Raw genomic sequence first — 63,191 nt, forward strand, 5'->3', positions numbered from 1 at the left:
AAGCAGCGAAAAACAATCGTTTTTATTTCTACTTTTATTTAACAGAGCGTTATAAAACTACTTAGCTTATAACCATAGACTAACAGACGTAACACTGGAGTCTCATTCCATCGTCAATAAAAACGATAATTTCAAATTTTCGCTTAAAGCGGGGTACGCTGCTGAAAAGTAATGGGTAAAAAGATAGGACAAGAAATGCTCAAGAAATCGATTTCGTTTACGATTTCTTAAGCAGTACGCATTTCATAAGAAATATTATTTCACGTTCAGATAGCGCAGTTTTACATGCAGGTGAATTAAAACGTCACTTTTCCGTACGGAATAATATCCGGCGCAATTATTACCACAAGAAAAAATGACAGGTGGTTGCTTGCATTGGAGTTTCTTCGGTAAATAGCAAGATTTTTTCTTGAGCTGTTTTCTTTTCAGCAGCGTACCCCGCTTAAGCCAAGATCCAAACAACAGTCGCTGCGCGAGAACGCCGCTCGCCTGCGCTGGCGCTGTTGTCAGATAATATACAAGTAAATTTATAGCATTGCCAAATTTATAGCAATTTACTCGCGAAAACTGCACCAGGTGATGCTAATGTTTTTTTCCAAGTTTTAGGGGTGTCATTGAAACGATGTTTTGTTAGAAAATTTGTTCGAAGTGTTACCGTAAGTGTTAGTGTCTGTTAGTCTGTGAAAACCATTTCAAAATAATAAATATAAATACAATCTTCTCAGATCTCTCTTCCTGGACGTACACGATTTGACAGTGGTAATATTTAGCGAGGGCATGGAACAAAAGAAACTACGACCAAGTCCTGCTATTCAGCTTTTTACGAACCATAATGGCGGACGTGTTCGTAATATTTGAACGGCAATTTTGACATTCCATTAATACGCATGTTTTCTTTCCGCAAGTTCCTTTAGTTTTACCGTAAACGTGCGGAAACAAGACGTGCGATGTATTACTGAAATGTCAAAAATGCCGTTCAAATATTACGAACACGTCCGCAATTATGGCTCGTAAAAAGCTGGATTTAAAGCCAGAGCAAGACATAAACCTAACAAAATCAAAATGTATTAAGAAGCTATGTCAACCCTTGGGGTGATGAGTCCTGTTGGCAAAGAGAAGACAGCTAATGAAATGTGCCCTGAAAAACTGAGTCAAGGACCTGTTTGAAAATATAGCAAACGAGACCTTCGCATAACATCGTACCAGCAGAGACGCTGTCTTTCTAGTATGGTACTTATCACTTGCCTCGCAATCGATTCAATGGTACCATCAGCCGTAGCATGTGCTGTAGCACCCTCGACGGAGACTCTATTTGGCGCCTCCTCGTTTCCTAAATCTGTGTACCTTCTAAGTTTATCAATTTTTAAAGTCATAAAATCAAGCATGATTCGTATAGTGCCTCTTATCTAGAACTTCGCTGTTCTAATTGCTAGTGCCTTACTAAATTTCAGGCCAGCTTTGGCTCCTCCAGGCAGCGTTGTCAACAGGTTTCTATGAAAATCTGGATAACAAGAATGACTGGAAAAATCTGGCAGTCATTTTTGGACTGGGACTGGGACAGACACTATTGTAATTAAATAAAAAGAAAACCTATCCAATTTAATTCTACTAGGAATATTTATTCTTGACAGATACGTATTTCGCCTACGACTTGCAGGCTTCCTCAGTGTCTGTTTTCGAACACTGAGGAAGCCTGCAAATCGTAGGCGAGATACGTATTTGTCAAAAATAAATATTAATAGTAGAATTAAATCGCAAAGGTTTTCTTTTTATTTAATTTCCAGGTTTCGCATTCTACTAAGACGCTCCAAAAACTTCAGACAGACACTTTTTTGGCCTGGCGAAGGGTGAACATGTGCATTCCATAACCTCTGTTCACTAACTCCTATCTCTAACTCCTCCAGCAGGGCAAGCTAACTCAACTTGCAAGGGTAGCTGGCCGCCTGAAGCTTGAAATACCGGGGCTGAGCGTGGTCCGCTGACCGGGTACTGACGAACACAAGACATCATCCGGGCAAGTCTTGCTCTACTCTGGCATACAAGATGAAAATACTACTCGAAAAAGAGGAGCTAGATTCCTTCTGAACCCAGGGGCTCTAGGGCCACATACGACCCTGATGAAGGGGGCACCGGTAAACGAAAGAATAATCGTTGCCAGATTCAGAACACGGGTTAGATACCTTTCGGCAATCCAGTGCTATGCGCCAACTGATGTTGCCGACCTGCAGGAGAAAGAGAGTTTCTACAGCCAGCTTAACAGCGTGGTTGAAAAAATCTCGAAAGCGAGCATACAAATCCACTTGGGCGACTTTAACGCGAAGATATGGGGCCCTATTATCACAGTCACCTCACCTCACCTTACTTCTCTCACGCGCCCTATTCTCACAGTCACCTCACCTCACCTAACGGCTCCCCGTTTGATTTGTACAGTCACCCAGGTGAGCTGGGTCACCTAGGTGACTGTGAGAATCGCAAATTGTCACCTCACCTGAAAAATTTAGGTGAGGTGACTGTGAGAATAGGGCCCATGGTCATTGGTGGATCGCTCTTTCCCCACAGACCAGCACATAAAGTCACGTGGGTTTCCCGCGACGGCCGAACAGGAAATTAAATCGACCAATCTGCATTAACCGAAAATGGCGAAAGAGTCTTCTTGATGTACACAACAAACGCAGCGCTGATATTGCATCCGACCATCATCTTGTTGTCGCTGAGATATGTTTGTGCTTCGCACGTGTCCAACGATGAGAGGAGAAAGTTGGGTGCCGTCACGACGTTCGCCGATTGGAGAATCCTGAGGTGAAACAGGCCTTTGTCGAACAACTTTAAACCCGAGCCTCGGCGTTGCCATCTGGTGGAACCGTCTTGAACGATGGACTGAACATTTTGAACAACTCTTCCGAGTTTCATATGTCATTGACCTACAAAATCTGCATCGTATGATGCCAACAGTTTGTCGAATTATTCGCGTCAACTTGGAGGCGCTGGATGAAATTGAAGCAACCGTCAAGAGTATGAAATGCAATACAGCGCCAGGGATAAACTGGTTTTCAGCCGAAATGCTCAAAGCTGACCCATCTTTGTCAGCCCAGATGATGCATCAGCTTTTTAGCAATATATGGTAAACCGTAACTTTTCTGGTGGAATGGATGCAAGGCATATTGGACAAAGTCCCTAAGAAAGGAGACCTAACTGAATGCGGTAACGGTAATGCTATAGCGTGGCATCACGTTGCTATGTATTAATCTTAGAGTACTTTGTGAGGTAATCCTCAACTGGATCCAGGAGAAGATTGATGATACTGTCCGGCGGCAGCAAGCTGGATTCCATGCTGTCCGATCATGTGTAGACCATATCATTACGCTCCGCACTATGTTGGACCAGATCAACGAATTCCAGGACTTTCTTCTGATGGTGTTCATTGACTTCGAAAAGGCATTCGACCGATTCAACCATGAAAACCTCTGGGGCGCACTTACGGGTCTCCAGATAAAATAGTCCATCTCATCGAGGCTCAGTACGAAGCATTCTCGTGCAAGGTGTTGCACAAGGGCGTCTTGTCCGACTTTACAAAGGTTAGTGCTGGCCTGAGACAGGGCTGCATTTTATCACCGCTACTGTTTCTCATCGTTATGGATGAGATATTAGTTGGATCAGTTGACAGTAGACCAAATCGAGGATTGGTCTTGCCTTGGAATCCTCTAGCGATGGAGCAGCTACATGACCTCGACCTAGCCGACGATATTGTCTTACTCGCACAACGTCGCAACGATATACAGAGCAAGTTAGGTGACCTCCCCAAAAGCTCTTAGGCAGCAGTCACAGTCAATGTAGCAAAAACTAAGTCTATGGTAGTGAACACTAATAATCCCACCTACTTCACACACAGCTGAGCAGATGGACGCCTTTCAATATCTTGTTAGCCAGACAACGCCCGATGGTGCATTCTCTGCGGAGACAACGATGTCAACGATGCCTGCGATATATCATTCGGAAATCCATTCTCCTGCATTACCTGCCATAACAGTTTGCGTTCGCAAATATATCGTACGCTGCCTTGAAATCCACGAAAATATGTCTGAAGGATTTGTCGCCGTGTGAACAGGCGTACAGTACATACAATTTTAATATTATATAACTATTTTTTCAAGACCGTAAGTAATCTACTGTTTTTCATTGAAAGAGCGTCAAAACCACATGTTCTTCCACTAGAACTAGGCCATAGGCCGAAAAAATAAAAACAATCGCTTAATGGGCCGAAAATACCCTTCCGTGCCCTATATTGCACAAATTATTTAATAACGATTCGCCTTGCGTCAGTTACCATGGAATGATCCAGTCAATCTTCCCAGTTACATAGACCGTTGTCAACTGATTAGCCTGGATACACTCGAAGTCCGACGCGTCAAACAGCAGCGTCTATTTATATTCGACCTTATAACAGGCAATGTGGATTGCCCGGAACTCCTGTACCGTGGAATGTACCTCCTCGTCGGCTTCGGAATCCACCGTTATTGGCCATCCAATTCCACAGAACAAATTATGGTGTGAATAATTGTTTTAATGTCTGATTGCGTTCCTTCAAAGACGTTTGTAATGTGTTCGATTTTACTCTGTCTAGAAATGTGTTCGAGCATCCGAGGCTTAAATTAGTTATTAAGTAAACAATCTGTACGACGTAGTCGAAAATGGTGAAATAAATTAAATGAATAAACATTATGTGTTACTTATGTTGCCTTTTCGCATGCATTTAAATGTGGTTTTCAATTTTTCTTCCACAGATTTTGATGAAAACAATGCCGACATCAATGTTCCGTTTGTTAACAGGCCAAGAGAATCCAGTATACATCTAAAAAACAGTCTTTGAAAAGTATTGCATTTACCAATATTGGCTTATATTTTCTATCGAGGCAGCACAATTAAAATCCCTTTCATTGATCGCTTTCTCACAGAAACGCAAAAAAACTTGCTCTAATTAACTGAACTATTAATGAAAGTTCTCACTACAGAAACTGTGAAATACTATACTAAAAGAAAATAGAAAAATATGTGTGTATTCAAGCTAGCGACAGAGTACGGAAGTGGTCAACGGAATAATAAAAAAACATTGGAATTAAAACACGCCTTTGCCTTGCAGTGGTAAACACAAAAGGAAAATCGCAATAGAAACAAATATGTACTAAATTTCACTGTACAGTTGATGCTACATTATAGCTTTTTGTATTGAGAAAATTGAACGACTATCAACATAAGATCACAAGCAGTGCTAAAACCAAAGAAAACTACGGAAAGCAAGGAGCAAGGAAAGCTAGCGATTCGTGAAATTAAGAGGAACACAGAAAAAATGCATATATTTTTGGACATTATTTAACGATAAGCTAAAACTTTGCCCAGCAGACCGCACTGTTTGGTGCCTATAGCATTCAGTGGGCAAATTGAAATGTCTAACTGAGGCCTGCAAAAAACGACCTACAAACTGACATCTTTACGGCTGATATATAAATTAAACCTATATAAACTTGATCTAAATCACACACACATACGTACTTTACTTGGATATACGGACTTGGACGATTGTATTGAGTGTATAGCTAAAAAGACCCAAATTTTCATATAGCACCAAACCGGCTTCTTCACCCATTTATTAGTGGCTTTTCACAAAGTAGCTGAGAGAATCCTGTTATATTTTTCTATGTGAATTGAGCCGCTCCATCCATCCATTCTTGCACCGGCAAAGCAAAACAATAGCCGTTCAGGCTGTATACACAAATGGGCCTGTCATAGACAAACAGGAATTCCTTATGTATATTGAACACTTTACACTGTTATGAAGTAGGCTGAGGAAATTGATGCTTTTTGATATATTATAGGTTATGTATTGTAGATAGGTTTGCTGAATCCGGATACTATAAATAACAACAACTAATTGGACCGTCCCTAAGAAATAGTCAGAGCTACAAAAATATGAAAGGTATAAGTTTTCGTGTGCTATGAGAATCGAGCTAGAATCAAAAGGGCTAGTAAGCTTGTTTAATTTCTTGTCTAAATATGAAACTTTCAATACCACAACGACAATAGATTTGTTTGTGCGGACATATCAAATTGTTACTTCACTCATTTCACGAATGCACTTTGACATTTGCATAAATAATTCTTCGACCGGCTTGACGTTCAGTTGGTGAGCTCAAAACTTTATGCATAGAGAACATTGGAACTATTTTACTATCAAACCAAAGATAAACAAGCTTTGCCTGATAATCAACTAAAACCAAAATATGTAGCTGTTATACCTCCTCGCACCTGCGCAAACACAAACATGTACTGCTTATTTTTTCTTTCATAGCATGAATATCAATGTTGATGTGTGTTTTAGTTAATCATTAAATGTCTAAATGTCTCTTCCCGTAAGTGTTTTATTTTTCCCATAATGGGTAGCCATATTCAATGTAAAATTTCAACTTATTTGATATTTATGTGAAGTCCTGATCCAAATGATATTTTGTGGACAAAAGTATTAACCAATTACTAAAGGAGAGAAATTAAAGAGTCGTCCCCCAAATAGATACATAAAGTAAAAAGAGAAAAAAAAAAAACAAAGTAAAAACCTTAACAAATATGCACTTTTTATGCGCCACTCACCCGCCCGCCATAGTATCAGTAAAAACCAATACTCTCAACAAACGCTAGTCGATAGGAAATGCATAGTTTATCATGTATTTAATCCAGAAAAGAAACTTACAACAGGTTGCAACCGATAAGAAAACTAGTCGTCTGCCGATACAAAACATAATATTTACAACATTTTGGACAACAATGCAACTACAACAAAGACAACAAAATCACGAAAAACAATTTTGGATGAATGAATTAGTAAATAAAAAAAACAGCAAAACCGGCCGAAATGACGGGTCCGACTCCAGGAAACGATAGAGCAGCATCTGGAATACAGAGTAAGAAAATGCTTGATTGATCTAAAGTTTAAATATGCAGCATAAAGGCTTAGAATGCTATCAAGACACAATGGAACATTGATTAACACACTTACAAAACAAGGCGAAATATTAAAATAAAAACAGTGCTGCAAATTTAATGTAATAATTACGCTAATTAAATTATGATACCTACTATGGGAAGTGTATATTTATTCCATAACAAGAAAAACAAAAACAAACAAGTAAATAAAATTTTGTGATGTAAAATTCTCAAAGGTGACTTTTCTGCTACGATTTCCTTGAATAGGAAACGTTGAACAAAGGTCTATGCCAAGGTAAGTAACGGGTGGCAACTAAAGTTTTGGAATTTTTTTTTCTCAAGTTGTCAAAAAAAGACAAAGATACATGAAGAAAATCTGATTTACGAAATTATCCATTGTTGAAAATAAATTAGTGTACATTTAAAAACGGTCCGTAATCGGCTGTTCGGCGAAGCTTTCGTTTAACGTCGAAACAGGAGCGTTGTACGGCCGTCATGTCAACTTTGCGAATGCGTCTCTTGTTTGCAATTCGTGGCTCACCGGTTATTTTTGTACACCAAGGAACTTAAAATCCCGAAAAAAATTCTCGTCGTGGTTTTTGGGTGAAAATGAGATCGAATGGGTATTCAGGAACGATTGTGTTTTTTGGCGTAAGGCAATAAGGCCGGCCAAAACACGTATTGTCTATCTGCATGATGTTTTTGTAGAAACGGGATCAAAATTTTCTTCAAACATTCGTTTAGTGCATCTTAATTGATAATCAAACCAGAGGGCTTGAGAAAAAGAACGATGTCCTTCTACGTCCATAATTTTGGCTGGTCTTCCACTACCTTGCTTGCGAATAGTTGTTACGCATCCTAGGATATGGTAATCAGTCGAATCCGCAACATATTTGCTTTTTAAATGTTGTACAGTATACTTTTTGCCGAGATTTCTGTTGCAGTTCGTAGAAGTGTACAACGCGCTCCCGAAATGCTTCTTGTTTCGACGCCATTTTTAGCAAAATTGGGCAAGCATAAACAAAACAAAAAATATTAACAAAAAGAGGAGAGAGAGCTAACACATACATACTCTCATTTCTCTCTGAGCTCGTTTGTTGTTAAGCATAAAGGCCGCGAAAAAATTCCAAAATTTTAGTTGCCACCCGTTATAGAAAGGATTTCGGATGTCAAATTCGTGAAACAGCCTTGCGGATATTTTACCTGGCAACATGAGAGAGAAAAAGACAGAGAGAAGCCAGCTCAGTGACAGATTGATTGTATTCGTCTTCTTCTTCTTTTTCTTCTTATATTTGTTGCAGAAAATTCAAATAGCACCATTTAAATCAAGTCTGCATGCTCGGGTTTGCGAGCGGTTTGAATTTCATCGCAAATGAATATTGTTTTATTCAATCAAGTTAGCCTGGTTCTCAGTGACAGTATTTATTCGTTTTTTCTTTTTCTTTTTCAACGACGTATAGACGTTGGGGAAGAATAAATGCTTAATGCGAGAAATGTAGATTCAGGCAAACTGAAAATTCTTGATATTAGGCCAAAAATATAGACTTAGCGAAGGTGAGAGTTGAACTCACAGCTCTCAATCTCCAGTTGAGCGTGTTGTTTAACCAATTACACCACTAAGCCGTCTATATTTTTGGCCTAATATCAAGAATTTTCAGTTTGCCTGAATCTACATTTCTCGCCTTAAACATTTATTCTTCCCCAGCAGTATTTATTCGGTTTCCACTGACGGTTCGATGCACAAAAACAATCCCAGCTTGTTACCGTTCGTCGGTAACTGTAATTATTGTGTGGAAATGTAGCGCATAGGGTAGATGATCCATTCGTTGCGCCACTAAGCACAATATAACTTCATTTTGCTTGTTTATAGAGGTGTATGCTTCAATAGATGTTTTCCGTCAAAAATTTTTTTTTCACTAAATGTTCGGTTTTGACTCTTAGAAATGATACCCATATAAAACTTTCTTTATTTAAAGCCTCTAACTACTGTAAAAATGAAAAACTAAAATACGTATATTTCAACCGGTCACTTCTCGGATGTCTTACATGCCTTTTTGTACCAGTGTCCTCTATTTTCACCACTTCGAAACCATTTGTGCCACTCTTTACTCTTGTGGCAAGCAACAAACGAAATGAAAAAGAAGGTAATCATTAGCTTTTCATTCGTTTTATCCTTTTCACTCTACCGCTGATACACATATGTCAAAAACTGTTATGCAATGCTGCCAGAAAATCTGAAAATTTTGATAAACAGTGCAGCCGAAACGAATTTTTTAAAACTCAACATTCGTGATTTGGTGAAAAGAAACTCAACATTCTTGCAATTTGCATTGTTTAAAAAATCGTAGTAAATTCTAGAGTCAACGAAAAAAATATATTTTTGCACCATTGTCACTCGTATTGGGAGTACTTTTGAGAAAAAATAAGAAAAGGAGGGGTATGATCTGACGGAAAACCTCTATTAATGCTTGTGGGATATAAATTTATCAAATATAAGGTATTTGTCACAAGGCAAGACAATTGCTTTCGTTGTACGAGAAGCTTTATAAAGAAACAATGAATTTTCCGATTCAATTATATTGTACCAACAGTTGCGCTAATGTTTCCTTAATTAAGTTTGATGTTCCTTTAATTGTGTTATTCCATATACATTGCTAGGTTGCTAAGTGAAAAAACATCGTAGCAAAACTACAGATGAGCGCCTATAGTTGTGCGCTCCAACTGCGCGTTAGATTTTGGAAAATTGGCATTTTAGCAAATAATGCTTTAATTTTAAATGGTGTAGTCTAACTACCAATACTTTTAAAAACCTGTTTTATATAATGAATGTAATTGTTTTATCTAAAATGCTACGGTGACGAAAATATGCATTAATAATGAATAGTAGCGCAACTATTGGTACTACCACAACTATTGGATCAACTACCCTAATTATGTACATATAGCTTAAAATCAGATTCCACTGAACTGTCTAATGGATCATTTTAGGAAGCTTTTGCTCATGCTTGCCGCTAGATGGACACTAAAGCGCCACGTGCCATATTCAGAGTAAACTTTAAGGCTGATGTAGATTACACGTCATAATTTCTTTCCGTTCCGTTGTTGTTGACGTTTGCTGACGGTTAATCCACAGAGAACAGACATCCATTCAGGAACAAATTTTTCGGGAATTCTTGGATAAAATTTCAAACTAAAATCACCTAATATGCTAGCGTCCCCACCACTATAGTTTCCCAACTAAATGATTCTTTTGATTTGTGCATTGACAGCCTTTGGCTCCTCTGGCGCTAGTATGTATGGACTGTGAGCGTTATGCTAGCGCCAGAAGCTAGATGTTGTGAGTTTAGTGTAGAATTTTATGCGCCTTTAGCGACATCATCACTATAGTTTCCCAACTAATTTGACATAAGTTTTATCCAAGTGGGGACCTTTCCCTTGGATGTCTGTTCTCTGTGGTTAATCTGAATCGGCCTTTTTGGGTGGACCAATCAGATTGAAATGCAGTTTGACAGTCGTTCATAGACGTTCGTCGAGTATGTTTGACAGAACATGTCTATGCTGGAGCCATCTGTGAGATGTTTCAGCTTTTTCAATGATCCATTGAGCCAGAAGGTCGGCTGTGTGGAGAGTTTTTCCCAAAGCGAACACACGTTTTTCCCAAAGCGAACACACGTTTTTCGTTTATACGAGACGTCATAAAGTGATTAGTTTGGTCCCGTGAAAACGAGCTCTGGTTCTTCAAGTTTCTTTGACGAGCCGGAACGTCATCACTGAACTTTTGGGAGTGGACCCCCTCAAGGGCACCCCCTTATCTTCATCACGCCCGCACCAGCGACTCGGTGTTTGACCAGCGTCGTTGATTATCCGGTCGATAGACACAGCGGTTTGGTGACCCTTGGGCCGCAGGTACTGCCATTATTCAACACCGTAAACACCGATTTTGTGGACACGGGAGGGATCACGGCGGGCGTTATCCAGTCTCCAGATTTGAATTTAACCTCACCGAACCTCAGCGAAGTATTGAGTGACCCGCTTCGTGATCCACTAGACGTCGCGCCGAACGCGAACTGATAGGCGGTTCCCTTGCATCACACCGCGCATCGGCTAATCCTCACCCGTCGGTAACCACCCCGGTTATGTCGGTCTAAAAGCAAAAACACATCTTGATTCCAGCGTAGTACTCCAAAAACTGAACAAGGTTTATTCTCGCCAATTGCGATTCATTTCTTTAACTACAAAGTAAATCATAAATTCATAACTTGCTAGTTACTATATATCATCACAGAGCCTACACCCCCTCCGTTCACGCCGAATAAGCTAACCAAAAAGGTACGTATTGTGTATAGGTCAAACCACACATCCAAAATCTCCTCCGTGACCACAACGCCCTGGGACTCGGAAACAGAAGAGGCCTTCTGAGCCCACTCCAGGACTCCCAGCCCAGGAGTCGAAGCTTTGGCAGCTTCCTCTTCTGGGTTGCTGCGCCTTTCCGAGGCAAGAGCGTATCAGCTAGCAACGAATGAATAATTAAACAAACAAATTAGACACATAAAAAGCAGCTGAAGAAATATATTTTCTTTTATAGTTGTTCTTCCCGTGTTCTCTTTAGGTACCTATAAACTGGTAAAGCTGTAACACTCATTTAAACTAATGCTATAAGGTTTTACAAGATGACGTCACGAATGAACGCGATTCATCCATTTGACATCCACTCGTGGTTTGTTTACTATTTGTTAGGCGAACACGATATGCATAAATTGAAGTTAAACGTTTTAAAAGCGTATTGTCCAGCAGTGTCGCCCTCCAAACTACTCGGAATGGCAGTTGTTGTGCTTTTCTGACTTGCCGTTAAGGCCTTAAGCAATATTCACTTTCAACATGTTAACCCACGTTCCAAGTGCATGTAAACAAACCACTGATAGACGTCAAAGAAGCGAGGTTATGCTCGCCCGTGCAAAACCTTATGAAACACTACCACGCCATAACCTACTTGGACATAAAAGTCCTGAACAATTAGAAATGTCATTCAGTTCACTGCCCATGGATGGCTTCTACTGTGTTAAAAGCAGCTTTTTTAATTGGAAGCGGTTTTGCGACCGCCCTATTCTACACTAGAATTCGAAAAGTTCAGGAAAACAACCGATGCACCACAAGCAACCGGACGACAGCAGAAGCGGAAACGGCGATTGCTGATTTGACACGCAACGAGCGTCGGTTTTTGCAATTCGCTTCCGTCGAATACGGGTGGCAGATTTACATGACACCACAGGACTTTTTGCAGTCGGTTCTAGAACGATATCCTCTGCCTTGCCTTAGACGTCGGATTCTGACAGATAACGAGGTTTCGCAATTCCAAGCCGCTGTGAGTCCGGTAAGCCAAAGCAATGTCAATTTCTTTCGAAATGCATCCGATAAGGGTATCATTTCGTTTATGGATTACCTGTTTTTGATTTCGGTACTAACTCGGCCTGAAAGTGGTTTCCGCCTGGCTTTCAATATGTTTGACATCGATGGTAACCACCGGATAAATCGGAAAGAGTTTTTGGTAGCTCGAAAACTGCTGGGAAATTCCATCCGTCAACGTAAAGTTAATGTCGACGCTAGAAAAACGCTAACGCAGCTCGAATACTCCACTGCGATGACCACTTTGCAGGTCCATTTTTTCGGAATAGAAGGTAGCGGTTCGTTGTCATACGAGGAATTTCATCATTTCGTGAAAAATCTTCAAACCGAGATTCTGCAGATCGAATTCGGACGATACTCGCAAAATGGCGTAAGTATCACAGATGAAAATTTCGCTAGGATACTGTTGCGGTATACACATCTCGAGCCACATCATTATGAAACAATTATCGGGCGATTAAGCAGTCTAGAGAATCATCACGAAGTATCTTACGAAGAGTTTGAGCAGTTTTGCAAAGTGCTACGCAATATGAAAGATTTTGTTCTGGCAATGCGAGTTTTCCACTCGCTAAATGGCAGTATTTCGCGAGATGAGTTTTCGCGAGCCGTAACTATATGTTCCGATTCAGTGATGAAGATCGAACATCTGATCGATATCGTGTTTGCCATGTTCGACGAGAACGGTGATGGTCGGATGTCGTACGATAAATTTTTACTTGTCATCAAAAACCATTTCCAGTTTCTGAACGACCGAAGGTTAGTCGGCTGGAAGGCATTCAAACGCTGCTGCCGGCGAGAGATACGTAGAACCTAGGAATATTAGTGAATAAAAAACTGTAAACTGAATATGTATGGGTTTCACTCACTATAAAGATTTGTATTAAATAAACATAACCACGTCACAATAGTTTGCGATAATAAAAACAAAAACTGCTATTTCGAACACTGGCAAATGTAGGGTAACCAACCTATTTCGGACCCCACCAGCTGCTGTACATAATTTGGGCACCTCCAGTTGATTTTGCTGTAAGTGTCCAAATTATGTACAGCTGCCGATGGGATCCAAAATACGTTGGTTACCGTATTGAATTATATGGCTGTTATGCAATGATCCTTCAGCTTATGGAAAAAGTAGAGCAAACTCTTGTTCGTATGGGCTCTTACTACACTGAAACGAACATCATGGTAATGCAAACTATGTTACCAATGTAGAAAATACCATTCTCATTAAATAGTAAAATTAACCATGAGCTGTTCGGAATTACTATGACATACTTATATTTTTACTATGAAAATGGTATAAATAAAAAGATTTATCATTACTTTTTACAAGACTAAATTTTTAAACCCACTCTGAACATGGTATTTTCTTCAGTGATAGCAAATTTGCATTTGTTCGCCATTTTGATGAAAGCGTTGCAACAGATTCGGACAGAAAATTTTATTTTGCATACGAAATCCGGTATAAAATGAATGCAAATCAGGTTGAAATAAGTGTTGACGACTACATGGCTGACCCGCTATTCATTATCGGTAAGTAGTATGAAACCTTCGTTGAAATGTAAATATATTATATTTTAATTTCCCCACAATAGAAACTGAAAAAAATCCGGAACTACACAAACTTATAGTTGATGAGTGGGAATTGGATCCAGCCATTTATGCTATTTTAGTTGGTAAGATATATTTTGTCTACAAATTCAGTCATGCTTAAATATCGCCATTAAAGGACATGGAATTACGGTAGAATATTTAAAACTATCGGACGAAAGAGCACTCGAAGATGTTTTTTCGGTTGCCAAATGGACAGGGCATAAGCATGCTCTACGTAAAAAGCTAATTCAATGGGAAGAAAGCGCACTATGTCCACAATTTCCGTCCAATACAGAAATGCCTATGGATGTGGAAAGCTGTGTGTTACCCGGAGTATCAGAACACAAGCTACTATCAACTAGTGTGACAATTCATTTGCTCAATGATATTTTGAATCGTAATGAAAAGGGCAAAATAATAACCGAACATTACCAAATGCACAACAAATTGGATTCTGAACAACGAAGATCTTTGGCTCATACTATCGTCGATTATTACATTGCTCGTCGCCGCAATTTTCCGCTACCAGATATGGCACGATTCGCCCAGCTCATCTCTGAACGTTTTCCTCCGGAAATCCCGGTAGTTACCATAAATTTAATTCATAAATAAATTCATCATGAGCAGCTAAAAAAATATACGTAATTTTAATAAACATTTTTCATTTTTAGGAAATCTACTATAATCCACGAGACTATAAGGCGAACAAAAAAAACCCATCGGGTTTAATTTATGATCGTTTCCACAATAGACACAAGAAGACTTTGGTTAAGAACAAGCGTGTAAACGTCTTGCAAAATTTGCATTCCAAAGCATTGGAACTTTCGGCTGCAGGTAACCTTAAAATTACAATAATATCAAAGTACAATTAAACAGTATATTTTTTACACAGAGGTTGAAAGACTGACGGCTTTCAGAAACTGGATGCGTAATAATTCAGAACCCGGCGAAAAAGTTTTTCAACAGTGGAAAGAGTGCTTTTTGCTGCGTCTTAGGAGTATTCTAAAAGACGAAGATGTAAATAAGCAAAATACCATTCAAGAATGGCCAAGATTATGTGATAAAAATGGATACTTATTGGTAATTATAAGTTAGTGCAAATATAGTAATACTAATACTAATTAAAAATCTTTATTTAAGGTTGATTGCGATTTTGACATCCTACACGAGGGAATAAACAAAACAAAAAATCTGTTTGAAAATTGGGAGCAGTTCGCAGTTCACTTTATAAAGTACATTCAGATAAGCAACATAAAAGACCATTTCTCTCTAGAGCTTGTGATGTTATTGGATGACCCAAATTTACCTCTAGGTATATTTGGTAATTTATGAATATAATGCATATGTATGTATATGCCTTTTTTCTTGTATTTTCAGACTCCCGTGACTACATTATTTGCACTGTTTTCCATGCTATTCTAAAGCCGGTTAGGGCATCGAATAAAAAACTACCAACGATTCTTCAGGCGCAAATTGACGTATGCCGTATATTTGATACTCAACAGGAGTACAAAAAGGCGCTCTGTGATTTGCGAGAAGAGTTTACTTCTAATAACCAATCATTGTCACCTAGAATTTGTGTTATTGGAAAACCTAACCGTTTCGAATCATATTTCGTCGTTACGAAATCGCTGGAGTATCAGCTCCCTTCTTTTCTACGTTGCCTGGATGTTGTTCTAAAGCTCAAAACTATCCTTGGTTTTGAGTATCCTGAAAGCTGTGAAATTTTCTGGTGTTTCATCAGTCGATTTTTTTACAATATTGACTACATGCGAAAATCGAAGAACACTCAGTTGTTACAGTTATTAGCATATTTGAGAGAGCACCATAATAAACTGCCAACTGTGCAAGGAACCGTATGATAACTTTCAATATCTTCTCGATCATTTAACTCTGCTACATGGAACACCATCAACCTTCAAGTATAAATGTTCGATTTGTATACCAACAGCTTCATTCCAAGATGTTTATCGTTTCAAACGACATGTTAACATGCAGCATGCCGATGTTTTTAAGTGCAACGTCGACAATGAAAATTACACACCTTACCAAGAGTCACAGGAAATTTCAAATACAGAGGAAAATATGCCAATTCTTTGCGATGTGGAGTTTTCTACAGGAGCGTTGAAAAATGACGAAACGGAAAAGGAGAAAATAAGCGAAGAGAAAATTTTAGATATAAGGCATAGTCTACGAAAATGTATTTTGAATTTCACACTTAACCTACATAGTAAAAAAAATCTTACACGAAAAGATGTACTCGATCTTCAAAGGGATATCTCCAGAGACATTGTCGTTCCAATATGTGACACATTGAACTTATTAGCACCTATACCTGAGGACCCCTGTTTCCAACAATTATTAGATGATTTGCGAGACCCGTTTCAGTTTATTGCTTCAGAGCAAAAATTTAAAAGCCAACTTAAAAATATGCATCTGCATGATGCACCAAAAAGTGTAAGTTACAAGGATAAAGAGGAAAATATCCGTTCTAAAAGTTGCCTGATGCCAATCAAACATCAAATCAAAAAATTTTTCGAGACTGGAAATATTTATGAAGAGACAATAGAAAATATGCGCAGATTAGAACAGGAAAACAATATAGCAAATGTTGTAAACGGAAGTCTATGGCAGGGAATCAAATCAAAATTTGGCAACAAAGCAGTTATTCCTTTTTTCTTATTTTCGGATGACGTAGAAATAAATGACGCAATTGGTGCACATTCAGGAACTCATAAGGTATGTGGATTGTACTATAACTTTCCAACTATTCCATCACACTTTCTATCACGTTTGGAAAACTTGTTTGTCGCTGGGTTCGTGAAGTCAAAAGATATGGCAGAGTTAGGTCCATCCGAATCATTAAAGGAGTTAATAGCTATTCTATGCGATTTAGAAAGCAATGGATTAGAATTGATAATTGCTGGTAAAACTATCGTAGTTAATTTTGTATTAGCAGGAATACTTGGAGACAATTTAGGAATGAATTGTTTAATGGGATATGCGAATTCTTTCAACTCTTTATATTATTGCAGATTTTGCAAAATAAACAAGTATGATTCTCAAGAAATGGTTTGTCTTAACCCTGACATAAATCGGAATAAAAATAATTACTTGGAAGATCTAGCTAAAGGTTATAAAGAGACAGGAATTAAAGAAGCGTCCGGTTTTAATCAATTAGTTTACTACCACGTCGCTGATACTGCAATTGTTGACCCAATGCATGACCTATATTCACATGGGATATGTAATTACGATATAGCTCTCGTTTTAAACTACATGATAAAAAATCTTAATATTTCATTGCAAACTATAAACTACCGAATTCAAATGTTTGATTACGGCGACACTGAAAAACGAAATACTTTTAAAATAATCACAAAAGAGCAGATAAAAACTACTAATTTCAAAATGACTTCCCGTGAAATGATGCTTTTCATTCATTATTTTCCATTAATCTTTGGTGAACTAATTGCAGAGAATGACGAAATTTGGAACTTCGCGCTTTCATTGGTTGAACTTGCTGATCTGGTTCTCTTACCAAGGTTCAATGAAAAGTTGTTAGAAACTTTACAACAACAGATAATCTACCACCATACACTCTATAAAGATTTATTTGATAAAAAACTAAAACCAAAATATCATATACTGCTGCATTATCCAGAAGCTATAAGAAAAACAGGGCCACCGCGGTATACTTGGAGTTTTCGTTTCGAAGCATTTCATCAAGTTTTTAAGAGGTATTGTAGAAACATTACGTCTCGACGCAATATTTGCCATACACTTTGTACAAAAGCTAACTTAATTTTCTCATATAATGCCAGTCACTCTAAATTCTTCGAAGAGTTGCCAGTTATAAAAAATTTCGTTAAGATTAAACTCATTGATATGCACTATTTTCCATATTTAAACTTAAAAAGTGATTTTTTGAATTCTTGCTTCTATGCCTCCAAATCAATATCATATAAAGGAACTATGTACAAAGTTGGCCATTTCCTCACAAGGTCGTCAATGGATTTTCAGAAAGTAGAGCTATTTGAAATTATAGATATACTGATTGCTAATAATGTATTATACGTAGCATGTCAGCAGTGGCAGGTTTCAGAGTACACACATCACTTAGCATCATTCAAAGTAGTTGGTAAATACAATAAATTCAGTTTGACTAAAATTGACTCATACGATGGGCCACCTATTCATCTGTATAATGTAGAGAATAAGAATTATATCAGAATTAAAAGATATTTTTTGTAATCAATTATATAAAAACAATATTTAAAATAAACTACTCTGAAATAAATCGCTATCCTTTCTTTTATTAGAAAATTAATAATTTCCTAAATATATTACCTTTGAATGGTATTTCAGGTTCACAACAATGTTTAAAATTACCATACTCATGGTTGTTATTACCATTCAATATAAAAAAAATCATGGTAAAATATACCATTATAATACTATGGGATACTCAGAATTACCATACCGTCATGTAGGTAAAAGCATGGTAAAAACAACGGGAACCATGGTCTAGTCAAGCATGGATGCTTTTCTGCAAAAATTCACTGTTGCATCATTTTTAATTTTACCCCTTAATATGGTAACAGTTACCATGATCTTTGTTTCAGTGTAGGCAGTCTGATAAGTACCTGAAAATTCTAAGAGATGGCATTAGTATTCACTAATGTGAACCATTTATGTCGAGCTTGATCCTTCAAATAACGCCTGTCAAAACTTCAGCCATTTACCAAAAACGAATTCGTGTGACGACTTCCCAGCTTAATTTGGCATTATTTTCGCGTAAGCCGACCGAGTTTTTGCGCCGATTCATAATTAATGGATGAATTCTGGATCCATTACTACACTCCTGAGTCAACGCAACAAGCAAAACAGTGGGTTTTACCGGGCCAAAGTGCTCCGAAGCGTCCGAAAACGCAACAATGGGTCGGAAAGGTTATGGCCTCCGTATTTTGGGATGCACATGGCATATTATTCGTGAACTATCTTGAAAAAGGTAAAACCATAACCGCAGCATACTATTCATCATTATTGGACCGATTGAAAATCGAAATCGCCGAAAAGCGACCGCATTTGAAGAAGAAAAACCGCTTTATCATCACGACAATGCGCCTGTTCATGCATGCTTAGTTGCACAAGCAAAATTGCATGAAATCGGTTTCGAATTGGCCTCCGCTACCGTATTCACAAGACCTGGACCCCAGCGACTATTACTTGTTTCCTAACCTGAAGAGATGTCTCACCGGTAAGCGTTTTTACTTTTAGCTCATAACTGAAACAGGCGTATTTTGGAGACCTTCCGATCCAGTACTTTTCGGACGGTATAAAAAGTTAGAAAATCGTTGGACTCGCTGCATCGACCTAAAAGGAGAGTATATTGGAAAATAAAACTGACTTTGGCCAAAAAAACGTCTCCGTGTTTCATTTTTCAGGTACTTATCAGACTACCTAGTATTACAGTCAGAGATGGAAAATCAGTGATTTTGATCGAATCTGAGAGTAATCACCACACGCACAGGTCGTGGGACTAACTTTTCCTTTAAGCCTCGTAAACGGTGTCCTACATCAAATTGCATCATGGAAAAGACACTGTAGAAAATTACCTAATTGACCGATCCTTTTCAAACTTTCAGACAATAAAATATAACCCATTAATGCTTTTGGCATATTTATTTCATTCAACTTCAATACCATAACCGAATGCTCGCACCTTACGCTTAAATCCACTAATAAGGTTCTGTATCACATATGGCTGCAGCTTCTTCTGTACGAAAACTCGCTTTTTCTTCATCTTTTCCTCCGATTTGACCTCCTTGGGATACTTACGTAGTGCCTGCTTCATAACGCTGCAGGAAGTGCGCCTTGACGTAAGTCTCAGCATCCATGATGAGACAATGAGGCTTCGTTAGCATATGGGTGTACAGTTTCCCGGCCCGTGATTTTCCCACCGTATTTTGCCGTTCGTCATGGGTTGAGCCCTCCGCACTTTGTACGTATGCATAAATAACTAGTCAAATAAAGAAACTAACCACATCCCTGACCGAAGCATTGGGATTCCGCTTAAACGCTTTCACGACAAGCGTGTGATCCTGATCACTGATATGATAGAACATCTCTTCTAACGGCATTTCTCCTTCCGTTCGATGCTCACCTTTGAATGCACGATTCCGAGTTGTTTTCCGATGTCCTGATGAGAAAGTTAAGCATTTTCCAGGTGCTTGCGCAAAATCTATCCGCGGCGTTGCTTTTCAGGTGACGCGATTTTTTCCAATTTTTGAAAAAACTGACAGTGATAAAAACACTTTACACTGTATTTTTATCGCTGTCAGTTTTTCGAAAATTGGATAAAATCGCGTCACTCTAAACTACTGCGACCCAATTTTTTCAAGAGAAAATATCCAATGAGTAATTTTCTACAGCGTTGGCTTGCCCAGGTCGAAAGTGATTTGCGACTTCTGAGACGATTGGGAAATTGGCGACGATTGGCCCAAGATTGTGATGAATGGAGGCAACTTCTTGAAACAGCACAAGCCACTCCATCTCTATGCTGCTGGCGTTTAAGAGTTTTCCGCTGAAACATTTTCATTTCTCTTCACATCGACGCGACGAGTCGGCAACATAAAAAAAAATAAAATGTTTCTGCTGAGAACATTATATTTATGTAGTTCGAGTAGATCGATATTTTCATCACAGTGAAAATTTTTTTGGAAGGCACCGCACAGTGGCGCTCCTCCATACAAAGCTTGGCCAAAAGTCAAAAGTTACTTCAAATCGGCTGAATATAACATCTTTAACTAATTTTGGGTCACTGATTTCAAATTTGGGATCAGAAATCAAAAAACTGATCGCTCATTAGGGTGGTTCACAAAATTAAAAAAATAATAGTTTCGTTTTTTACTTATTTCATTGTGGTTTTTGTTTTTGAGATGGCAAATTTTGTATTTGCCGTTGAAAGCATAAAAAACTTGTATCATAATGCATTAGGGTGGTTCACAAGCCATAAAAAAATTATTACAAAAAAGAAACTTTAGTAAATTGCGATATCCACTAAGCTCGTTCAAACTAAAGAATTAGCTCTTCGAAGCCCCATCGTAAGGTATCTTCACTATATAAAAATAAATTCAAATCAGTTCAGTAATTCAACAGTTACGAATTTTCAAAGAAAGAAAATTGATCAAAAATGATGATTTTTGGCATCATCCTAACTCAGAAAAAGACACCCTAAGCGCCAAGTAAAAAGTCAGGGGTCTAAAATTTTCCGAAAAGAAACAACTACACAAAATTTGAACAAACACGAGCATTTTTAATTGGGGCTTTCGTGGAATTCTCCTATGGAAGAGAAAATCATTCCTTCATGTAAGAAGAAATCACTTCTAATATACCCGCCAAAAAGTCGATATTACTTCCTTAGCGCAGCAAAATTTCCTATAAGATGCATTTAACGTGATCGTTTTCTGACGTTTCCCGCCATACTTTCTTGATCGCCTAATATTGGTGTTGAGTTTCCCATACATTTTGTTTGGAAGAACAAAATATCATTCTTCAACATGTTCAACATGTTCAGACATTTGTCAAAAATTCATTTTAACTTTAAACTGGCTAGAATTTTCAGGTTAACCTCTCAAAGTATTCCAGAAAATGATAAAAATATAATAATGGAAAAAGCTTGAAATTGTATTTTTGACTTTTGGCCAGCTTTGCGCCATAGTGCACCGCCTAGGCCCCTCCTAGGGAAATTTCCTAGCTACGGCTATGATGCAAACTAATCTAGAGACTAGAGACTATTTACTCCATGCCAAGCAGGGCATCAAGCAGGGAACTGACTGATTTATTCCATGAACTTGAGAGCATGCATTCGGTAGTGCTCCGGCAGAAAAAGAAAGATGAAACAAAAACTATAAGGTATACAGTCCTAAGGGTTGTACGAAAGGGTGACGTAGGCCTATGTTAACATTATATTGTAATATTATGATAACGTAGCAAGAACTAATGCAGACTGAATTTCTGGCATGTGTATGTTCATAAGTATCTATCGCCTCCGGGTTGGCTCATTCTAACAGTGAGCAGTTGCGCTACGGAAACCGCTCGTGAGGTTCAGATGTTCGTTCATTTCTTATTGGTGAGTGAATTAGCGAAAATTCCGTCCCGGAAGGCACATAATTATCATGACATTCGAGCTCCTAGTAAATGTTTCACGATAAATGTGAATATCATCCATCAATCAGCCTTTTTGGCCTTCAGCATCAAGTAATAATTGAAGATAAAATTGAATTTTCTTTCAGTTGAAAATATCTCTTCGATGTATCAGCAACAGCCAAAATTGTTTTAGGGAATTTTACAGTGTTGTAGCTTAGTAGTTTGAAGGGAACGCCACAAAAGTAGCATATATTTAGCGTTTTAGGTACGATAAACTAAACATTTTTACAAGAACGAATTGCAGATTACGTAAAATTTTATTTAATTTGTTGGTGGCCCTTAAAAGGGCCATTAGTTACAAATAATAACAAAGCCAAAGCAAGTTCAGCGCAAATATCGGAGGTCTTTCTCTTTTGGCATGAATGGCAACCAGAGGGGTGGTGTGGGTGTCAAACTACATACATTGTCCATGTCCCACCCTTTGGTTTTGGTACTTTTGGTACGCAACAACGATCGAACTTTAATGGTGGTTTGAAATACTGTTTCTTGTGATTCGTTGGCTGGGCGTCCTGAAGGTAAACCGAACACTGCAGTAACTACTGGCCGTAATGAATGGTGTAGATAATCGGCCACGTGGAAAACGCCGTGCCCACAATGCTGTCTCCGTTCCGGAAAACTTTCCGATTTGCTGGTTCGCATTAACGGCTTCAATGGTTTAACGACTTTTAATACCCGTTACTGGTGGTTACGATTACTTGGACGAACTGGCGAATAAATCTTCCACACGCGAACACTTAAATGCGCGACCACTAACGTGGCTTCTGTTCCGAACGGACGTCCACAGCCAACTCCCTTTTTGTTCTCGATTCCCTTTTCTTCGTCGTTACCAAGCCGGACATGCGGGATGTTAGACGTTTCCTCCAGGGGTGGGGGTCAATAGGGGTTATTCACAGTTAGTTTGTATATTATACAATAATTCTTAGCTTTTGTCCCTGTCGTTCTGCAAAACTGCGTAGGTTCGTTATGTCGTAGAGCGAAACAATTGTTAACGATATATCACCGGTAACAAGTAAGCGTTGCACACTATGAAGTATTCCACGACGCACACATATAAAGGTTTTTTGACATTAGCTGAGGCACTCGCTGAGGCTGTCTGCAGTAGGAGTAATATCAACAACATCAAATTCCAAACTCCCGGATCCCCTCCTCCACTCTTTGCTCCCCTACATAAGCGATCCTCAGCAAATGTCATTCTCGTTGGTGACGAAACCGCAAATTACTTCATACTTGCCACACTCGCTCGCATGACAGTAGGCATCGTTTGCTTCTCGTTCGATTTACAACATTGCTAACAAGTGATTGTTAACTGTTAACTGTCGTTAAAAGTATCCAACGCCTCCTTACCGCTCAAGTAGCACACTTAAGGTCCATCTAGTTAAAACAACCGGATTACGACTGAAATTAGTCATAATTCGGTTACCACAACTATTTTGTAACAACCATGCTAGTAGGGGGACGGCATTGGTAGAGAACTAATCTAATAGCATAAAAAGGCGAAAGAGTGACAAAACACAGAAAAGTGACAAAGGAAATAAAAATAAACTAACAAGTTGCAGCAAAGCAAAGCTAATTAAAATAAGCAGGTGTAACAAAAAACAAAGCACATCGATATAGAAAAACCGCAGACAGACATAGAATTATATTTAAAAACCACCATATCGAGCCAAAGACGAGCAACTATTGGGAAGAATCCAGTTTGTAAGTGCAGTATACTTACTTACTAACTTAAGTGGCTTACCATCCTAAGACAAAGCCTGTTAAACAAAGTTTCTCCATGTAACTAGGTTGAGGGCTACCGCTCTCTTATTCCTCGGACACCGAGTACTCTCCGCCAGATCTCGCTCCACCTGGTCTAACCATCTTGCTCGCTGCGCTCCTGGTGCGTCCTGGTCGTTCCTACCGGATTTGAGGGGAACACCATCTTTGCAGGGTAGTTTCCCGGCATTCTTGCAACATGCCCTGCCCATCGCATCCGTCCAGCTTTAGCCACCTTCTGGATACTGGGTGCGCCAAAGAGCTGTGCACGGTGCAAGAGAGTTCATGGTTCATCCTCCGCCTCCATACTCCGTTCTCATATACGCCGCCGAAGATCGTGCTTAGCACTCGTCATTCGAAAACTCCGAGCACTCGCAGGTCTTCCTCGAGCATTGTCCATGTTTCATGCCCGTAGAGAACAACCGGTCTAATAAGCGTCTTGTATAGGGTGTACTTTGTACGGGGACTTAGTCTGCTCGACCGCAATTGCTTCTGAAGCCCATAGTAAGCACGACTTCCGCTGATAATACGCCTCCGAATCTCATGGCTGGTATTATTGTCCGCCGTTAACAGTGAGCCAAGGTAGACGAATTCGTCGACTACCTTAAACTCATCGCCGTCGATCAATATACTACTGCCCAAGCGGCGTCGTTCGGCCTCGGCTCCGCTGGCCATGTACTATGTACTATGTATTAGACGTATTTACCTTTAACCCAATCTTTTCTACTTCGCGCTTTAGTCTGGTGTACTGTTCAGCCACCGCCATAGATGTTCTGCCGATAATATCCATGTCATCGGCAAAGCAGACGAATTGACTAGATTTGTTGTATATCGTGCCCCAAGTGTTGATATCCGCTCGGTTCATAACACCTTGTAGCGCTATTTTGAACAGCAGACATGAAAGACCATCACCTTGGCGAAGCCTTCTGTATGATTCGAATAAACTTGACAATCCACTCGAAATCCGAACACAACACTTTGTATCAGTTTGATGAGCTTCCTGGGGAAGCTGTTCTCGTCCATGATTTTTCATAGCTCTTTCTGGTTGATGGTATCATATGCGGCTTTGAAGTCAACGAATAAATGATGCGTGGGAACTCTGTATTCACGGCCCTTTTGGAGGATTTTCCGCCGATGAAACCGGCTTGTTAAGTTCTTACAAATCTATTCACAATTGATGATAGTCGGCGGAAAATAATTTGGGACAGCACTTTATAGGCGGTATTGAGAACGGTGATCGCTCGATAGTGCTCACAGTCCAACTTGTCGACCTTTTTATAGATCGGGCAGATAACCCCATCTTTCCACTCTTCCGGTAGCTGTTCCGTATCCCAAATTGTAACAACTAGCCGGTGCATACAAACGGCCAGCTTTTCTGATCCCATTTTAATAAGCTCCGCTCCGATGTCATCTTTCCCAGCTGACTTGTTGTTCTTTAGCTGCATGATGGCCTCCTTAACTTCGCCTATCTTTGGTGCTGGCACCCTCTTCCCCGTTTGTTGCACCGTCGAAAGCGCCTTCAGTTTGTGGTAGAACTTTCGCGTTTCCTGAGAACGATGCAGCCGCTCCAACTCTGCATACTCTTGCTCTTCCAGGTAGCGCTTTTTCTTCCGAAGGATTTGGTTTCGCTGCATCTTCTTCTGTTTGTGTCTTTCCACGTTCTGATGTGTGGCAATGCTCATCTTGGCCGCCCGCGCTGCGTTCTCCTCATCCATCATCCTCCTACATTCATCGTCAAACCAATCGTTACGCTAATTCCGGCTCATAAGCCCGATGGAGCTCTCCACCACACTGCTGATAACTGTTTTGATAATGTTCCAACAGTCCTCGAGAGGGGCTTCGTCCAGCTCGTCCTCTTCGGCAGCGCAGCTTCGAGTAAATGCGCGTAGTTTGCGGCGACGCCTGGCTGCTTTAGCCGCACGAGATCTAACCGAGGAAGGCGTCGGTACCGGCTGTTGTTTACAACGGAGAATCCATCACTAGGTAGTGGTCCGAGTCAACGTTGGCGCTTCGAAAGGATCTGACGTCGATAATGTCTGAGAAGTGCCGACTGTCGATCAAAACGTGGTCAATCTGTGATTCTGTCTGATTTAGTAACCTCCAGGTGTACTTGTGATGGATTCTGTGCTGGAAAAAGGTACTACGTACGGCCATGTTCTTGGAGACGGCAAAGTCGATAAGTCTAAGGCCCATTTCATTGATCCGCTGGTGTGTGCTGTACCTTCCAATCACCGGTTTGTATTCCTCCTTCTGGCCGACCGGGGCATTGAAATTCCCGATGACGAGCTAAATATCATGTTTTGGGCAGCGGTCGTATTCACTCTACAACTGCGCGTAGAATTCATCCTTGTCGTCATCGGTACTTCTGAGGTGAGGGCTGTGCACGTTGATGATGCTTATATTGAAGAATCGGCCCTTGATTCTCAACCTGCAGATTCGAGGATTGATTGACCACCACCCAATCACCCGTTTCCGCATCTCGCCCTTCACTATGAAAGCTATACCCAGCTCGTGTGTGTTGCCGCAGCTCTGGTAGATGGTATGTCCATCTCTGAACGTACGTACCGTTGAGCTCTTCCAGCACACCTCCTGCAGCGCTACAACGTCGAACTTGCGGCTCTTCAATACGTCGGAGAGCACTCGAGTCCCGAGTTTCCAATCCATAGTCCTTTTTCATCGCGTGGGTCTATTCTGATTGTTCCAGTAAGAATTTCCTTGTTCTTCGTTCCGTGCTTTAGTATTTTTCGTGGTGACGGCTTGCAAAGCCTGCTACATCAACCCCCTGTTTCGCCGGAGGGCCAACGAAGCTCGAAAGAGCCCTCCTTTCCTGTCGGCATGCGACCTTGGCTTCCACCGGGGTTGGTTACCTGATCTCCACCAAAGTTGCTCGTATCCCGACTGGTACCACGAGGAGGTAAGAATAGGAGTTGCTGAATAAGAGGCTATGAACCACTGTAGGGTCTATTTTATGCCTACACGTGCACAAGGCACCGACGGTACACATTATTCAGCCGTTTACCAGCCAAGTGCAGCATATGCACCTAATTTGTACCATATAATTAATACAAATACAAATAATACAAAAACCAGTAAGTCCAAACAATACTGTATGCACAATTAGAAATCGTTACTAAATTCTGATTAACTTAAACATTATGTAGTAAAACAAATTGTACCAAAATCCAAAACCAGACAACACTGGAGGCTAAAAGAATTTAGACAAAGACTATCAACACTTTGTAAGGAACAAACAAATTATAACTCAGACAACAACAGCTAATAAAAATACCCGTTCGTAGAAGCCCTGATGAAGATCCAAATCCGGATCGAAAAAAGGCAAATATAACGTCTACTATAATTTAATGACTGAACGGCCAAAATCCCATTCATTCGATTCTTATGTCTCAGTCGAAAAATACTAGTGTATAATTAATATATCTTTATTTGAAAACACTTGAAAGATCTGTGTTTGAAAATCCCAATAAACGATCAACAACAGCTAATTAATACAAAATAAAATAAAATAATAATAGCTTAATAAACGTGATACAATACAGTTTGATTCAACCGATTTTGAACTTTTGTTCAATCCGCTACTATGCTTTTGATAAATTAACACTCAAGTTGAGAAATATGAACCTAACAATTGACAGAGTACCTTTTGATACCAATATACACATGTCCCTACATTCAACCTTCAGTTTTCCTCACAAACACACGTGTTGAAGACAACCCCAACTGTAGTCCACGTGATATGCCAGCTCTGGTACAACATTCTATCCATCTAATCGCCATACACTTCTTATCAATAATGAACCCTCTATCACATATAACGCTGGCACAAAACAACCCCCGGTTAGAGCTGCAATGTTTTCCTACGATAGTTCTATCCCTTGGCTGTTGAAGACCTCCTTCCGTGTTCCGTATTCCGTACCGATTCCGTAGAGCCACCGTATATATCCATGTATGAGTTAAATTATTTCACTCACCGTCAACCACCCAACCACCCACAAGCGCCGGGAAAGATTGGGTGGAATCCGACGATGGTGTGATGCTATGCTTGCTCCAATCTTACCACACATTTTGCTAACAGTCAGACGTATACGCACACAAACGCGTCACGTTTTGGTGAAGCGTACCGATGACACTCCTGCTTGGCAGCGAATGACCGACCGACAGACGAAGCGAGCTGGTGTGGAGGGTGGCTGTCACGAATGGGGCGTAAATCGAATCGAACCAGCGGCCGCTTTTCCGAATGGAATGCATGCGTGAAAATGGTTGACGGTTTGCCGGAGAATATTTATGATGAAAATACACAGATCTAGTGAAATAGATTCAGAGCAAGAGAAACACATAACGGGAGAAAGAGCACACCAAGGATGGTAGCGAAATCGGAAACCGTGATATATGCCGATCCCTGTAAGGGCGCGAGAGGAAAAGCGCGCGCTCTCATCATGTCTGTCGTAAGGATTTCTTGGGAAAATGCGAGAGCAAACGAGCAACATTGCTCCGACGAACGAAGCAGGAAAAGTGAAAAAGTGGCATTAAAGATGAAAAGTTTCGTCCTGACGAGTTTTCCGCCGATTTAAAGTTGCGATTTTTGCTAGGAAAAGTTTGACTTTAATGGTTGAAAAGTTTTTCAAAACAGAATGCACTCGCGACCGGAACGGGAATGGATAAATTCGTGCGCGATCAACCGCTTCAAATGGCGATAAAGTGATGATGAAAATTGATTTCGAGCAATAGTTGGATTTTTTCCTCCCAAAATCCAGGAGTGGGCTCCATCGCTGCTAGGATCGACGTCGACCGTTGCGGGGCTGGCATTCAGCCTCCAGTTTTTCCTTTTTTTCGCTGCATGTTGCTCGCAACAATGATAAAAGTTAGACATTTTATTTGATTGCGATGTGAAAGTGAGTGAGAGTGAAATAATGGAACTCCGAAACAAGGAAATTTTGCTTGATTTGCGAGGATAAAAAAACAGGTGCCTCGAAAGGCGTGTTATGGGAAAGTGAAAATTTTTGAGCTGAGTTGTGCAAGTTTTTCGCGACATAAAACAGGTCAGCCAAAAATCGAAGGGGATGCGTGACGCGATGCCAAAAGTGCTGGACAGTGACACTGAATCGGAGATACCAGCCAGTATACAGAGTAACAACAACAGCGAACCTAACACGGACAATGAGGATAAACCGGAAGTGGACGCCCTACCGTCGCTGGGCTCGCAGATTGCTCCGACGACAAATGGGAATATCAGCGATACGGATAGTACCGCAAGTACCCCAAGCAATGCCCGACTAGCGGTCAATAGAATTGACCAAAACAGCACCGGATCGAGTCTTCCACCGTCATCATCAGCAGTAGCAACAGGAGCAGTGCGTGCACCAACTCCTCCCATAGTTACCAACGGTAGTAATAATCCAGCCAGCAACAGCTCTAGTAATCCTACAGGCCACGGCAATAACAGTTCAGCTGCTGTACCGCCCGTGAGATCATCGTCAGCCTTATCCGGGTCATCATCATCTGCAGCAGCGACCATCGCCAGCGAGCGAGTAAAAAAGTACCGTCATCAACACTTCAGTAAGAACATCTATATCGGGACGAAAAATGCGGAAAAATGGGACACTTTACGAAATCTGTTGCAGTTTAAGAACGATGTGGAATTTGTTTCGTTTCTGCTCCGACTGGCCGAATTAGATGACCGAAAAAGGAAAACTCGACTTCTGAATGGGTAAGTTTATTGATCATTTGGGGAAACTACAGTGACAAACTGTGGAATAACCCATGAGAATGGGGAAGTTGTTTGAATGCATTTCGTACTAAGTAGAGTACAAATCAACAACCAAAACCGTTGTAATTTGCCGGTAGACTATTACCGCAGATTATCTATGTGAACTTCCGATGGTTATTAGTGAATTGTATTTCAATTCGTGTCAAAAAATTCAAGGGTTTTACAAAAAATAAAGTACCTAGTTGAAAAAAAGACAAATAAGAATTTTTATGAACTATCGCTCTCGTTGAATTAAAGCTCGTTTTAGGACCGCATATGAAAACAGCTGCTTGACGCGAAGATTCTAAAAGAGGTATATTTTATTCAAACGATGCGAATGACGTCACCAAGAAACCAATCAAAAATGTACCAAACGACGCGGTAATTTTTCGAAGAAGCGATTGAGTTAAAGTAACAATGTTCATTCGATTTTAAAGATTTCGCAAATACTCTGGAAAAAATAAAAATAAAAGAATATTCGCAAACGGTCATAAACAGCGAATTTTATTAACGATGAAATGTGCGAAAATCGCAATTATATATGGATCTGGTTTGACTAAACTTTGACGTAGTTAAAACTTGGTAACAATAACATGCCCAGGAGCCAGGGATGTATGTATGAAGTAGGGCAGCAATATTTTTTTATTTCGATTTTATTTTAATCTGATGTTAAATTTTCCAAATTTTATGTGAGAAACTTCTACCAAGTAGGATTTTAATTAAAATCTCGCGTAATTTAGTATAAAATTTCTATATCAGAGTTCTACTTGAATTTTCCTAGATTTTTTACCTTTTTCTCATTATTTTTTAAGATTTCTATCGCAATCTGTTAGGCTTATTAATGCCATTCACCGTTATAATTTACGCGATTTCTTTATTAAAATATTTAAAAAAAATCAGCATCATCAAACCGCTTACTTACAACAGAAATGATACGAAACATGTCTTCAAAAAACGCTAGAAATGCGGGTGAATTGAAAAAATTTGGCTATTTGATTTCTTCGTCTACTGCTGAAGATTTCGTAATTTGATTTTCATTGACAAAGAAATGACTAAAGAAGGGACACTTTACTCTTGCTCAGAAAATGTTGAAAACAATGCGCAAAATAACGGGTGGCAACTAAAATTTTGGATTTTGTCCCCTATGACAAACGAGCTCAGAGAGAAAAAGAAGATGTGTGTGTTAGCTCTCTCTCTCTCTTTCTGCCAGTATTTTTTGTTTTGTTTATTGCCAAATTTTGCTTAAAATGGCGTCAAAACAAGAAGCATTTCGCGTGCGCGTTGTATCCTTCTACGAATTTCACAAAGATATCGGCAATTACAATATTTTAAAAGTGAAAATGTTTCGGTTTCGACTATTTCCCATATCCAAAGATCCCTAACAACTACTCGCAAGCAAGGTAGTGGAAGACCAGCCAAAATGATGAACGCAGAAGCACTTCGTTCTCTTTCTCGTGCCTTGAACAACAACAAGGACTAAGGATTCCGTCAGCCAATTGGATGCCGCAACAAAGTTCAGCTGTTCTATCCAGTATATCTGCAAAACATTGAAAAGAGCCGGGGTCAGTCCCGGTGTAGTGGTTAGCATTCACGTCTCTCACGCCGAGACAACTCCGCAGAAGTAAGAAATGACTCAAGCTGTTAAATTGACCATAAAAAAAATTTAAAAGTGCCGGAATAAAGTGCCGAAAGATGACAAGAGCAACGGAATACACTGAACAACAGATTTCGATACTGAAATCCCAATTCCGCTGCTTGATGATAAATTATTCCGGAAAATGTTTTGTTGTGGACGACGAAAGTTACTTCGCTCTTTCGAAGACGCACATTCCCGGAAATGATTGATACTATTCCATGGATAGTTCTGCTGCATCTCCGAGCATAAAATACAAGTTTAAACATAATTGTTTGAACAGAAAGCAATCTGTAGATTGCCATTTCCAAGAGAGGTCTAAGTCTAAGGTCTAGGTCTAAGCCACGGTTCAAGCCCTCTGGTTTGCCAATCAATCAAGGTGTGTGCCTGAACGAATGTTTAAAGAAAATTTTGATCCCGTTTCTACAAAAACATCATGCAGATGGAACATACGTGTTTTGGCCGGATGAAGCAACATCGCATTACGCCAAAAAACAAAACTCGTTCCTGAATACCCATTCGATCCCATTTGTACCCAAAAAGCACAAACCGACAAATCTGCCTCAGTGTCGCGCAATCGAAGATTTCTTCAGGATTTTGAGCTCCCTCGTGTACAAAAATAACTGGAAAGCTACGAATTGCTGACAGTTGATTGGTAGAATCAAGAGATGCATTCGCAAAGTTGACATGATGGCCGTACAACGCTCCTGTTTCGACATCCGTTGTTGTTGTTGTTGTTTTATTCGTCAAGCATTTGTAGACTGAACTGAAGCCTCGCCGAACAGCCGATTACGGATCGTTTTCAAATGTTCACTTTTTTCCAACAATGGATAATGTATCTCTCGTTTCAGTAAATCAGATCTTCTTCAAATATCTCTGCCTATTTCAGACAATTTTCAAAATTTTGGTTACTACCCGTTAGGCAAGGAATAAATGACCAAACTCGTGTTTTAGTATTTGACCTTGAAATGCGGTCAGGCATTAATATTAATATTTGTTTGAAACGATGGTTTTTACAATTGATCGAGGGACGGTAGGGGAAAGTACTGAAAAAATTTTTTGGGAAAGGAGGGGAAAGAGTGGAAAGGAAGGGGGGCGTAATAGGTTGCTACGCTTAACAAGTTGTCGTTGTGACTCCTATCTTTTGTCCAATGCTGGAAGGTGCATGGGTCGAACCAAGCTATAATCAGAGATTATAACCGGATTTGAACCCACAACACCTGCCAGGGCGTGTGGCTCGCTGGTATCCGTGTACCTTTGAACCATAGAGGCATCGTTTCAAAAAAATATTATTATTAATACCTGACCGCGTTTCAAGGTCAAAGACTAAAACACGAGTTTGGTCAATTTCATAGGCACGGAGCCTTTCTACGAAGACCCGCGCTGAGAAACGCGGACTAACACGCTTACGGACGAACAACGTCACACGCAGTACCTTGCAAGTCGTAAGGGCCTGCATAGTGTCGTCGTTCTGAAAGTAAAAACAAGTTAGATTAAAACTTCTCGGTCGGTGGTTTCTACAGTTGACGGAGGAAGAGGTACAATCTGTGTGTCTAAAAATAGCCCAAAAACCAGATAGGTCGCTACATTAATAAGTGGGTTGTACAGTCTTCTTTTGTCCAGCGCCTCTATGGTTCAAAGGTACACGGGTACCAGCGAGCCACACGCCCTGGCAGGTGTTGTGGGTTCAAATCCGGTTATAATCTCTGATTATAGAGCTTGGTTCGACCCATGCACCTTCCAGCATTGGAAAAAGATAGGAGTCACAACGACAACTTGTTAAGCGTAGCTACCTATTACCCCCCCCCCCCTTCCTTTCCACTCTTTCCCCTCCTCGCCCAAAAAAATTTTTCATTGCTTTCCCCTACCGTCCCTCCATCAATTGTCAAAACCATCGTTTCAAAAAAAAGCAATAAATGGAATATTTTAGAAAAGCCAGCGAAAGTGGAGCGATGGCCTTCTTCAGTGAACACAAAACATTCATTTTTAAATCAACAGTTTACACCAAATGATACGGCTATTAGTAACTGATGGTTAAGTGGCGTTGGTATGCAATATTTTTCCACATTCCTGAGTAAGCAAATCGCCACATCACATTAATGCATCTTCCCTGTTGCTAACAGCAGACACGATTTCACGGCAAATTTCTTTGCAGCTTGAATTTGTGCAAAGCTCAGCTGTGCAAATTCAATATTAGATATAACCGTTGTCTCTATTAATTGGATATTTAAAAAATACTGATTTTTTCGGATTTCTGTGTGTAGGGGAGTGTCGACGTGGTTGGGCCACGTTTTGGAATTCGCCTATAACTTTCGTTTCAAAAGGAATTTTGGGAATCTAAAAACATCGTAGCAAAGATCTAAGAATAAGATATATTTCCGGAAAGTTTTGAACTGATTGCTTGAAAAATAAAAAAGTTATAGGCATTTACGTGAAGACAAAAAATGTTGTCATAGTCGGGAGTACAACGTGCCCACGCATCACATCTTTATCGATTTCAAAGCAGCATACGATACAGTCGATCGAGACAAGCTATGGCAGATAATGCACGAATACGGTTTTCCGGACAAACTGACGCGACTGATCAGAGCTACATTGGATCGAGTGATGTGTTTCGTACGCATCTCTGGGACACTCTCGAGTCCCTTCGAGACGCGACGAGGGTTGAGACAAGGTGACGGTCTATCCTGCATGCTGTTCAACATCGCTCTTGAGGGGGTGATCCGACGAGCGGGCATTGAAACGAGAGGCACGATTTTTACCAAGAGTAGCCAACTTCTAGGCTTTGCAGATGACTTCGATATCATTGCCAGGAACTTTGCGACGGCGGAGGCAATCTACGCCAGACTGAAAGCGGAGTCTAGGAGAATTGGGCTAAAAATAAATGCGTCGAAGACCAAATACATGAAAGGAAGAGGCTCAAAGGAAACAAATGCGCGCCTCCCACGGACGGTAACCGTTGACGGCGACGAACTAGAAGTGGTAGAAGAGTTCGTGTATTTGGGATCGCTGGTGACCGCGGACAACAACACTAGTAAGGAGATCCAGCGGCGCATCCAAGCGGGAAATCGGGCCTACTTTGCCCTTCGCAAAACGCTGCGATCAGGAAGCATACGCCGCCGCACGAAGCTAACAATGTACAAAACCATTATTAGACCGGTAGTTCTTTATGGACTTGAAGCCGTGACGCTGCTTACGGAGGACATACGCGCCCTTGCCGTGTTTGAGCGGAAAGTGCTGCGGACGATATTTGGCGGAGTACAAACTGAAAGCGGAGAGTGGCGGACGCGTATGAATCACGAGCTACAGGCACTGCTTGGGGAGACTCCCATCGTACATCTAGCGAAAGTTAGCAGGCTACGGTGGGCCGGACACGTCGTAAGGATGCCGGACGACAGTGCGACGAAAATGGTCCTCTTCAACAACCCCACCGGCACCAGGAACAGGGGGGCCCAACGTGCACGATGGCTCGACCAGGTCGAAAGCGATTTGCGACTTCTGAGACGACTAGGAAATTGGCGACGAGTGGCCCAAGACCGAGTTGAATGGAGACGAGTGCTTGAAACAGCACGAGCCACCCCGGCTCTATGCTGCTGAAGAAGAAGAAGAAGTCGGGCCATGTTGTACAAGTTGAGCCACAGCAGAAAATCTAAAACATACGTATTGAAATTCTATATAGAGACATGAAAAGAATGAATTCCGTGAAAAACGGCACAAATACCCTATTTTTAATTGCATTTTTGCTATATTTTGGCGATCTTGTAAAAAAAACTATTGCTAAAATCGCCTTTTCCGAAATGTATAATTACAATAAAAAAAACAACAAAAATCTAGGTTTTTATCGTATTAATTTTGCTTTATTTCATAACATTTTACGTGACTGACATTCTCTAACGATTATTGCACTTCTGCGCTTAAAATTATGGTGGCCTAACCATGACTACTCAAGTGGCCCGACCTTTACAAATAACGCTTTTCTAGTATTTCACCTTAGCCTTCCCAAACACCTTACTGGAGGGGATTTTTATATAGTCTTCGTGTGTAGCACAACACACTTCATACATTTTCAAAATTTATCTCGATAATTGCATTTTATGAATCATTTCTTGAAGAAAAGTTCATTGCGCCTGAAAAACTTTTTTCGTAAGATTTAGTCACTAAATTCAGTACGGGTTTTTTGAAAACACGATTGAAACTCACAATATTGTAGAAAGTTAGCTATCACAGTAAGAAGTTTGTCCATAAAATCGTACTCGTTCATTATCTGTCATAGCTGTTCGCATTCAACTGTACCGTTAAATCGCTCTGAAATCCATGAAAATATGATGCATGGGCTCGTTTTACTCCCGACATTTCTGGAGGATTTGTCGGAGGGTAAATATTTGATCTGTAGTAGCATGGGCCCCCATAAACTCGCCTGATATTACCCTCTTGGGGATAGACGACGCAAAAAAAATCTGAGAGAGAATCTTGAAGGATGCGTTAACCAGCGTAATGTCGCCGTAGTTCCAGCAATCTAGCCGATCGCCCTTTTTGTAGATGCAACAGACTACACCTTCCATCCGCTCCTCCGGCAGTTTCTCCTCCTCCCAAATTCTTGAAATTATCCAATGAAATGCCATTACTAGCAGTTTTTGGTGAACCTATTTAGGATTACTCTCTCTAGTAGCTTGCCAAGCGTATTCAACAGGCATATACGCTGAGGGATCCCCGGGGAGTTTTACCAGTTTCAGCAGCAGCACCAGCTTCTGGTGCTTCCATGTATTGGGGAAGCTACCATCGTCAACGTATTTCTGTAATGTGGTCCTAAACATATCCGGATTCTCCAGGATTGCTACTTTCAAAGCCATATTCTGAATTCCGCCTGGTCCTGGGGCCTTTTTCCCCTTTATGGCCTGCGCCAGCTCGATTGGCTCCTCGTTGGTAACTCGAGCTTCTACTTCGTTGTCGTCTTCCTCGCCATACGGTGGAGTCGGCCGGATCATTGGTTCATGGAACCAATGGAACAGCCCCTCTATAATGATTTTCATCTTCTCCGAATATCTTTCATGTGGTATGGCAGGTCCTTTTAACTTCATCACGGCAACTCTGATAGGCGTCTCCCCAAGGCTCAAGACGTGAACCGATCCACGGAGAACCGGGAGCTGGTCCTTTCCGGTGGCTCTATTATTTTTCAGCTGATCGATTTCTCGTCGGATCTCTTCGAGATTAAGAGCCGGCACGCTATTGTTGTTTGTAGGCACTGCTAGGTTAACTTCCGTTGCGTCTCCTTCTGTTATATCGCGGCCTCGTTGACAGCCGACCGTATCATACTCCATCCGTTTTCGAGGGTCGAAGCATCTAGCTCCACAGAGGAAGACAGAGTTTTATCCAATACGCGCGCGTAGTTTTCGGCAACTGGTAGGCTGTTTATTTGCCTAGTGTTTAGCCGAGGAGAGCGACTTTGTCACGAGGTATAAACCACCGATTGTTTTGAGCGCACAAGTACTGCTTCTAAGCAACGGTCAGAGTCGATGGATTTCCAAGTAGGTTTGGCAATATGAGACCTAGCGTTGTCAAACTGTAGAATCATTTTCGTGCCTCTGCTGCTCGCTCTTCGCGCAATACTCGGTTTAGTCGCATGAATTGAATTCGCAACCCTTTTCCAGTGATTTTATTGTCCATTTTCAACAGCTCATAATCATGTAGCGTATGCAGAATATTTTGTTATCGCAGTAAAAACTAAACAAGCCAATTTAATGCAGTGTAGATTATTAAGTGGACTATCCCCGCAAACCGAAGCAGCTCTTCGAATTCTACTTTGAAAACAAACACAACCAAGCGATTTTCTTGCAAACAACGCACAGCGGAACGTCAAACGGCAGTTCCGCTAGCTCAGATCTCAGACAGAAGAAAAGCGAAAATCACATGTCGCGGACGTGATTCGCTCGATTAGCAGGCATCAGCCAAAATGCACCAGAATTGGCATTGGAAATAGGCAAAAGTAGTGCTAGTGTGTCGTGCAGTAAGCTAGTCTGCTCAGTTAAGAAATTTTGCCGTGTTCACGTGTCGGCCCGCCTTGGAACCCATCTCCCGGGTCACATCGACGATAAAAGCTGTAAGTGATTGGCAATGTGAAGCAAGATCACATCTAATTGTCATCACAGCAGCGAAATCAGCGGTATTCGTTTTGGTAGCGTCAGGACATCGTGCAGTGTAACTACGCTCGCCTAAAATTCAGTGTCCGTGTTCACGAACAAGCCTACGTCGAACTACTCATCTTCCGGGTCATATCATAACGACGACAGACGCTCAGTAAAATCAGTGGTCCTCAGTTCGACAGCACCAGTGCACCGTGCGTGTCCACGTGCAAGACTCATCTCCCGGGTCAGAATGACGAATACGCTCAGGAAACGCAGCGACATCCGTTCAGATTTACGTTCTGCAGCAGCACGAAAACGGACCCCTTTAAGGGTGAGTGGCACAACACTGAGGCACAACTGGTTAGTTTAACCAGCTGCGACGTCGTAGGGTCGTTTTCCCTATCTTTAATTCAAGGTGTCCCTAGAGATTATCCAGTGTACCTGCGATAGCCAGGTCCCAGCCAGCACACGAACAGTGCCACTTGGAACACTTGGAAAGCCACTTGGAACGTGCGCCAGTCGGTGCTACATGAAGGTCATCGATTAACAGCGTAAGCTGGTAGTAAGCTAGTATGACACAAAGTGAAATGAGGGCCAAGTAAAGCGTAGGGCCGTTAGGAGCCGTCATTGATATCCACAATATACAGAGTTAGTATGCTTTTCAATCCTTTTGAGCAACTTGGCATATAATAACCCGCAACAATCAATAACACCGACTTGGTTCCACCAAATACACAGCGATCTTCGCAGCGTGAGTTTGGCCCAGCCAACGACTTACTTTTTTTCTGGGTTGCTATAAAGATTCCATTTATCATCACCCATCACGATGCGATGGACAACGCACTTACTTTTTTGTCACTGGTGCTGTTGTACGCAGACAAAAAAAAACGACGCTTAACTTTCCTTGACTTCAAATCATAAGGAACCCAAACTCCTTGTATTTGAACCATTTCCAACCCATCCAATCGCTTAGACATAGCTTGGTGTATAACTCCTAATACGTTTCTTCATTCAGCAAAGCAAAGCCATGGGTCTAAACGTCCATTAGAACTTAACCCTTCTTTATCGACAGACTTCGCAGCCGGTTACTAAAGTACAGGACAATTACGGGGCTAGTACAACGATCCTACTGACTCTATAGCAGCACTGCCCAGCCGAGATTCGAATATACGACGACTGGCTTGTTAAACCAGCATCGTTGCCCGAAGCTAACTGGGCGGACTCCTCATTCAGCGATGCCTCTAATTTAGCGTCTTGGAAGTTTTTTGGCATTTCTTCACACAGACGTTCGTCTTTGTCGAAATCGAACAGCAGTTACAGCTAAGCTAAGAAACTAAGAGGCGCACCTAATATAAAACACATAGTCCAAGAATATCTAATAAATTACATTACAATTACAATTACAACCCTTGATAATGTTTTTGCACTGAATATGTTGAAATCTAGTCTGTGATGCACTTATACACTTAAACTTAAACAAATACAATAATTAATTTTCTGTCCTTACAGATTGACGGATGAGAGTGCGCACCCAACGGCAGGTGAATCCTTGCGCGATACGCTACCGAGTGTATTATCAAGCTCAAAGCACAACCAACAAAATGGGAAACCTAGTGCTAAGAAAACCAAGAGAGTACAATTTCAGGACAGTGTAAATATCATCAACGATAGTAGCACCACTAACACACTGCGTACGGCGGGTGCCGGTGGGGTTTTCGATTTTCACGAAGACGAAGATGACAATGAGGAAGCGGGGGGAATCGAGTTTCGTCGCCGACGGCATCGGCCGCAACCACCGTTGCGTTCGCCACAGCCTCCTGGAGAGGACGATCGCCGAGACGAAGAGGCAGCTGCAGATGGTGGAGATGAAGACGAGGAGCAGTACATCGTACAAAATATCATCAAGAAACTACCTGGAAGAGCAGGCCAAGCCAACGAGGTGCAACAGGACTCTATTAGCAGTACGATGGGGTCCGTTTCCGAGGATTCACTGCATACGGAAACGGAAGTACTTGACTACCGTATTGCCGAGAAGATAAAAACTGAACTAGAGGAAAAGCAAAAACTGGAGAGAAAATCCTTTACAGAAGAGTTACCATCTACTTCCAACTACTCGGAACAATCGGATCGTCCATCTGACGATGAAACGTACGATAGCAAGTTGGATATCAAAAAGATAGACATTAGGAAGATACCATATGATCCAAAGTTGGGAACAAGTAGAAAAATGAAGCGGGAAAGTGGATCGGTAGATCTGCGTATCGAATATGAAGAGCAAGAATACGGTCGCCTGACACCGGATGAGCGTAAACCGTTGTTACCACCGCCTAAGAAGCCTAGAAAGGCAGCTACAACGAAATACAAGGCCTGTACAGGGTGTGGCTTAAAACATGGAGTTGATCCATGTCCTTTAAATACCCCGTTGGCCGTTATCAATAACAAAATCGAGCTTAAAGAATGGTTAGAGCAAAATGAGGATCTAATCAAAAAGCATAAAATCGTGTTGAAACCAGAAAACCCAGAAGAAATGGACGACGAAAACGACGATAACTATGATGACGATGATGATGAAGACGAAGGAGACGAAAACGAAGAAAACCAATTCGAGGAGAAACTGGACATTCTGCCTTCATTTTCCGAAACATCTCTTCCGTCGGAGTTTGAGTTGCGCCTGGCACCAGTGGCAACGACTGTCACCTCTGCTGCAGTCAGTAGTGTTGCCAGCAATAATCAGTCACTATCACTGGATCTAAATGAATCATCTCCCTCAGAGGGCAACTCAGCAACTCCGCAGTGCGAACTCCAGCAATCACTGCTTCCGTCGGCCACGGGTACGATCACAAACACAGTCAACCATGGACTTAGTATATACACTAAGGTATTCATCCCCAAATACACACAACTGGGGCCAGTTATCGGCCAGATAGCTAAAGAAACCGAGATTCAAGACGATTGTAACATGCGCTACATCTATGAAACGTTCAACGGAACTAGGTCTACTTATATCAACATGGAAAATAAAAACCAAGCAAACTGGCTAAGATACCTGCGGCCAGCTCGACATCGTGATCAGAAAAATTGCGTACTGAAAGTTCGCGATATGCAGATAGTGTTTGTAACCTGCACGGATCTGGATGTCGGCAGCGAACTGCTCTATTGGAGTGATGATTCCAACTCGGCGTGGGGAAAGAAAAAAATGGAAAAGACAAGTAAGAAAACCTGATTACAGTACACTCAACCCCCGCTAATATGAAAAACAGCTCGTTCAGATTGGGCGAGTTCATTTTTAATCTGAATATTTGGTAACTCTATTCATTTTCACACACGCGTAAGACGCGCACCCTATGAACTTGTTGTTTTGATTTGACGAAAACAAACGTTTTGAAAACATCTCAAACATGCGCGAATTCTAAAGGTTCGGTTTGTATAATACGAAATCGGCTCGGCAGTTTCGACTAAAATGGTCTATTTTGAGTGCTGGAGAGAGATAAGTTGCATATGAGCTATATTGCCAAAGCTCCTGAGCAAGAGGAAACGCATTAAGATTTTTTGCTTTTTTTTAATTTACCGGTCCACTTTAACGTCAATTGTGTTTGACGCTTGATCGGTTTTTGATGTGAACGCATTCATACCACCGGGGTACAGATTAAAAATGTTCAGATTAAAGAAGGTCATACCAACGGGGGTACACGGTATGTGAGCAGGATATTCAATTTCTTTTCATTCCGTTTATAGATTGTGGTGGATGTAATCTTCGTTTTGACCATCCTCTGTACTACCGAACACATTGTTCGGTGTTCCACGATCCAGCTTTCAGTCTGACAATACGAAAGTATCACTGTAAGGTGTGTGGAGTCGCTGTACTGGGCAAGGAAAACATTATGAAGCATGCCGAAAAAGAGCATGACGGCAAGGGGGCTTATCAGTGTCAGTTCTGTCAGAAGGTAGTGTGTAAAAGTTTCTTTTTTAATCTTCCAACCTTATACTAATATATTTTTCTTCTTGTAGTTCTTCTTACGCCTTAACTATCTGGAAATGCATCGAACATACGGGTGTAGTATGAATCCTCAGCGGGCACGACCGCTTTGCGATTTTTGTGGCCGTAAATTCTGCCAGCCGCAGAAACTTAAGGTTCACATCAAGCGAATGCACAGCGACATGGCGGAAGTGTTGCGTGATTTTCAATGCAAGCTGTGCTCTAAACTGCTCGGTTCTCGGGCGGCCCTGCAACGGCACTCGAAGGAAGTACACAGTCGAAATTCAGCGGTAGTAAGCTGTCCTCGCTGCCAAAAACTGTTTCAAAACAGAAGCAACCTGAAAATCCACATGCTGACTCACTCTGGAGTACGACCATTCAAGTAAGTTTATAATTTATTGGCAACACTGGCACACTCTAAAGCTATGACTTCTTCAGGTGTGCCGAAAATGAATGCTCGGCAGCATTCACGACGAAGCAGTGTCTCCAGTTCCACTACAAAAAGGTTCATGGATATACTCAGGAACAGATGCCGAAAATTGAGCGCAGTGTTGCGTACACCTTCGACGCGTATTCTGGTGGTATGAATGATGGATTGGTTGGTAAGTAGCCTCTCCGCTGCCACTCATACAAGAATTCGTAAACGACGTTGACGTAGATCTCATTTTAGATGGCATCCAGCGTCGGCAGCGTCGAAAGCTAGAACCAGGAGAGGAAGGTCAACCAATAGGACCAGGTGAGAAACGAAAACGTCCACCAAAAGAGCTACCTGGCAACATTCTCAAGACGAAAAACATCCTGGAATCATTCAACGAAATCTGCAAAAACGATAGCAATCTTTCATTACTGTCGACGAAAATCTCTTCGATTCTAAACGGAAATCTTAAGGATTTCACCAAAGTGCCCAGTGGTGTACCTGGTCTGGAAGGAGATGGTGTGCGTAAAGAAGAGCTGGACGATGATCTGGATTCAAACGATTGTGCTGAGCGGGACGAACGTCTAGAGGCAATTCAACGGCACTTGAACCAACCCATGCAAGATGACAAAAACGATGACTTCAGTCAGTTGCAATCCCGTCTAGCTAACATATCAAGTCAAAGTGAACACTTTAAATTAGCCAATGGTGAAGATGAAAAACCACTAACCGACAGTGATGGCTTTGGAGATCTGAATTCATTGGCTGCCAGTCAAAAGTACAAAGACTTCATTAACGGCGGTAACCCCGGATTGGTAATCAGCAAGGGTAGTAAAAAGTGGATTAGTGATGATGATCACTTGCCAGATGATAATAATTCCGATAACATGCTTACTTCAGCCGCCAATAGAGACTTTCTTACAAAATTGATAATGAATGGCCATGGCACCTCAGCATCCCATGCTGCTGATGACGATGAAGATGACGATGACAATTCAACAATTTTGGACGTAGTTGACTCTAACAATCAGAATCAGCAAAATCCGAACGCACAATCTCATCAGCAGTCTCATCACCATCAGCAGCAGCAGCAGCAACAACAGCAACAGTATACGTCGAGCTTCGCAGGATTAAATAGTTCGCTGCCAGATTTGCCAGCATTCCAAAGCCACAATTTCTCAACACATTTCAACCACCAGTCCCTGCTAGGAAGTTTTTACAACAGCAACAGTGGAGTTTCTGGCCGCAATGCTGGAATTAATACCATCCCAACATCTGCCAGTATGCTGGTGGAAGCCGCTCTGAACTCAGTGAGCAATATAATAAACGAAGCGGAAATGAACAACAATAACAACGAAAATCAGGATCTTCACATGGGCGATATCGATGGTACGGATGGAACGGGTGCAGATAACAACTTACAAAGTGATTCCTTTGCGACCAATGAAGTAAACAGTGCTGTCGATGACATGAAAATGATGAAACCTCATAACTTCCCGCTTCCAATGAATTCCATGTCGCAATTTGCTACTCAATCACCGGACGACGCTAGCATGATACAAGAACGTAACGAAATCGAAGTAGTTCGACCCAAATCACGTGACAAGCTTACAAATTACGGTGAGGGAGAAATTCTTGGCTACGATAATCAACAGCAGCAATCGACGCCGCATAAGCATAACCCGAGCGTCGAGTCAGTTCGGAGTGCATTGTCGCCAGAACAGAACGACTTCAACTACTCCAACTCCAACGGAGCAGCTCAACGACAGCAGCAACAAATCGCTACAAATTCCCCAGCACGATCAAGTTCTCGGCCAATGTACGCGGAGCACGATCTTATATCGCCGGCATCTACGCCTTCTCTGCCGCGGTATGACTTTGGAACAGACAACAGTGGTTACGTGCGCAGACAGGAAAAAACCATAAGTTCACTGGCTCTGGAAAACTTTGAGGCTAATCTGAAAGCCAGCAATCACCATATGCCACACTTATCCAGCGATGAAGACAGTAGCATCGTGATTGCGGAGAATCTCTCGGTGAATGCCAACAGTACCGAAGGGAAAATAAAATTGAATAATCATAATTCGACCACTGATTTTATGGGTTCAACGGCTGCAGGTACCGCCAATAAGTACGATAACGGGCGAAACACTATTGGATCGGAATTATCGACGGATCTTCGTTTGAAATACAACGCTGAATCTGGCGTTGAACTTTCCGATTTCCGTAGCAGTAATATGAATGAGACTTCCGATTTTCAAGGACTGGATATGAGCTCTCGTGCTAGTCTGTCTTCAAGCTACTCGCACAGCAACTTCCAAGTTCCTTCCACCGGGACAAATTTGAACTTTAATCGTTACCACCATCATATCTACGATATACTGAATGAACGTGAACAACATCAGCAACAACAGCAGCAACATCAACAACAAGAGTTTCACCTTCAACAACAACAGCATCAACAACAGCAACAGATGCAACACATGATACAAGATCATATAGGACAGGAAAGCGAACCGGACCAACCTGCATCGGTTGACCTGAGTAGAACCTCCAATTATCTTGTGCCGTCACCGCCATCTCCCGCCATTCCCTACTCTCATCCCCATCCGGACATGATCCGCATGGTTTCCTTGGATTTAAGCTCGAACAGTGGTGGCAATATGATTGTCGGCAACACTCCCCATCACGTTCGGCATCCATCGTTTTTGTCTTCGCAGATTCAGCACTCGAATCGTGATTCTTTACCAGATCACCATCGATTGCTGGCCAGCGAGCAGCTTGCCGCCACTAATCATCGTCTTCTGGTCGATCCTACCGCTCACCTAATCTTTGAGCAAAATAATCGCTTACTAGCGGAAACTCCTGGTCCATCGCCAGCCCCACCACGGCATGTAGTATCTCCGCAAAGAGGTTTCGGAGCCTATCACCATCATCACCATCATCATCAGGTGAGCTCCGCTTCCGGCTATCACCATCATTCAGTTAAGCAGAATCTTACCTCTCCGCCGTTAAATCAGCACGCTTCAGCTGCTACCGCGAACTACCACCCTTTTCCGACTTATTACTAAGGCAGAGCAGCTCAGCATTGTTTTGATAGTAAGATTGTAGGCCATTTTAGAGAAGTATTCGGCCTTAGAGACCACATGAACGATTAAGGATGAGTGTAGAAGTCTGTACTTTATATTAATATAGCAGTAGAATTCATAGCCTGTCGAAGATCAGCAGAAAATCAGGAGACAAAAAGGGAAATTGTTTACTTGTTTATAACCTCTATGCTTATGTTTTCTGTAGAAGTACTTAAAGTACACATACGAATCACACAAATTGCATTAAACGATTAGGCTACTACATATAGTTGAAGGCTGTAACGTTACCGAAACCGAGTCAGTGGCACAAGAACACGAAAAACAAACGCTAATCTAGCTCAAAAAGTATTATCTTGAGAACAAACACACAGAAAAAAAACACCCACCAGAAGCGAATGCCGTAGGAGAAGAAATATACACAAAGTAGAGATAAAACTTGGATAAAACCAGCAACCGCGCAAATGCGTCTTCAATACATGAAACGAACAATCTGTTAAGTGTCACTAATTATTCCTAAAAACCTCACAGCAACTCATTGAATCCCGAGATTCATTCGAAGAATATTTTTCTGTATAATATCTACTATTTGCAATAGTTTTTTGTGCAGTCGTGTTTGGTAGATGTAATATTAAATTTTGAGCTCTATTTTGAATATTTGTTGTACTTATATCATTACCAATCGAAACAATCAAAAAAACGAAAGCGTTCTACAGATGCTGCGTTGACGAAGGACATTACAAATGTTTTGGCTTCTGGAAACCTTTATTTTCCAAGTATTTAGCACTAATTCAGCATCAACTGCATAACGACAGAGTACTTATCGTAGTTTGTCACATTTATTCGAGGAGAATGAAAATGTAGAGGTGAATAAAACTAGAGTTATACCAACCCAACAGAAAACAAATAAAAACAATCTAAAACAATTTAAGAATATTGTGCCAAAAATAAAAGACACAAAGGAAGAAATACATACCACGAAACAACATCTTTTTGCTCTTGTCTACCGAATCAGCAGTCTTGTCATTCAACCCGTTTTACTATAGTAGGTGTAGAATCGATATTTACAAACCCCAAATCTGTATTTGTGTAATATTGGAAAACAAATCCAAAACAGAATAGTATTCTATGTAACAGTGGCACAAAACCATCGCAGCATTCCTTCCGCGACATGTGATTTCGAGTCCTAAACGAAGAAGGGATTCAGGAAAACACAAACAAATCCCACAATTACACACAATTTCATACTACGTGCACACTTGCGGACACTTGCTATACCCATTTTTGACCAAATCATGCAATAACAGCATTAACACACACAAAAGAACAATAAAACCACACTGTTCAAAGCTACAACTGTATAACGACATGCGGATCGAAAAACGGGACAAACATGGCAAAATTATTACACTACAAAATAAAACACTGCAAGTATATAATATAATAGAATACAGTCTTTACCTTAATGATGGTGAAATAAAACAAAACAAACTAAATCAGGCATCTGTATTATACGAGAAATTAATAAAGAAAGTAAAAAAATAACTGCGGTTCTGTCTTTATTATTCGAAAAGTGACTCTTTAAGACAAAAACAAATTGACCTTTTCTAACGGTAATGGCTTATAGATAATGGCGGATGATAAATTGCGTAACCCGAAGCATGACCAGCCGTAAAATCTACTTTAGGTATCGAATCCTTCGGAAGCACACCTTGCGGTTGAACATGTGCTTATCAACCAAAGAAAAAGCAACTGCCGAGTACCGAAGTGAACCGGGCAGGATCACAGAATCAAGAACACCAGGCCTCGGATTTGTAGTCTGATGCAAGAGTGAAACGCCGCCACCTAGCGTTTATTTATGCTTCATGTGGCTCACAATTTTCTCGCGCGTGGTCATACTTGCATCACGGGGACCAGGAAGATGGCTTCCAGACAGCCCAGAAGTACAGAGTAACAAACTTTCGTTTCACCAGTTCGAAAGTGTTCAGTGTATAAACCTTGTTATCTGCCCATCTATCTCTAAGACTCTTTACAAGCTAAACGATATAGCACAAATGATAGTTCTCCCGTTTTCATATATCGATTCACTTCATGTTAAACTGTTATTGAATAAACACGTTTTCTCTGTATACGCGGTGATTCTTTTATTTCGCGGGTCGTTCCACCGAAACATCATTTTAGGTTATGGGCCCAGCATTGCGGATTGTTTCCTGAACATTTTCTTTGTGTAAAATGACGGAGGAAGATCGAGGTGAACGGTTCCTGTTACCGTTATTCGATGGATCCAACTTTGCTGCTTGGAGGTTCCGGATGCGGATTCTTCTCGAAGAACACGAATTGCTGCAGTGTATCGAGATAGAGGTAGACGCTATGGACGACTTAAAAGAAGAACCGAACGATGATGAAGCTGTAAAAGTAGAAAAAGCGGCAAAACGAGAGAAACGCTTAAAACAGGACAGGACGTGCAAATTGCTGTTAGTGTCCCGGATACACGACTCGCAGCTCGAGTACGTGCAGGAAAAAGGTTCACCGAAACAGATTTGGGATGCTCTTGTTCGTGTTTTCGAACGAAAAAGTATTGCAAGCCGTATGTATTTAAAACGGCAAATGCTATCGTTGAAGTTTGAGTCAGGATCTCTGCAAAATCATTTTCTTCGTTTTGGTCGTCTAGTAAGAGAATATCGATGCACCGGTGCTGTTATCGACGAATTGGACGTGATTTGTCACCTGCTGTTGACGCTAGGGGAGGACTATGACACGGTTGTTACAACAATAGAAACGATGCCGGAAGATAGATTGTCGCTCGAATACGTCAAATGTCGTCTTCTTGATGAGGAGATCAAAAGGAAAGGATTAGGTATAGAGCTTTCAAATCCTAAATCTGATGTTACAGCATTCGCCGGATCGCAGAAGAAAAATAAAAAGAAAAAGCTGAAATGTTTTGGATGTCATCAAGAGGGGCATAAGTTGTCGGAATGCCCGAAGAAGTTTTCGGAAAAGGGCAAGCATCAGTCGAAAGCTAATCTGGCAGAGCGGAGCGGTATTTCTTTCGTGGCACTGAGTAGTGAGTGTCGGCTTGATGAGGATTCATCGGAGCGTCACCGAGTGCAATGGTTCATCGATTCGGGGTGTACGGATCACCTTCTGAAGCACAAGGAACTATTCGAAGAGCTGAAGCCGCTTGCAAAGCCTGTGCAAATAGCTGTCGCTAAGAGTGGTGAATCGATTGTTGCCACCCATTTCGGTACGGTAAAACTTTTCTGCATCTTGAAAGGTGAGTACATCCCTTGTACGATTAACGATGTACTATATGTCCCGACGTTACGTTTCAACCTCTTTTCGGTTGCGAAGGTTGAAAGTAAAGGAATGCGTTTGGTTTTCAATGAAGGTGAAGTAAAAATTTATAATGGCTCCGAACTGGTTGCCAATGGTGCGCGTCGCGGTAAACTCTATGTACTCGATATGTACACAAGTGAAGACTATACTGCCGGGGCAATGCTATCTTGTGGTCGTATAAGTAAAGATTTAGAGTTATGGCATCGCAGACTCGGACATTTGAACGCGAATCAGCTTGGACAGCTGGTGAACAAGCAAATGGTAGACGGTTTGCTACCATTGAAGCGAAGTACGGACAAAAACGAGATCGTGTGTGAGCCGTGTGTAATAGGCAAACAAACGCGTAAGCCTTTTCCCGTGCGTGGTGAAAAACGGTCGTCGCGAGTGTTAGAGGTTATACATTCGGACGTATGTGGACCGGTTACACCTACAGGACTGAACGGTGAACGCTATTTCGTTTCGTTCATTGATGATTGGAGCCATTTCGCGATGGTTTTTCCAATGACATCAAAACGTGAAGTGCTTGAATGTTTCGAGTATTATGAAGCGATAGTCAGCGCGAAATTTGGACAACAAATATCTTGTTTGAAATGCGATAACGGTGGTGAATATAAGAACAAAGCATTCGTCGCGTTTTGCAGAAGCAAGGGGATCCAAATCGAGTGGACGGTTCCGTATACTCCTGAACAAAACGGGACGAGCGAAAGGCTAAATCGTACTGTCGTTGAGCGGGCGCGTGCCATGTTGGAAGATGCTAAAATTGACAAACAGTTTTGGGTGCAAGCAGTGGAGACTGCTGTGTATCTGATTAACAGGTGTCCGACTAGTGCAAATGATTTCAACACAACGCCGTTCGAGATTTGGCATGGAAAGCGTCCGAATATTGCCAAGATTCGTGTTTTCGGGTGTACAGCGTACGTGCACGTACCGAAAGAGACTCGACGAAAACTAGACGCGAAGGCTTGGAAGGGTGTTTTTGTTGGTTATTCTCCAAATGGGTACCGGGTTTGGAATCCCGTTACGCGATCGATCGTTGTTGCACACGATGTTGATTTTGTTGAGCGGCTAGAAGAATTATCATCTCCCGTAAATGTGAAGAATGGGGATAATTCAGTGATTTACATACGAAAAGAGAAAGAAGAAGAAATAGTGCAGGAAGAAACAGAAGAGCAGTCCGACGGTGTTGGAGAAGAGGACGAAGAACAGTACGAAACTTCTAACGAAGAAGAGGAAACTAGAGATGCTGATTCTGACGCTCGCCCGACTCGGATTCGTAATATGCCAGGTTGGCTCAGGGATTACGAAGTGGATGCTAATTTCGCTTTGAATGCGCTTTCGTATGTGCAAAACTTACCTGATTCGTTGACATAGATGCAAAAGCGAGATGACTGGCACTTGTGGCGAAAAGCAATGCAGGAGGAGATGGACGCGTTGATGAAAAACGGTACATGGACCTTAGCTGAGCTGCCGGAAGGGAGAAATGCGATATCTTGTAAATGGATCTTCAAACTTAAACAATCGGAGGATAAGTTGCCGAGATACAAAGCACGATTAGTAGCGCGTGGTTTCAGTCAAAAAGCAGGTTTTGACTTTACAGAAACGTATTCGCCGGTGGCGCGAATGGACACACTACGTGTTGTGTTGGCTCTAGCTAATCAGGAAGGAATGGCAGTCCATCAAATGGACGTGAAGACTGCTTTCCTTAACGGCGAACTCTCCGAAGAAATTTATATGCTCCAGCCAGAAGGATTTCATAAGCAAGATGGTCTAGTCTGTCGGCTTAACAAATCATTATACGGATTAAAACAGGCGTCGAGATCTTGGAACACACGGTTCCATAACTTCGTTGAGCGGCTTGGTTTTAAACGAAGTGCGAACGATTTGTGTCTATACTGCCGAGGATCAGGGAAACAACAAGTGGTGATTGTTCTTTACGTGGATGATATCCTCATTGTGAGTTCATCCGAGAAGCTGATCGGTAATATTAAACGAAGTCTAGCCAGAGAATTTGAAATGAGTGACCAAGGGAAGGTCAAGCATTTTCTTGGAATGACAATAGAGCGTGACGTCGAGAGCAGAGTGATGCACATTAGTCAGCGTCGCTATTTGGAGAATTTGTTGACCCGTTTTGGAATGCAGGATTGTCGCCCTGTTTCCACACCGATCGAGAACAAATTGAAACTTACAAGGGGTGAAGTATCGAAAAGAATTTCGGAACCTTACCGGGAGTTGATAGGATGCATAATGTACGTTTCTCTTACGTCACGACCGGATTTGGCAGTTGCGGCGAATTACCTCAGCCAGTTTCAAGTTTGTCCCAACAAAGAACATTGGGTACACCTTTTGCAGGTGTTGCGGTACATAAAAGGTACATTGCATCTGGGCTTGTGTTATCATGGTGACGACAAAAGTCCATTGCTGGAAGTGTACAGTGATGCGGATTGGGCGAGTGATGTAAATGATCGTCGTTCCGTTTCGGGTGCCGTGTTCAAAGTACGTGGAGCTTCGGTCAGTTGGTTTTCGAGGAAGCAGCCAACCGTATCGCTATCGTCTACTGAAGCAGAACTGGTGGCGCTTTGCGCAGCTGCGTGTCATAGTCAGTGGTTAGTTCGTTTGATGAGTGATCTCGAAAGATTTCCTGAAGGTCCAGTCCAGTTTCATGAGGATAATCAATCAGCAATAAAAATAGCTTCAAGCCCAAAGGATTCGACGCGTCTTAAGCATATGGACGTAAAGTACTTTTATATCCGTGAGCTGCTGGATGAAAATCTGATCAAAATCGACTACATTCCGTCATTGCTGCAGCAGGCTGATATCTTGACAAAAGGTTTGCCTGCTCCAGGGTTTAAGAAGTTACGTGAGTGCTTAGGAATGGCAGAGACCAACGTTTAAGCGGGCGTGTTCAGTGTATAAACCTTGTTATCTGCCCATCTATCTCTAAGACTCTTTACAAGCTAAACGATATAGCACAAATGATAGTTCTCCCGTTTTCATATATCGATTCACTTCATGTTAAACTGTTATTGAATAAACACGTTTTCTCTGTATACGCGGTGATTCTTTTATTTCGCGGGTCGTTCCACCGAAACATCATTTTAGAAAGAACTGGTCCAGCTGAACGCAACGATAAACGATGATTGAAGAAAACGGTCAACTAGCAATTCAAATGCCGAGGGGAGAAAGACGCTACGTGGCTTTTCTGGCATTGATCTGGCGCATCTGCTACAGGAAGATGCCTTGGACTGGCATGTGCGTGCGGTAGCTTCCTGCGAATCCTTTACGAGGGAAATCCACAAAGAACTCCTCCCCAACCAGCATTCGCAGAAACAGACGAACCCTTCGCCCTTCGCTTTTACCCGGTGCTAACTTCAGCATCAAGGGAAGGTTCTCTGCGGGAACCATTAAAGGCGACCACTAGCTACGAAGAAGAAGAAGGTCACTCGTCTTGAGACCCCGTCTTCAAAGCCCCCTATTTTGTCAACATCGCTATTGATTGAAGTGCTCCGAACAGATACCGAAATGATAGGATTTTTAGTAAAGATAGTAAAATTTTCTTGCCTACGCAGGTGACTTTGATATTAAAGCCAGAAACTGTAAGTTAGGGTTCAACTTAACTTTAGAAAGAGCATGCAGAGTTATCTTAGACCTTAGGGGTTGCCTCATTATCGATCTCTCGAGAGTCAATTCACAATGCACTTAATTATCTAACCCTCCTTCCCAGATTCGCTGGTGTCACGGCGAATCTAGAATCATTTCGCGCACTTACGGAATCTTAGTAGCACGAATTTATCTTCGTTTTGATCACGTCGCGGTTTGTCACCAATACAATGCTTTCGTGAACACTTGTTTCAGGTATCGCGCAATAAAGCACGTATTCCGCTATCGACAGAAATTTGAAGCAAGTTGAAATGCGAAAAATAATTAGTTGCAAATTCAATAGACATGCAATATGATTCGATGGTGATTTCTATTGAATAGTATTCAATGGAAGATCTCTTCTTCAAAAAATGGGAGTCTCTCGAAAATCAACACTAAATCACTTCAATATGCAATGCTGCGTAACAGATTGATTCAAATGCAAGAACACTTGATTTGGGAGTGATGATTTTTTACCGTGTATGATACGTACACTGAGAAAAAAACCATGGTAATGCGAAACATGTATGCATGGTCATCTTAACTATATTGCAATATTGTAGCGCTTACCATGATTATTGTCAACTTAAGAAGTTTCGTGGTTAAAACTACTATGACAACAAGCAAATCGCTGACTATTTCCGTGGTTAAATTGACTTTTCTCTCATACTTCTAATGACAATATTTTTGCAGCTTGATATAACAATATTGAATTGTCAACAGGACCATAAAATTGGTAACTTACTAACTGTAAGAATATCATGGTAGTTTTAACATTTTTAGGGGTTATCGTAACAGTATAAGTTTAGTGCTTTTCAACCGACTATACGCGGTTTGGTTGCATCTCCAAATTTTTTTTCGCTGCGAAAAATTTTTCACGAAGCACACAAACCACTAATACAGTCGCACATTAGCAATCATTATGAAGTATTCCACCACGCACACATATAAAAAATTTTTGACATTAGCTGTGGACCTCGCTGAAGCTGTTTGCAGTAGGAAGTAGGATATCAAGAACATCAAATTCCAAACTCCCGGATCCTCTTCTCCACTCTTTGCTCCCCTCTCACTCCTCCATAAACGATCCGCAGCTAATGTCATTCTCGTTAGTGACGAAACCGCAAATTACTTCATAACTCTGATGATCTAAATATAGACCACCGTATAGAAGATGCCCTAACGGCTAACGGAATAAAGTTTTGCTCGGGCGAGCATAACCTCGCTTCTTTGGCGTCTATCAGTGGTTTGTTTACATCGATTTAGACCGTGGGTTAACATATATGTTTAGGGTTGCCAAGTGGCCGGTTTTTGGCCGGCCCGACCGGTTTTTCACCTGCAAAGCCGGTGGCCGGTCAATCCTGCAAAAAGGCCGGTTTTCCGACATAGGAAGCCGGATTGGTACTTTTTTTCTGATTTGTAAAATTTATTAGCAATCCTGACCAGTGGATCATTGAAGATAACCAGTTTTGCAGTGACAATACTTTGCTTCTGGCGGTAATATACATTAAATTGTCCACCAGCACCAGAAGCAACTAGTTGTCTTCTACACTGAGAAAACTTTTCGTATAGTTTCTATGTGTCCCACATATAGATTTTTGCAACGTGCCCAGTACATGATCTTTATGTGCCAAACAGTTATCATTTATGTGCAAGCGAAAAATTAACACATACTATTCATATGCGTATAATTTTTATGTGTATAATTGCACATACTATTCATACGCGTATAATTTTTATGTGTATTTCTGGGAGGATTGTGTTTATATGCGGCTCATGATAATCATATGGGATTTCATATGGAAATTTACTATTAGTTATGTGCAGAATATTTTCAGTGTAGTATCTTCAATAATCCTTGCAATGTTCGTTGTGGTTTCGATTCCGACGACTACCTAAATAATAATTAACGCACATTACACATTCCAGGCAAATCCTCTAGTAACATGCTGCCACAACCCCCCCCCCCCCCCCCCAAGGAGGTTTTTAGAAGGCAGCACCGACCGGCCGGTTTTTGAAATTTTCGGACTTGGCAACCCTATATATGTTGCAAGTGAATAATACTTAAGGCCTTTTAACGGCAAGTCAGAAAATCACAAAAACTGTTATTCCGAGTTGTTTGGAGGACGACACTGCTGAACAATACGCTATATTAAACTATATTAAGCTTATTAAACTATTATACAGCTAATTCCCGTAGAACAAGTGCTTGATAAACTATTATACAACAAAAATGTTACTAGGGTACGCGTTCGCCTAACAAATAGCAATATGTAGTAAACAAACCACGAGTGGATGTCAAATGGGTGAATTGCGTTTATTCGTGACGTCACCTTGCAAAACCTTATAAACGTTCAATTTGAAATGTGCATGACGGACTTAAAGCTAAGCTTCTTTTGTGCAAGATGATTCATCTTGAATACAATGAGCACACTAGCGACACCACCTTATCTATACGCTAATCGTCCCATTTACGGCCTATCCAAAAATCAGGTCAGATAATAGCAGATTAATTTACACAATAATTACCTAGATTGTATCACTATGGCCTCCGGCTGTCCGTCACTTGTTGCGCCGAGGCGCCACAAAAAATCCAAATATCGCACATCGCATTTGCTAAAAGTGCGCAGAAACAAGCCCCTACGAGATAACGCATTTGGTTGGATTGGTTACTATCTTCGTCACGTCACATGTATGTTTCGGTCAGTCGACCAACAAAGCTGAAAGTGTGCGGATCACTTCGGAAGAAGAGTTACAGAAGCACGAGGAAATACAATCCATTATCAGCATTAGCAATACAAACAGATACGCAAAGCCTGATACCTGCCCCCAACGAAGTTAAACTGCATCAATTGCTACCATTTGAGTTGTTTGTTTCATATTGAAGAATCCGAGTAGAGACTTTTGGGTAGTAATCAGTTCCGACCTTGTGAATAGCGTGATCCACTCCAGACAGTCCAACAAAATATGACGTGATATTTGGATTTCTTTAATTCACCAAGTAACTGATAAAGGACAGGAGAATTTTGCTGAACTGATAAGAACAAGCATCACCAACCAGTAGGTAGACGGAAATTCCACTCCAGAGCAGTTCAATGAAATTACGCTTAGCAACGGCGGTCGTAGTACACTGATATTGATATTTGTTTCCGCGGAAGTAAACTAGTAAAGTAACGAACAAACAGGCTATTGGCCAACACGGAGAAACAATGCACGGCGATAGCAAAGCAGCAGGTTTTAAAACGGGAGTGATTGATTTCACTGCCGGTTCATTGGGTAAGTTAGATTCCGCAGAATCGAAACTGTTCTTGAAGTAATTGCAGCAGCAAATTACAGTATGTGTCATCATTCACATGTAGCCCCAAAATGCTAGATTTCTTTTGTACCTTTTAAAAGTAGTCATTTCTCGAGACGCCGAGAAACATTTGACAGCAACCGGGCTGTTTTTAAAAATAGACATTCTTGTCGAATCAACAAAAGTTAGTGCTGTAGACATAAATATTTTGCCCTCTTTTAGGCAGATGCAGAATTCTTCATAAGCAACCGGTCAAAAATGTAATAGTTTTATTAGCAAAACGGTGAGACTTTATGCGAAGCTGCATAATAGCGAATGCTGTTAACAAATAAGTTCTGATATCAGATTTTTTAATCATTGCCGCGAGCTGGTTGGAGTCTATCTTTTTAATATACCTTTCAAATATATTGGAGCAAAGTTATATAAATTTATTTTAATAAAGGCAGCCTGCAAATTAGAAATTGTTAAGAAAGAGGATGATTTTTTTTACCGGTCAGAGCGTCTAAAATATCAAGAAAATATAATAGTTCATCAATATTGTTTAAGTAGAGCAGTCAATTGAATTGGATGAGGTTCTTAATAATGCCAAGGTCATTCATATGCTGTCCATAAAATACCAGATCTATCTGCACCACCCATATCAATTGACCGTAATTAATATCAATTTGCTATTCTTTCTTTTATAAGTGCCACGCGCTTGTTTGTCAAGGAAAAAAACTTAAAAGTTTTGCCGAATATCCGATCACAAACTAATAATAAATTCTTAAAGATTTTAATTCAACCGTTTTTCCTTCAGTTTATATGTTTATCATACCAACCAAATGCAATATTGCATTAAAGCATTAAAAGGAAATCGATAGACAACCTTAAATTTAAATTTATCTATGATCTCTTGTTCCGTCTAGGTGGCGTCGCGCTGGTCTACGTAAGCCAACCGATGGATACAGTTAAGGTGAAAATGCAAACCTTTCCTCATCTGTACAAAAACATGATCGAATGTACCGTACGGACCTTCCAGCGGGACGGCGTCGTACGAGGACTATACGCGGGGACAGTGCCTGCGATAGTTGCCAATGTGGCAGAAAATTCAGTCCTGTTTGCAGCTTACGGTGCCTGCCAGAAGTTGGTTGCTGTGGTTGAACGGAAGCAGTCGGTTGCCGAGCTGACCAGCTTGGACAATGCAGTTGCGGGCTTTCTGGCTGCATTTTTCTCCTCATTCACTCTGTGCCCGACAGAGTTAATAAAATGCAAACTGCAAGCCATGCGCGAAGTGCAGCAAAATAATCTAAAACCGAACGAAAAATTACCTCGAATTTCTCCCTATCAACTTACGCGACAAATTCTGAAATCCGAAGGAATACCGGGAATGTTTCGTGGTTTAGCACCAACATTTGCCCGTGAGATGCCTGGATACTTCTTTTTCTTTGGAGGATATGAGGCAACTCGAGAGATTCTAGCGAAACCGGGTCAATCGAAGGATGATATCGGTCCACTGAAAACAATGGTGGCTGGAGCAATTGGAGGAGTTGCACTGTGGACGTCAATCTTCCCGGCCGACGTTATCAAAAGTCGAATACAGGTGCAGAGCTTAACGCTAAGCATGACTCAGGTGGGAATCGAAATACTGCGGAAAGAAGGCATCCTGGCACTGTATAACGGATTACAGCCGACCATCGTACGAACCATTCCTGCTACGGCAGTTCTTTTCGTCGTCTATGAGTACACAAAACGGTTCATGACCGAGCTGTTCGTTTAGAGGCTGTCAATGAAGGCGAAAACGCTTTCATTACTGATTCTGCATTTTCGTTATTGTATATAGCTATTAAGTAGCAATATAAAATATCTACCTCTTCTGAGTAACGTTGCAGTAGTTTGTGAATGACGATGACTATGTCCGTTGATTTAGTGGCACCAATTGGTTTAGCTTCATTAGTAGGTAGGAATCTTTGGCTTGTTTTGACTCAAGTGGCCACTCATGCCAGGGTATCTAAAAAAATCGTTCTTTATAATAGTTCAAATAAAAAAAAACACTTTATTTACCACAATCGTTTCAAACCCGATTAATCCTAGCTGTTTTAGCTTCATAGCAAATCCTCCCGTAATTCGGTTTTGATCCCGAATGTAACAGTTCCACGAACCGGCAACGATTGCAATTAAGCGAAGATCCTTTTTAGCATTGTCCTCTCCTAATAGAAAGTTTCTGCTAAGAATCTTACCAGAGTACTGTTTCGGACATTTTGCTGCCACGTCCAAGAATTGCTGCTGATCGTTATCCCACAACACTACCACATCTGGCCGCTGATAGTGTGGCAATACATGAATGATGTGCGCAAACGTATATCGCTTCTGAAACGCTTCTTGAATTTCCAACAGCATTCGGTCCGATTTGGTCAGCCGGTACTCTGCACTTGGTACGTAGTCCTGTGTCAGCTTTGCTATCACTTTGAAGTGTTTTTCGGGAAAATAAGGTCCAGTGTATTCTCCTTCGGGGAGATTGATCCGCAAATAGGAATCTAAACCGATTACCTCTCTGCCTGCCCCTCCTATATTTCGACCGTAGGTTAAATGCAAGAAACGGGGTTCAAAAGCTGCAGTTATCAAGTCTACACTATACACATCTCTAAGAGACAGAAAGTTTAACAGTGAGAGATAGCTTTTGGGATATTGAGTTATTTCTGGAATACGAGTTGGCAATTCATCTAAGATTGCTTCTAGCAATCTTAAATCTTTCTTATTCGGAATCATCATATTATAATGCGCAATTATAAACGATATTCGTTCCATGTCCTTCAGTCGTAGCAATTTGATATCCCTGGTAAATCGTTCGAGAATAGCTTCAATGCATGGCTGATAACAAAGATGAAGATCACTTCCTAGTAGAGCCAAATGCAAGCAACAAAACAGCGAAAGCCTTTCCACCTGTGGAGTGAACACCTTCAAAAGCTGTTCCATCGATTGTGCATTAGGTATTCTAGATGAATAACGTAGAAGCTTCAGAATCGCAGCCAAACTAATATCTTTTATGTCCCCTGCGTGGTGCATTGTCAGCTGATAGATTCTCTCGATCAGTTCGGTACTTCTAATTGGTGTTTCTGTTTTAAAAAATCCCATACAAAGGATCGCCACATCATCTATTTCGAAAAGGTAGAAATTCTGCTTCCAATTTATTTCAATGTCTACCATATTTTCCAAAGGTGTTCGAACCACATTAATATAAAACATTGTTCGAACTAATTGGTCTTTTGTCAGTTTTCGCAGTCGATTACTAATTTTCCAAACAACTTTGTTGACAAACTTTCCGATCTTTGCTAAACGCAAAGGGTACCATTGGTCGGCCACATACAGCAGCTTATCTGTATCCCATCCACTAACTCGACTTAGACATTCTTTATCCAGAGCCTGCCATATTTCAAGAAAGTTCCTGGTATTGACCTTGGGCGTAGGACCCAGTCCGACTAACAATTGCAACAACTCTACTAAATCATCGTCACTAAATTTGGTAGTTCGATTCACTAGTGATGCGACAAATCCATCAAATCGGTCATCGGAAATGAGCAGCTCATCTCGCCGACAAAGTTCTACTATCTGACGGAACTGATGTATCAAATCACGTTCGGAGAGAGCACACCAATTGGTTTCAGGCTCGAACTCGACTGGCTCAGAAGCCGCCAATGCCACTTGAACCCTTGTATTTAGGGGTGTTCCAGCTACCGTGTGCTGGAGAATTTCCCGTGCATAATCATTTTCATTATCGGAGAATTTCTTAGCTTGCAACACACAAGCTGTGTTAAAATCCGCTACACTACAACCGAAGCGTGAAAGTTTACAAACGATGATACGTTCAGTCGGTTTAACTGTAAACACGGACAACTGGCGAAACCGTGCGGATGCGATACGTCTGAGGCCACCGGAAAACATTTTTTTACAATCGCTATTAGTACGGTATTCGGTCACACAAATTCAGTAACCGGGAAACCACGGCGCGTGAACGGAACGATGTTTATTTATTTTGTTTATTTGCAGATCAGTTAGCAGTGTCAGCACTGTGTTTCGTCGGTTTCGTCAGATGTTGCCAGTTTAACAAAGTTGGCGAATAAAAACTTCATTTCACAAGCAGCTGGCGCTGCAGTAAAAATAATGATTGGCGAGTTGACCTATTCGGCAGAAACTTATGCGCCGACAGTGGTGGTCTTTGCAACTATCCGAACGGTGGAATAGGCGAATTCGATCAAAACTAAAAGCAACCGTTCGCTACCTGGTGGTGATTACTGGAACTACAAAAAAAGTGATGAATGCCGAAATGTTTACTGGTAGTCATATGAAGCTACACTTTTAAGGCTTAATTTCCGTTGATTGATAGTACCAACAATAATGGATATGGATAGTACGGGTAAGAAAAAAAAATTCCTTTCGTTTGTTATATATAACACCTATGTTCCGGGAGATTTTTAGAACTTAGCTAGTGTTTTTATGTTTACGAACTGACAGGTTATATTTTTCCTTCTAGGTGCTGATGGTGCCAATCACGAGAAGGTTCCAATAACATTTGGCAACGTGTTGGATTACGTTGGAGACTCCGTAAGACCCATACGAGAAGGGCAAAATGTTTTTGATTCTGGGCATATCGTGTGTATTGGCTATACCCACAAAACATCGAGCCATTTGACTCTCCAGGCGTATGTTCTACAGAGTTCGCATCCGGGGGATATTCCCCATCACCTGGAGTTACACATCGGAGTGGATTATCGTCAGTGGCATTTGAAGTGCTCGTGCAAGGCCGGTACAGCTAGATGCAAACATATAGTGGCATGTTTACTTCACCTTTGTCAGTAAGTATAATCTTTTTGGAAGACAACCTAACATATGCATATAATATGATTACGTATAATCTAGGTTTGGATTTGTTGAACACATGACTTGTACGGATTCTCGACAGGCATGGGGCAAAAGTAAAACAAACATGACGTCTCTGTGGCGTGCAAAACCTGTAGAGCAGCTTTGTTGCATTCGGAAGCACCCAAAAATTGTTTCTGACGCACCTAATAAAGAAGATTTTCTTCAGCAAGCTTATGATCGAATTCTGAAAGGTAAAGTTTATTAAGCTACCACGCGATATTGTCGATACACATACTTTAATGGATTGCTTCTCTTTACAGCATCTCCGCACTCAGCAATTAAAAAGCATATCGATGGAAGAGATCTAAACTTTCCAATACCCATTTCAGGACCATTGAAATGTTCAGATTATGGTGTATACATCTCCCGACATGAATTGCGCGAAATGATTAGTGACCACAGTGGAACACGTTACCCAACTACTGCATCCGATCTTGAGTTACTTCCGAGGAATGTCATGCAATTTTATGAAAACGTAGTGGCAAAAAACATGCAGTCTGTTATTGACATTTGTTATGACACTAGAGACCAGCAAAATAATGCATGGCGTTTACATCGTTCGGTTAGAATTACCGCTAGTTCTTGCTATGACCTCCATACTTATACCAAAAACAAAAATGCAGATTGGCGCAGAAAAATTCAGCAGTATTTGAACCCCAAAGTGATTCGCTCAAAGGCCCTGGATTACGGTAAACGTACTGAAGAACTAGCACTAAATTGCTACAAAAGAAAACGTAATCCGTTAGTGCAAAGGTGTGGCTTTGTAATATGCTCCAGTAACCCTTGGATTGGTGCAAGCCCTGACGGAATCGATTCTACATCCAGGCTTCTACTTGAGATTAAATGTCCCACATTTGGAGAGGAACACAACCTTACTTGGATGTCAGACCACTGCAAGACAATTCAAACTTACCTGAAACGAGTGAATTGCTCTTGGGAGTTGAACCGGAAGCATAAGTACTTTGCTCAGATACAAATATGTATGTATGTCACAGGGTGCACAAAATGCGATTTTATTGTTTATTCCAAATATGAGGACGATTTTATAATTGTTGAAGTTGATTATGATGAAAACTATGTCTCAAATTTATTAGTTTCATTAAGGCAGATTTATTTTAAATACATGTTACAAGAAATTGTTGCGAGAGATGAAAATATTTATAATCAAATTAATCACTGCTAAGTTATGTTATGACAGAATCGTAAATAAAGAGAATTAAAGGATGTTATAAATATAAGTTGATATTAATAAAAATAACTGTTTATTCCAACTTCAAAACTTGTCATCCTTAAGAATAGGTGCAGACAAATTCACCAACGCACATATTACGGTCATGATGCTATTAATCGCACCCAATACTGAAGCTTCAACTGCAGATTGCATTATTCCAAAGATTTTTATCCGCTGAATGGTTCTTTCGACATGAATTCTAGATTTGGCAATACTTTCATTTAGCATAGCATCTCTCTCTGTATGTCTATCAGTTCGCAAAAATGGAGGAATATGAAGACGAATTCCTTTACTGAAACATTCCTGCTGGATATTGAACCCTTTGTCAACCATGATTTCGTCAGTAAAAGCATCGAGCAGCTCGATAAAATTTTGCTCATTGAAAATTTGTTTGTCAGATGCTTTTCCGCTGTATGCTTCGCTGACGTAGCTGATAAGCCCAGCAGGGGTTACACCAATGAGAAATTTTATAGTTCTTCTTCCTTTATAATTAGAATAACACGCTATACAACAGTTGATGCACTTTAGAGTTGTAACAGGGATTTCGGTGCAGTCCAGCACACACCTCACCTTTTCGAATTTTCCTCTGAAACATAGTGGAATATTCTTAGCTATTTCTTCACGATTAGGCCAGTATAAAAATTTTTGTAAGATTTCCGCTAGAACCTAAATAAAGTATAATTTATAATTAGATTAGCATTTCAGTGAATAATTGACCAAAAACTCGTTTTATAACGAGCAATTGGCGGTACTGAGGTTATTCCCTTAGAATTTGTCATAAGAAGCGTACTTTTTCGTAGTAATGGTACAAGGTTTACGTGCAAAGTATTTTTTAGTCAGCATGTATAAAATGATTGAATTAATGAAAACTACGATCGAATTCCACTATTAATGTTATTCAAGACAAATGCATATTTCGCCTACGACTTGCAGGCTTCATCAGTGTCTGTTTTAGAACTAATTTAATACCCCACACTTTACTTTAAACTTTACAGTTTATATAGGAGGTAATTGATAAGATTCAGATTACATAACCTATGTGTGGGTATACAATGACAGTGAGGGTAAACAAACCTAGACACTAGAGTGCTCAAACATGTACGAATTTTTTCAGAAGAACGTTTTGGTCAGGAAAAACAGAAATCGTACGATTCCCTTTCGATTTCTCTTGTTTTCTGTTCCGTTTTCTTTTTCCTGCCTTGTTTTCTATTTTCTTCCCTTTATGTTTTCCCATCCTTTCTATCACAATTTTTTCTTTTACTGTGACGCTCTCTCGTTTTTCCTTTTTCTGTCCGCTGCTTCCTATTCTTTTCCTGTCCCTTTTATAACCCTTTTCAGTCTGAATTTTATCTCTATTCTGTTCCATTTTTTCGTAATTTTCTTTCATTTTTGCTCATCTGGCTCGTTTCCCCACTTTTCCAGGTTGTCCAATGCTGGAAGGTGCATGAGTCGAACCAAGCTGTAATCTGAGATTATAACCGGATTCGAACTTTTTTCTAAAAAAACTTCAGTCAATGTATAAAATGGTTTGTTTCTCGCCTCTGTAATTTATAAGATCGTGGTAGCAAACCGTTTCATTCACAAGGCCCATTACGACTGTTAAACTCACCTGAATTGTATGGTTAAAGTACTGTGACACAGTGGAACCAGCTATGTCGAAAAGAGTAGCAAGAGCAATAAAGGATATGTTTTGTTTTAATTTCGCTAACGTTAATATAACTCTGTCGATGGCTGATAACTTAAATTGTACTTTGTATAACTGAGCTTCAATTATCTTAACTGATATACAAATTGAATCCAACTGTTCTAGAGAAGCTACCCCAGTCCAAACAATTGCATCTTTATCAGTTTTGATCAAGCTGGTTAACGT

The 63,191-nt window shown here is 41.0% G+C and overlaps 5 protein-coding genes and 1 long non-coding RNA gene across 7 annotated transcripts in view; 5 read left to right on the top strand and 1 right to left on the bottom strand.

Annotated features, from left to right (window-relative positions):
* Positions 1-4,853, top strand: part of LOC128746362 (probable serine/threonine-protein kinase DDB_G0282963) — a 79,389-nt gene extending 74,536 nt beyond the window's left edge. The window contains 1 exon segment of the mRNA XM_053843419.1: positions 4,782-4,853. Within this exon segment, the coding sequence (XP_053699394.1) occupies positions 4,782-4,853 (72 nt within the window).
* A 7,163-nt stretch (positions 4,854-12,016) lies between these two features.
* Positions 12,017-13,189, top strand: LOC128746067 (calcium uptake protein 3, mitochondrial-like). The gene has a single exon (XM_053843118.1). The coding sequence runs from the start codon at positions 12,017-12,019 to the stop codon at positions 13,187-13,189; it is 1,173 nt and encodes a 390-aa protein (XP_053699093.1).
* Positions 13,190-14,453: 1,264 nt separating this feature from the next.
* On the top strand, positions 14,454-44,915 carry LOC128746068 (uncharacterized). Its single transcript, XM_053843119.1, has 10 exons — positions 14,454-14,550; positions 14,640-14,802; positions 14,861-14,985; positions 28,992-29,659; positions 34,715-34,728; positions 38,995-40,662; positions 41,189-41,397; positions 41,462-41,811; positions 41,868-42,031; positions 42,088-44,915. The coding sequence occupies exons 1-10, from the start codon at positions 14,500-14,502 to the stop codon at positions 44,913-44,915; spliced, it is 6,240 nt and encodes a 2,079-aa protein (XP_053699094.1). The 5' UTR covers positions 14,454-14,499.
* On the top strand, positions 14,955-15,734 carry LOC128732601 (uncharacterized). The gene is made up of 3 exons (XR_008411819.1): positions 14,955-15,048; positions 15,109-15,280; positions 15,346-15,734. It is a non-coding gene; the product is annotated as an uncharacterized LOC128732601 (long non-coding RNA).
* Positions 44,916-54,463: 9,548 nt separating the features above from the next.
* Positions 54,464-57,073, top strand: LOC128746064 (mitochondrial ornithine transporter 1). The gene is made up of 2 exons (XM_053843117.1): positions 54,464-55,175; positions 56,100-57,073. Exons 1-2 carry the CDS (start codon positions 55,109-55,111, stop codon positions 56,948-56,950), a joined length of 918 nt encoding a protein of 305 aa, XP_053699092.1. The 5' UTR covers positions 54,464-55,108; the 3' UTR covers positions 56,951-57,073.
* On the bottom strand, positions 56,844-59,180 carry LOC128746053 (uncharacterized). 2 transcript variants are annotated; one of them, XM_053843110.1, is made up of 3 exons: positions 57,235-59,180; positions 57,042-57,181; positions 56,844-56,953 (listed from the first exon to the last, which is right to left on the bottom strand). In XM_053843110.1, the coding sequence occupies exons 1-2, from the start codon at positions 59,110-59,112 to the stop codon at positions 57,083-57,085; spliced, it is 1,977 nt and encodes a 658-aa protein (XP_053699085.1). In that variant the 5' UTR covers positions 59,113-59,180; the 3' UTR covers positions 56,844-56,953; positions 57,042-57,082. The 2 variants fall into 2 exon arrangements, with proteins under 2 accessions (XP_053699085.1, XP_053699081.1); XM_053843106.1 differs by lacking the exon at positions 56,844-56,953 and having other exon boundaries at positions 56,960-57,181.
* Positions 59,181-63,191: the final 4,011 nt, after the last annotated feature.

This window comes from Sabethes cyaneus, chromosome 1, assembly GCF_943734655.1.
Source record: "Sabethes cyaneus chromosome 1, idSabCyanKW18_F2, whole genome shotgun sequence".
In the NCBI taxonomy this organism is placed as follows: Eukaryota; Metazoa; Arthropoda; class Insecta; order Diptera; family Culicidae; genus Sabethes; species Sabethes cyaneus.

Bases quoted from the DNA above. Each gene is read 5' to 3' on its own strand.
- LOC128746053 (XM_053843110.1), bottom strand. From the start codon at position 59,112: ATGTTTTCCGGTGGCCTCAGACGTATCGCATCCGCACGGTTTCGCCAG. The intron at 57,182-57,234 runs GTAAATAAAGTG...CGATTTTTTTAG, and splicing joins TCGGGTTTGAAACGATTGTG to ATACCCTGGCATGAGTGGCC.
- LOC128746064 (XM_053843117.1), top strand. From the start codon at position 55,109: ATGCACGGCGATAGCAAAGCAGCAGGTTTTAAAACGGGAGTGATTGAT. The intron at 55,176-56,099 runs GTAAGTTAGATT...TGTTCCGTCTAG, and splicing joins TTTCACTGCCGGTTCATTGG to GTGGCGTCGCGCTGGTCTAC.
- LOC128746067 (XM_053843118.1), top strand. From the start codon at position 12,017: ATGGCTTCTACTGTGTTAAAAGCAGCTTTTTTAATTGGAAGCGGTTTT.
- LOC128746068 (XM_053843119.1), top strand. From the start codon at position 14,500: ATGGCACGATTCGCCCAGCTCATCTCTGAACGTTTTCCTCCGGAAATC. The intron at 41,398-41,461 runs GTAGTGTGTAAA...TTCTTCTTGTAG, and splicing joins AGTGTCAGTTCTGTCAGAAG to TTCTTCTTACGCCTTAACTA. The intron at 41,812-41,867 runs GTAAGTTTATAA...TGACTTCTTCAG, and splicing joins TCTGGAGTACGACCATTCAA to GTGTGCCGAAAATGAATGCT.